This window comes from Diospyros lotus, chromosome 11, assembly GCF_014633365.1.
Source record: "Diospyros lotus cultivar Yz01 chromosome 11, ASM1463336v1, whole genome shotgun sequence".
In the NCBI taxonomy this organism is placed as follows: Eukaryota; Viridiplantae; Streptophyta; class Magnoliopsida; order Ericales; family Ebenaceae; genus Diospyros; species Diospyros lotus.
In genome coordinates, this window is record NC_068348.1 from 31526796 (window position 1) to 31587791 (window position 60996).

Here is a 60996-nt window from a genome sequence, read left to right on the forward strand (position 1 = left end):
ATATATATTGTAAAGAAGAAGCTATAGCTAGCACACATTTTTCAAAACCGTGTGCAGGCAGTGTATGGTTGGCCTTAAACAATTTGTTTCTGTAGAAGGTTCATAGAAAAATACAGAGTCCTGGAAATAACAGTTGCTATGTATGTAAATATCTCTCTATTCCTTTCCCAATTCCCAAATATAGGTTTGGTTCCTGGAAGGTAGGCTTGATCCTGATTTGGATGTGAGTCAGGAAATCTTCCCTCGATACCCCCCAAAAAGAAAATAAAAATATACATAAAAATTAAATTATTTGGATGTTGTGTTATTGGGTTTTTGATGCGATCGCTCATTTTTGTGTCGAGTTTTAAGGTTCAGAGTTTAGTCGAATCTATTTTAAAGATTTTACTTGGAAGGGAATCAAAATTAGTATTAAATCTTAATCTTAATCACTCTTCTTAGTTACCAACTGGGGTTTGATCTGCACCCGTTATATTATTATTTTTATTATATAAGATGTGAACTAAGCAAAGGGTCATGAATTGAATGAACGGAAACTACATCTAAGTCTTAACCAATCCGTGTGTGCCGACAGACACGCAACTGATTTCAGAAACTAGATGAAATCAACCAACCTAACAATCAAAGTAGTTGAATAATTATGGGTTCAGATCTGAATAAAAGATTCGGCTCAAATAATCGGATTTGTCCCTGTTTAAATTAGATCCCTGTTATTTCAAGCTGATTTAGGGGTAAATCTCGATTTAAGATAAATTTTATAATGATCGACTCTAAATATCATCGAGTTGTAAAAATATTATTAAGTGATGCTGAAGTAGTATTTTTTGTATAAATACATTATATATGGGTGTTTAGTATATTGATGGCGTGGGTGGTAGTGAAGTCAAGGGAAGAAGCTTCTCTCAGTCTAAGACAGAAAAAAAGAAAAAAGGAGGAAAGAAAATCCAATCCGAATTCTAATCTGGACACAGTTACATTTGTTGAAATCAGCTTGAAATTCAAGATTTTCAAGGCCTAGCTAGAGAGCGCCATAAAGACTTTCCTTCTGTCAAGCAGAGTGACGTCTCCATTAAGCTGTCCCCTTAATTTGATGATAAGAATAAGTACCCTCAATTTCCTGGTACCTTCGCACCACCAACAAAACCATTGACCTAGACTTCTCCTTCTCCATCTCTTTCCCTTTCTATAAGTATTTCACCTCTCGATTGGAAAGCCCTGCAAGCATCAGCCAGTGGGCGTAGTGACACCAGGCTTCAGCCATGGTGGATACTTCTCTCAACCTCAACCTTAATCCTCGTCAAGAACACGACCGTAATCCTGATTATGATCATCAAGTGAGTAGTGCAACTACTGGGTGTAGCTAATCTGATCATAGTATACTTTATAACTGCTAGAATGATCGATCGATCGGTCGATGTTTGAGAAGTTTAATTTTGATTTGGCTTTTCTTTTCTTAAACAAGAAGATCATTTATCAGTCCCAAGGGGATATGGACATGGATGTGGCCCCGGAGGGCAAAAAAACAGTGAAGAAAGAGGTCAGTTCAAGGGACTCCTGATTATCATTGCTTAATTGCGTGTCTCACTTAACTTGCCAAAATTGAATAAAGATTTCTTGAGAGCCGTTTCAAACTTGTCATTCTGATCACAGAACAGTATCAAAATCTTTCTTCTTCTTCTTATTCTTCTTCTGTTCCCACTCTCTTTCCACTTTTCTTTTTCTTTTCACGGTTGACATTAAAACAGTGCTTATTTTTTATGGGAACTCGATCGCAATCACTACCTTCCTGAACCAATAACCAATGCTTCTTGTTCAGGAGGAGGGTGCTTTGATCGAAGAGCTGAACAGGATGAACACTGAGAACAAGAAGCTAACCGAGACGCTAACTTCCGTCTGTGAAAGCTACAAGGTCTTGCGAGGCCAGTTGATGGATTTGATGCAAAGGGACTCCGATGAACATGCTGCTGTTTGGAGATCAAAGAAGAGGAAGGCCGCTGAATTAGGCGACAACTCTGATGGAGTTTGCGGGAAAAACGAGATCATCAGCCCATGCAGCGATGCTTCATATTCACCTAAGAGGCCAAATGTAATAAAGACTAATATTTCCAGGATCAGTGTCAAGACTGATCCATCTGATATAAGCCTAGTAAGCTGTTTTCATTATCCTCTACAACGACCAAATCTATAACTCTCTCTTAATACTAATTAGAACCTGCCTGTCTGTGATGTTTTTGTATTAATTACAGGTGGTAAGAGATGGGTATCAGTGGAGAAAATATGGGCAAAAAGTCACTAGAGATAACCCATCTCCTAGAGCCTACTACAAGTGCTCTTATGCCCCAAGCTGCCCGGTGAAGAAGAAGGTGAGCTCAAGTACTAATTAAAAGCAGCTACTGAACCCTCTTTGAGCTTAATCTTATATTGATTAATTGGCCTAAGCTGTGCAATATGCTTCTCATATGGTGTCATATACCTCAGGTGCAAAGGAGTGTTCACGATCCTTCAATCTTGGTAGCCACCTATGAAGGAGAGCACAACCACAGTCATCCATGCCAAAGTGAGGTATCCATGGGAGTACTGAACCAAGGCTGTACTGTGATCCCTGCAGCTGCTCCAATCTACATCCAGAATTCAACTGCTGATCTTCATCATCATCATCATCAGCAGCAGCATCATCATCATCAGTCTGCTAACAGTAACTCCAGCTCTTCCAGACAAGCTGAGTTAATGTGCAGTGGCACAGCCAAGAAGAGCTGCCTGCAGGCGGCAGCAGCAATCGATGCCCCAGCGCTGCAAGAGATGTTGGTTGAACAGATGGCTAATTCCTTGACAAAAAACCACAGCTTCACTTCAGCCCTTGCAGCAGCCATTTCCAACAAGATTCTAGACCTGGATCTCTAGTGAATTACACTTGTGTAATTAATTAATTTGGAATAGAAAATTTGCTTTTTTCACCCCCTCCCACATATATATATATATGTATATATATAAATATATAAGTATTTGAAATTTTGTTTAACATCTCCATCCCCGATTTAAACGATAAGAGATTATTCTTTTATGATTGAAAGGCTATGAGTTTCGAGTTTTAAAAATAAACTTTAAAAACAAAAAATACAAGAAGAGAGTAAAATATAGAGTATCTTATCCGTTAAATAAATGTTCATCTTATTTTTATTTATGAATGAAAAAAAATCCATTCTAAACTTAGGTGATTATGAAATTATGAGCTAAAAGACTATATAATTATTTAAAAAAATAAAATTAATATGTTTGTGTCTATGTAAAATTTTCATCCTATAGTGACAAAGATATTATTACTAAAAAGACTGTATTATGTATATAACGACTTGTATTATATAATAAATTAATTATTATATTTTAATTTTTGCCACCACAATCATTGAATTTTGATTTTTGTTAAAATTCAATCACTCTTTTAATCTTTTATCAAATTATGTTAATAAAAATCGATACATTATACGTTGCCTTAAAATTACTTAAAGTTAAAATTAATCTAAATCCTATAATCAAGTGATTTTGGTGGTTGTATTATTGCATATATTGTATCAGTTTTCGTAATAGAATTTGACAAAAAATCAAAAGAATGATAGAAATTTAACACAAATTAAAATTTAGTGATTATAGTGACAAAAATTAAAGTATAAACATGAATGCTTCCAAATGCTATTATTATTATTAAGTGTACATCATTGCCATCCGGCTACAAAAATAGGGGAATTTGATAGTGACTATAGAAGCTGCAAGAGAAGGTGATCAACTCGGACATTACCATCTACCCATTATTTTTCTTTTTTAAGTCTACTTATTCTCTTACTATTATCAATTAATTTTCAAAAATTATTAAAGTCGTTTATAATTTTTAAAAAATAATTGATAATTTCGTGAAGAACATTGTTAATTCTTAAAAAAAAAAATACTTCTAATTTTGTAAATGTCAAATACAATGTCAAAACACTGTGTATAAAAATATTTAGATGGTATAAATCATAATTTGTTCAAATTTAAGTTTGTTATCGAAAACATGTAAAGATAATTAAGACTTTGAAAACATATATAATTAATAATAATTCACGAGTCATAATTCTGAATCTTAAATCATATCCATTCAATCTCTTGAGCTAAGACAGATGGTCCACCACACACGTTCGAGAATTTGTGATGCGTACTGTGAAATTGTGAATTCGACTTTGCATTCATGTAGGACTATTCAATCACATATATCTATCCAAAGGACTAAGCTCGGGTTTTGCTTCTCGACGAATTTTTCCGTATACCTAGACTAGGTTTAGACGAATCGTGAATCTTAAAAAAGGTAAAATAATGCGGATCAAAGACTATCTCTATAGTAGAAATCACTTAAGTTTCTCATGTAATAAAAAGATTATATATATTCATGGTATGGTTTTCTCTTTTGCTAAATAAAATAATTAAAAGTGGTAGCTTTCCAAGAGGAGAAGAATGATTGAAGTTAATCCACCTAATGATCCTTTATGATTTCGTCTTCTTATTCCACTTTTTTGTTTGTAGCTCTTTAAGGATCTTTCTCGTCAACGTGGATGATTAGGTTTCATTTTTGTCAATGTTTTTTACCCCCCAAAATTTATTTTATCTATTTTATATTCATACATTTGTTCAAATATATTCGTTGAAGCTACCTTCATATTGTACGTATCTTAATACTTACCTAATGATTTTTATTGTTATTATCGTTCGAACACAATAATAAATTTATTAAGTAAAAAAGTAATCGTCAAGTTAGTGAGACTCTACAAGAAAGATAATGATTAGAGGGCATAAAACAATTCTCGTGTAAATATTTCGATACTTAAATTAGACACTGAAAACTTAAAAGCAATATTAAAACTAGTATCAGAGACATCTAATCATTCTTTTTCTCACAGAATTCAAGCGGTTGGAAGACAAAGTTTTTGATTAATAAAGTCATTGTTGTGTTCACACCATAACAATTATCATATAAAATATTTAATAACTTAAATGCATTTTAGATTTTCCCACCGAATTAAAGCCAAAAAAATCTTTCAACTTATTTCACATTAAGAATTTCATTGCGAAAGTTAAAATGTGTCTAAAGCTTAAAATTGAAAGAACATTCCATCAAACGAAAATAAATAATTTATATACAACTATATATAATTAGCAAGGAAGCCTAAAAAAAATGTCCAACTAGGTGCTAACTCCCAAACTCTTATTGGCGAGGAGTTTTTGACGCGAATATTGATATTTGTAGTTCTAACACCCAATTACTTACCTAAAAGAATTTAACGAGAGCTTAACCAAAATATAAACCGGATAATTCATAAAATCTCTCCAAGCACTGAATTGGTACATGCACACAAATAAAATCATTTGTGGTGAACGTACCTCGCCATTTCCAAACAATAAGGGTGTGTTTAATAGCATTTAGTTGGAAAGGAAATTGTTTGTCAACTTGCATAGAAAATAAAAACTATTTCCTCCTAGATGAAATTTTTTATGGAAAAGAGTCAAAAACATGCTTTAATGGTTATACCATGGAATTGAATTTCATGAAAAATATAGTGTATCAAACACCAAATATGGAATTTAATTTCTTGGATGTGACATTTTTCATGCTATCAAACATACCCTAACTTAAAGTGTCAATAATATATTCATAAGTCAGTCACCATTTTACATGAAAGTTAGTATTAATCACTAAATTTAACATTTAGACTGTGTTTGATTGCACACATTTTCTATGGAAAATATATAATTATTACACATTTTCTGTGGAAAACAATCAAACACTCTTAATTTTTTCATGGAAAAATATGTATGGTACAACTATTTAAAGGTTATTTCCATAGAATTCATTTTCCAAGGGGGTGAGATGATTTTTGTTTTCTAGGTAATGCAATCAAACACACTTTTAGAGTGTGTTTGATTGCATGTAATTATTATACATTTTCTATGGAAAACAATCAAATACTCTTAATTTTTTCATGGAAAAATATGTATGGTACAACCATTTAAAGCTTTTTTTCATGGAATTCATTTTCCAATGGGGTGAGATGGTTTTTGTTTTCTAGATAATATTACCTAGAATTAAATTCTAGGTAATGCAATCAAACACACATTTAGAGTGTGTTTGATAGTATAGAAAATATATGAAAAATATCACATCTAATGAATTAAATTTCATCTTTAGTGTTTGACACACTATATTTTTCATGGAATTGAATTCCATGGTACAATCATTAAAGCATGTTTTTGTCTCTTTTCCATGAAAAATTTAATCTAAGGGAAGATGGTTTTTGTTTTCCATGCAAATTGAAAAATATTTTTCTTTCCAATTAAATTTTATCAAACACATCTTTATATGGAAAATACATAGAAAATATAACATCCAAGGAATTAAATTTCATCTTTGGTGTTTGAGACACTATATTTTCCATAGAATTGAATTCAATGGTACAATCATTAAAGCATGTTTTTGTCTCTTTTTCATGAAAAATTCCATCTAGGAGGAAGATGGTTTTTATTTTTCATGCAAGTTGAAAAATATTTTCCATTCCAACTAAATGCTATCAAACACATTTTAATTAACTTAATATCAAATTTCACAAAACAAAATAATAACAATAATTTATATAAATTATTATAGCCGATTTTCCGTCTTAGACTAGCCTTGAATGGGATTGGACCAAAAATTTACTAAAATTTCTAAGTATGTCATGGATTCCAATCCCAATCGATCTTTAAATAAGATCAATATTTTGATCTGAGCTAAAATTTAAATACCTCTATTGATTAGGACATGTGTGGGTAAAAAAATATTCAAAATTCCAAACTCCTTTGTCAAAAGAGCTGCATCATCACCTAGAAATTAAAAGGGACTATAAGAAAGGTAAAGAGACCCTTTGAAACTTCTAATTCAATATACCATTGGAAAGGATAAGGGAACATATCAAGACATATTTTATTTTAATAATTATTGACATGAACGGCTGGCTAAAGACATTTTATTTTAATAATTTATTTATATGAATGGATGTCCTCATATTGCCCCCCAATATTATTCCAAGTAAAATGGGACAGCTTCCGGGCAATCAGTGTCGAGATTACACAGAAATAAAAATGAGAAGCAGATACTATATGAAATAAAAATAAAAAATTATATTTAAAGAAAAAACAAAAAATAGAGAGAAATGCGTAACTAAAAAGATATAAAGTTTTTTTAGTAAATATAATTTTTAATATAGAAAAGTATATATTAAAAATTAATATATAATATAATTTTTTTATATTATATAATATAAAAAAAATTCCGTCTCTAAAATATATTTTTAATATTTTAGTATAAAAAATATTTTAAAAATATCAAAACATCACCTTCAAAGAGTTTTCGTGCATCATAGACTGACGATGAGGATGAAAGTAGCAAATAATGGTGATGAATCACTTCATATCTCATTCAAAAATATAATATTTTTTTAAAAAATACATTTTATGTATCTTTTTTGAAAAATAAAAATTAATCATATTAATAAAAAATTAAAAATAAGTTATAACTATCATACGACACTCAATAAATTTTTATTTATATATATATATATATTTTTTTTTTTGTGACGATTCATCACAGACACCCTTATTGTTCAGCCTTAGAATTTCAGCAGAGAATATAAATTAAAGAAACGCAACAATCAAAATTTGAATAATAACAGCTCAGAAACGTGAGTGTGAAAAATCTTTTTTCTTGCTCTTCTTGAATATTGGGCTATTTATATATTTTTACACTTACGTAACCTGTGCCAGCTAGTGTTCAGATACTAAAGTATTTTGAAAAAAAAGAAAAAAAAAAATGGAAGCGGTTGGTACGTGGGTGACAGTGTGGGGGAATATTGATGGACTTGGGATGCAATTATTTTATCAAGTCAATTAGAATACGTACCAAGCAAGGCAAGGCAGGGCAGGGCAGGGCAGTCCCACTGTCCCAGTCCCAATTCCCACTTTCTAGGCCAAATTTATAAACCAAAATTAGTTAAGAGTCGGTGGAGGCATCATTTGTTTTATGTTTGTTAATTAATTAATTTTTTGTCCATCCGTGATACCATAAAGACTTAACATTTCCGTGTGGATAAAAAATAAAATTTTAAATCGTATTTATAATATTTTTTTAATATTACTTAACGGTGACGAAATATTTTTAAAATTATAAGAATGACTCAAAAATATTATATTCGTGTTTTTGGTGCTTCGGTTCCAAAACAACACTCATGAGGAACTTTCGTATCATCGTAACGAGATAGTTTTATCGTAAGGAGATAGTTTTAATCACAACGAAAAACTGGTAATGTTGTAACCAACGTTAAACACAAAAGAAAAGGGATGTGGGGACCACCTTTCCAGCAGCATGTAGAGAGAGAGAGAGAGAGAGAGTCAAGAGGTCATCTCCCTTTCAGTCACTGCCGTGTAAGATCATAAATTGAAGGACTAAATTGCTGAAAACTGATGGGTCCTCCAACAGCATGTACAAAAGTAATTGGGTTTGTCAAATATGTCTGTTTTCAAAGCCGTGTGGGCGTGGCCTGACTGACTTTTGCTTACCTTTCCCTCTCAACCCCTCAAATAATAAATAATTTCTTTTTGGCCCCATCCATGACCACGAATTGCCACTATCTGTCCTGTCCTTTTTTTAAGCTCAATCCAAACTTAATTCTTGCCTACTAATCATTGTATAACTCCAAATGATCGTATAAATTCTACCTCTTAATTTTTATTTTTGTTATTGTGAAAGCTTCCATTTTATTTGGTTCTAATTACACCTTTATTCACCTATTAATTTTTATTTTTTTTATTGTGACACACTTAATTTTACTTGGTTTTAATTATATCTCTAAACTGATCAATTTCACGTCACATGAGCACTTGGTTGGTTCAAGCTCGAGACAACGGATTTTAAGTTATCATAAGTACATGAATACCAATCGTAGCTTTAAAATTGATCAAGTGTTCATATGAGATAAAATTGGCTGATCCATAGGTGTAATTGAGACCAAACAAAAGTGAACGTGGCATAATAAAAAAGTATAAAAGTTGGAAGTGGTGAATTTATGCCATATTGGTTTGTCCAAAAGTGCAATTGAAATAAAAATAAATAAATAAATAAATACAAATTTGAAGGTGTCACAATAAAAAAAAAATTAAAGTTAAAAGGGATGAAATGTTAATTAGCATTTGGCCCAATTTTAATTTTGTAGCTCATTAGCCAATCAAATGTTGATGGATAGCGTTTGGGTATTCATAGATATGGTTCGGTTTTAATACTTGAGATAAAGTCAAGTAATCAATACATAATAATAATGCAGAATAAAGATAATAATCGTGTTTATATATATGTTTACAGTAAAATAAATGAGTAATATGATTGTGTCTCATGAACGATGATATTGTAACTTAGTAGCCAGTTTATATAAATAAAGATCCGATCCCTAGTCAGGGAAGAATTCGATCAAGTGAGTCAAGTCTTTTATTTGGATTAAATATAATCCATACCTGAATTTGGATATTTTAAGACACCTATCATCTTTTAATTAATAACGCCAAAATATTCTCCCATCGCTCGGGTAAAATATTAAATATTAAATTTAAACTATAAAATCCTAAAATTTAATTCAACAAAGCAAAGGATATTGGATTAGGTTAAATCTAATATAATTTGCTATTGGATAATGTTCACGAGTCGCCAGAAATCCACAGCCAGCACGAATCAACGACTTCTTCGTGTTCACACATAAATCAGTCTGGCGAGGGATAAAGCAATGAATTTCTTATCCCAATACGTACAAACAATACCCAATATTATATGAGGTTGCCTGCCTACTAAAAAATTAAAGATATGATCTTTAGTTGTTTAATTATTTTTTTTAATTTTTTTCTTAGACTTTTGATTAATTAAAAGTTAAGTGCTAAATTAACGATAACACATAAGATGAAATATTTATCACAATTCATATTAATTTTTTTAGGTTAAATACATAAAAGATCTTTGAACTATTAAAAAATATAATATTTAATTAGTTATCTAAAATTTTGACATATTCCCTCATTTAACTATTTATTTTTGTTTCCTTTAATCTTTTAAGTAATTGAAGTTAACGACTAAATTAACGAAGATAAGTAAGATAAAATTTCTATAACACATGAGATTAATCTCATGTGCAATAAAGATTTTATCTCACCTGTCATCGTTAATTTAACTATTAACTCTCAATTAATTAAAAAAGTGAAAATAAATAGTTAAAAAAGAGAATATAACAAAATTTTAATTGAACAATTAAAAATTTGATGTGTAATAAAGATTCGGTCTATAAATGTTATTGTTAATTTAATTATTAACTCTTAATTAATTAAAAGATTAAAGGGATAAAAAATAAATGATTGAAGGATGAATATATCAAAATTTTAATTAAATAATTTAAGATTATATTTGTTAATATATTATTTTGTTTGGACTTCGCCTGCTTAACCCGAGAAGAGATTGGCTCTCTCCTTGATTCAGCCTCTAGATAAATTAAATAGAGTCACAAACTTATATACTTTCAAATAGATACGTAATTAATTTTTATTAAATAAAATATTTTTTTTATATCTATTATTATTGAAAAAAATTAAAAATTTTACCATTTGTGCCATTAGGACTCGTATTTTTTTTTTTGTTAACACATTATCACAAGCGCCTACACTGTTTAACCCCACGATTTCAATAATAAAGGTAAATCAGGAAACCCCACAGGAAGATTTTGACCCCTAATACAACCGTTAATGTGAGGGTGATAAGTATTTTTTATTTTTTAGATTCACTCTTTATCTACTGAATTATTTTCTGACTAGGTTCAAACATAGAATCTAAAAATCCAAAAAATAATACCCAATAATTCTTTCTTTTACGGTTAATCTACCCCATCGGAGCCATCAGGAGTCGTATTTGTTAATTGTTGAAGACACTTAATATGTATTAAGCCTTATTATTATTAAATGACAATATAAAAAGCGGCACGGCACGACATGACATGACATAAGGCGGCTCAAGACTGAAGAGAAAGCAGGCACGCAACTGACAAGACAACGCAATCAACCAAGCATATGGACAAAGCAAAGCAAAACGCATCCGTGATTAACCGCAGAAATCTTGGGGCTGAGTTGGGTAGGTAGCCCTTAAAAGGGCAAAGCAAAAAGAAAAAGACAAAGACAGAAGGGATCTAATTATGATCATATCACTGGAGCTCCAATCCCCAGTTCGAAACAGCTTGATTAGCGATGTTGATCTACGCTTCAAAACTTGACATTATTCACCATTATTCATAACCCCATTTTGGATTAAAGTTCTCTCTCTCTCTCTCTCTCTCTCTGTGTGTGTACAGATATTGCAGGAACCTGCCGGTCATATTTGGAATCCAGAAAGAGAGAAAAACAATGGATTAGCAGGAACCATGGTCGAGTTTAACTAGTCAGCGCCCCACGTGTTGGACCTCTCTTCTCTCTCGGCCTGGTACGTGCATGCACTTGACATGTTATAATTCTTAGCGAGCAAGCAAAGCCGACGACGACGACGACTTGAGTCTCGTTTGAAACCATCAGCCAACACGTCCCTCCTACTGTTAATGCTATTCATGCATGTCGCTCTCCAAACTCCAAAGATGGATCCAATGCTCCTTTCCAACTTCTTCTCTCTTGAAAATGAAGGCTTACATGGCAAATGGGGAAGAAATCCAGAGCTCTCTTCTCTTGTTAATTAGCTTTTCCCAGAAAATTCTTCCTTGTATTAATTATATGTCTTCCTTGAGAGTTTCAATCAAGTTTTGTCTACCTTCGAAAGCGTCATCAACCTATAGAACAAAGCAAAGAAAATTCTATCAAAATAGATAGAACTTGAAGAAATTAACTAAACTCCACGACTTGAGGATGAATTTTGTTTGTGGACAAAAATATTCTCTCTGTCTCTTTCTCTCAACCACCGGTTTTTGCCTCCATTGCACGACGCAGACCCTCGCTACTTTGATGTTACTATTGGAGATTATAAGCCAAGTCTTTTTGGATATAATTTTATTCTAATCTTTTGTTTTATTTGTATTTAATTTTATTTAAATTATTGAACATAATATATTTGAATAATACTATTTGTACAGATAAGATTTTTATAAGTGGGTTTATAGATAACTTGAAAAAACCATTTTACCCCTTTCTCTCTCATCTCAATGACCATTTTATCACTTTCTCTCTCCATCTCTCACTTCTCTCCTCCCTTTCCAGGCGGTGCTCATTGCCACGCACTCACCACCCGCTGCATCCTTGCCTAGCCAACGACCAACGCCTCGCTTCTCGCTTGGCCGACCACCTATGTGAGAGGTGAGGATGTGACTGGTGACGAGCGGAGGCGGTCGGTCAGACGAAGATGCAATGGTGGGTGTCGAGGGCCAAAGCGAGGCAGTGGCGGCGGCGAACGACAAGGGTGAGGGTGAGGCAGCGACAGGCTACGAGGCGGAGGCAACAACAAGAGGAAGGTTGTGAAAGACAATATTGTTGAAGGGGAAAGAGAAGAGAGAGGTGCAGTTGCTGGAGAGAGCAGAGAATAAAAAATTATTAATTTATCACGATAAAATATCATTTTGTAAAATGTATTTTGTATAATATATTTAGTTAATTCTTAATCCCAAAATTAATTTTAAAATTTAATATATATGTATATATTGCATAATATAAAAATCTATATATGTATATATATATATATGTTTTCTCTCTATTTTAACAAAGTTATTGTATTAAGGGTATATGTTTGTAATGAATCTAAAACTAAAGTCTCGTTTGCAATGAATCTAAACATAATAATTCATTTGTAAATGAATTCTAAGTAGAATCATTGCAAATGCATTCCCAAATTTTGAGATTCATTCATCTCAAATGGAAGTAACTCAAATAAAAATTGTGTCAATTGATGATGCCAGGGGACCACCTAAGTTTAGACTCTTATTGCAAGTGTAGGGGTCATTTTTGGTATATACTCTCAAGACGAAATTAGTACTTGAAAAAAAGTAAAATAAAGGGCAGTAAATATCTTAGTCTTACACCTTATGTAGTAAATTCGGGTTACTTACCTAGGTCGGTCTGCCTCTAACAAGCTCCAAATCCAATTTCAAATTTAGATTCAAATTCAAATCTAGAATTGGATTTACAACCGTTGTGTGCTGTTGCAGATGAAACAACTATAATCAATAGTTGGATCTGATTTTCTCCATAATTGGTGGAAGTGACCAGATGGGAGAGGCATGCTTGTGTGTGCTAGTATATATATTGATCGTATATACAAGAAAATGGCCGTTGAAAAATGGCTAAAAAAAATTATCGAAAAACTAGTTAGAAAATTGGAGAAACATTGTTGTGCTTGTATGTTCTAATTTGTGTAGAAGAAACAAACTCTCAAAGCAATCTTTGTGTGTGAGGCTTTTAGGCCGTGAAAAAGCAAATAATTTTCATTTTGTGATTTCATTTTTTATACCAGTAATTCAATCTAATCGAAAAGAACACCAACGGCGAAAGCACTCTACTGGGCTGACACTGACACTAAGAGACGAAAGTTAGGGGAGCGAATGGGATTAGATACCCCAGTAGTCCTAGCCGTGATCCAAATTTTGTTGTACGAAATTAGGTAAATTCAATTTCAATTTTGTACATAATTTAATTTCATATTTTCCAACATCTTATATAGGTTGAGTGTACAATAGTTAAGTAAGATCCTCGATCAATAACTTTGAATTTTGAAAAAAATCTTTGGACATAGATTTTTTCGCCAATTAAGAGATGATTTGGCAAAACACTATTGTGTCGCATGTTGTGATTTGACTGGTGAGACACTTAACATGTGCTGAGAGACTTTTCTTATAAGAGATCCTAAAAAAAATTTACTAAGTATAATTTCCAAATGTCTCTTATAATAATACTCAGTATTAATAATATATAAATTTATTTTTAATATCGTGTGTCACATAAAATGTTAGAACTTCGAAATAATATTTTTATAAATAAATATATGAAAAAGTTGTGGATTTTGGTGGGTCCATGTCATTGATGCATGCATTTGGAGCTTTTCACGTAGATGGTTCAATGGATCTCTAATAAGTTATTCCTCGTACAAACAAGACCAAGACTCACCACCTTGACTTGACGGAGAAGACAAAAAGCCGCCACCCATCATAATTTTAATATATATTAAAGTAACAGAATTCTTGTAAGTAATTTCTCGCTCGAAAGCTGTTTCTAAAATTTGTATGAATTTTTTAATATTATTAATTAATTAAAAATAAATATTTTCTATCACATATTCTCATCAATTAATCCCTCATTTCTAAAAAATATAAATAGATAACTTAAACTATTAATTAAGTCATAAAAAATTATCTATATTTTTTAATATTTTCAATATTTTGTTATTATTGCATAAATTAAATTTCAATAAAATCAAAATTCATATTTTTAATATTATTACATACAGTTGTCTACCAAAAAATTGCCTTTAGTAATTTTTTTTCAAGAAGTAATATTCCTTCTAGTTAAAAATGTGTTATTGAATCTCTCTGAAAACGTGTTATGCAACATTCAAACTTTGGACTATTCGATTTTAGCGTATAGACTACTTTATTATCTGATATTGAAAATTGGAAAGTATGTATCAACAATAACCAATGAATTTTTTAATGTTATTAATTAATCAAAAATAAATATTATTTATGACAAATATGAATAGACAACTTAAACTATTAATTAAGTCATAAAAAATTATCCATATTTTTTAATGTTTTCAATATTTTCAATGATTTGTTATTATTGCATAAATTAAATTTTAATAGTATAAATTAAAATCCATATTTTAAATATTATTGCACAGTTTTCGAACAAAAAATTGCCTTTAGTTTTTTTTTTTAGGAAGTAATATTTCTTCCCGTTAAAAACGTGTTATTGAATCCCTTTAAAAACATGTTATGCAATATTCAGATCATGGATTGTTCGATTTTTGTGTATAGACTACTCTATTATCTAATATTGAAAATTGAAAAACGTGTATCAGCAATAACCAATGAGTTTTCTAATGTAATTAATTATCAAAAATAAATATTTTATGTCATATCTTCTCATCAATTAATCCCTTAATCAATCAAAAATAAATATTATTTTTGAGAAATATGAATAGACAATTTAAACTATTAATTAAGTCATAAAAAATCATCCATATTTTTTAATATTTTCATTATTTTTAATGTTTTGTTATTATTGCATAAATTAAACTTTAATAGTATAAATCAAAATCTATATTTTCAATATTATTGCACATAGTTTCCCATAAAAAATGTTGCCTTTAGTTTTTTTTTTTTTTAAAAAATAATATTCCTTCCAATTAAAAACGTGTTATTAAATCTCTTTGACAACGTATTATGCAATATTCATATTCTGGATTGTTTGATTTTCGCGCATAGACTGCCCTATTATTTGATATTAAAAATTAAAAAAATGTATCAAGACACAAAGTCTTTATTCCAATGATGTGATTAACTCTATCGGAATCAAGATTGTCGTTCAAGTTTTAAAGAATACAATTTTATTTAATTGTATCATACGCTATGATTATCAACAAAAGTCAGGGACAATCATTGTCGCATATAGGACTTTATTTGAAAAAATCAGTATTCAATCATGGTTAATTATACGTAGTTGTATCAAGAGTTACAAGGCGGAATAGTTTAAAGATATTAATATGTGATAAGAAATGAGAATAAACAAACTCAACCACAAACGTTGTATTCAAATAAGTTTTCCAAAATTTGTAATATTTAATCTTATTATAAATTTCATTACTTATGATATTTACAATATAATAAAACTAAATTATCACGTTTCCAATATTTATTGAAAGTTCATATATTTTTTATGTCTCCGTTTGTGAATTCATTTCTTGTACATCGCATCGAATGGGAGAAGAGCTAGTTTGGAAAACACAAAGATTATTTTTAAAAAAAAAAATTCATAAATTGGCAGAAACATCAATCATATGATCAGTTACTCAATCCATGGATGGGCTGCTGATCATCACAACAACCACATCAATCATAAAGAAGAGGTATTACTCTGGTTTCCTCCATCCTTTCACTTTGCTGTTCCAAAGCAAATGTTAATTCGACGAGATTAAGGAAACGTCTATATATAATGCAATTAATTATGTTCTCCAGCTGGGTCGAGTTAATTTGATATATACTGTTCATATATGTTACAGGTGGAAGACGTAGAATCTCAAGTACTGCAGCGTCTGATGAGCAAGGAAAATTAATGAGAATCTGAGATTGACGGTTGAGGCTGCAGTAACTAACTGCCCGATGAAACATCCTTTAAGAACACATATCCGGAGGAGGAAGCAACAACTTATAATTAATATTTGATGATTCATTCTGATATATATTCTAACCCAAGTCCCAGTTTCAAAGCCACCACAGTTCCTCGTCAGGACCGACTCACAACCGGTTATAAGAGCTTAACAAGTACTTATCAGCAGAGGGATGAAAATTAAAAATCTAAAAATACAGAAATCAAGGGAAACTTGCGCAAGAACACATAAAAGAAAAATACCATAAATGCTTGACTTAACAATTCAAAAAATTGTGTAAGAATACAGAAAATACCATAACAAATCAGTTAACTCATCCAGATTTATGACAATTAGTAGTATCAATATTGGTGATCTTCTGTGATTCCAATGGGCAATGGCTGAAGTCTTGTTTTTTACCTACTGATTTTCAAAATTTTGTGTTTAAATCTCACAAAATTTACTTACCAATACAGAAAAAACCAAGATTAAATATGGTCTATATTCTACAATACAGTAAAATCCATTTTTTTTTTTATCTGGCCACTGGGCCTCATACAGTCATTGCATTTTCATCTCTCTCTCTCTCAGAGCCCAACTCGTGAGGTTAAATATGATACAACTGATAACCTTAATTATTCAAAATTTACAGGATCAGACTCATCCATTACGCCGTCTAAAAGTCCCAACAATATCCGGCTAAGCTTAAACTTTTGTGGCAATATTGCATCATACAGAAAAAATGATTTTACAGACAGATTTAAAGACGGAATCATAGATGGATTATTTTCTCTTCTAATTTTTTTTTGTTTAGAGATGGATTTAGAGACTTAAATTTTTTATCTCTAAAATTAGAGATTTTTGAATGTGTATTTTTCTTTGGTTAAAGATAAATTTTTTTTATCTCTAAGCTGAGGGCAGAGAGACAGAAGGATAGAGATGGAATTATATTTGTCTCTGTCCTTAAAAAATAAAATAAAATTTATAAAAAATAATATTTTTATATAATATTTTATACAAAATTAAAGAACATAAAATAAAAAAAATCAGAAGTGAAAATAAGTGCACAATAATAAAATAATTAGTATTTTAGAATATAAACAATTAATATTTTAAAATATAAAAAATGCAACAATAATAATTGGTATGATGCTTCATTAAAGTAATTGATATTTTAGAATATAAAAAATGAGTACAATAATAATTTGTATTTTTAGAATATAAAATATTTTTAAAAATAAAGTATGCACGTAATAATAATTAATATTTTAAAATAAAAAATAATTAATATTTATATTCTAACATATATGGCAACATATGAATTTAAAGATGAAATGTCTTTAAACTCTATATTACGGGATTTTTTATTTTATAATAAAATAATTAATAATTTTTAAATATGATAATTTAATAATAATTAATTAATCATTGAGAGGATAAAAAGTGAGAGGAAAAGTTAAATTTTATTATAAAAATAAAAAAAATAATTTAGAGCAAATATGTAATTAACTAGGTCGATAGCTTTGCTATGAAGCCAACCATGTTAGAACAGGGCGGTGATCAATGAAGACGACAAGGCCATCTTCTATGGTTATCATCAATGTTTATATAGAAATAAAAGAGAAAATTATCTTTTGAGCACAAGTTAAGTGATTGGGCCACGATAAGTTGGAATTCGTACAAATAAGTTGTGAGTTCAATTCCTTGCTCTGTGTAATGAGGCAAAACCTTTACTTGCGATTTATTTCTTCTGTCGAAATTAAAAGTACGAGCGATAAAAGATCGCGCAAGGACAGTAATCCCAAGTAAAGGAGAAAATTAATATCTCAACTGAATAAACTCATGTAACATAACTGTAAATCAGAGGTAACATATGAATGTCATCGCAGCTGAGTCAGATGAGTGGCAGTGATGGTCGAGCATAACTACTAGAAGGCAATGATCAAGTCTGCATAATGTTTGGCGCACAAATATTCAAGAACAACTTAACCTTTTCTAATCTCTAGCGCACACAATGCTTCAGCCATGGAAAGCAAATCAGTGAATCCCCAAGAGTTGGCCTAGTGATACGAGGAGGCTCTAATGGCTTCTTCTATCACTGCCACTGGGGTTCAATCATTTCTCTCGGTGGTGAACCCTCAAACAGATTTGTGTGTTTATCTAGTGCCAGCAACTTGTGAATGACTATACGTGTCCAGCAGCGCACGCACTCAGAGAGCAATAACTGTGGACTCTCATCAACAAAAGAGAGAGAGAGAGAGCAAATCAGCAGAACCAAGTTTTTCAGCACAGATAGAAAAACCATATTCCCAAAATGTTCATGCCTGTGTTTTCATCAAATCTTTGAGTTAATCTTTCGGTTAACTAGTCCTGAGCCTCATTCTCATGGCTGGCAAACACTAAATATATGTTGCAGAGAATGACAAAAATACCCCATCCTCTAGGAGTGATATACCATGCAAAAATGTCATTCAATAATATGAGAAAAGAAAATGGTAAGAACCCAAAACAGTCTTGAGTTCTTCTCAATAATGGTCAATGGACTTGGTCTTGTTAACTGACTTTAGTTCACTTGAAAGAAGAGGGGTTTCCAAACTCTTTCCATAAAAGAACTGAACCTAACTGCATTGTTAGAAATTCACGTATTGAGTTGCCAGCCTCAGTAAGTTCCAGTCCTAAATGAGAAAGCCATTAATGAGGTTCATTATCACTAGCAACTTCCAATATAAAATGCTGAATCTTTGATTGTGGAAGAATTGACTTTGGCGACCATACTCATAATTCTGTACATACATCTTAAATGTAATTCTGTACTGTCACATCACTATGTAAATCAAAATTTACAGATGAAGTTATCTAGAAATGAGTAAAAGTTTAGAAACACCAAAGCAGGGTAAATTACCAGAGATATCTTTGCAACAAAATTTTAAGCTAACTCGTGGCCCAGCAGGCAGCAATCAAGATTCTTGAACCCATCTGTTTTAAAACAGATATTGAATTAGATCAGAATAGGTACGACTAGAACGCTGGAAGTTCCAAGTTTGAAATAAGCGATTAAAAGGCTTACCACTTGAAATGAGCATGCATAATTACATTAAATGTTTAGTTGCCTTTAGACTTCATCTCAAGTACAACTGCTGGCTTATTCTGCATCTGATTTATGATCATGCCCATGTCTCCTTTTCTGGTTCTCGATGTACTTCATTCTTGCATTCCAGCTTATAAAAGTCCTTCAGAAGGTGCTTGAGCCGAGTTAATAAAATAATAATTCTATATACTGGGAAATAGCATCCTTTAAACCAATTATCACAGGCACACTTGATTAATCGATGTTACTATTCGAGATTGGCGTTTGAGTTGAGCTCTCCCCCTTTTCTCAAGAGCACTTGTCTTCATTTCCCGGTTTCTGAATCCTTTTTCAGAGTGCTGCTCTACATGTGCTTAATCTCTGCTTCCTTTCTGAGGCACTCATGTTCTGCATGCGTCTGTGCCCTTTTTTTTTCTAGCTCAAGCTGCTTGCAGTTTTCTTCGTGGGCACGGATAAACATCCTTACAAAATTAAGCAAAGTAGAAACAACTGCAGTAAAAATTAAAATGTTACAGGCTTACAAGGGGAAACTAGTCCTTGAGGAGAAGAGAGAGAGAGAGGCCAAGCCACCTAGCCATTGACTTTCTAGCTCAACACAGCATTTAAAATTCTCTTTTATCAAATATTTTTCGATGTGTGACCCAAACACAAGAAACTGAAGACAGAAACAAACAAAAAAAATGTAGAAAATATTTTCCCCTAGTAAATTTTCTTGTATCAGACCAAATGGAACCTATTAAATTTCTATTACTTGATTTGCAATAAGCTCTAATATACTTTATTAGCATGCTAACATCCTATAAGAAACTAACAGACCGGACTACCTTGCTCAAATGGAGTACGTGCTGGATCTTCTCCGAAGTAAAAGGCCAAACCATCTGCATTCCTTCCCTGGAGTCATCCAAGTTTAGATTATGGGTTCAGCAAGTGAGATTTTTATTCAGCAAGGACAGGAAAATGTTGAAGGAAACATTGAGACATACCACTCCAGAATAAAGTGAAGCCAACGATCTCACTTCAGCTTCAGCAAACCCAAGAAAGTTATTTAAAGTCTGAACATTTGAAAATATTGTGAATGATCAGAAAGGGAAACACACAGGCCCAAGATCTCAAAACTACTCGTCAAAATAAAATAGTCTAGATTCTCTGTTCACTTAAAAATGTTTCAGTAGTTAATAACTGAAGTGCACATGTAAAAGTAACCATCAAATGCTCTAAAATCTAGCTGATCATACACCTGAATGTTGTAAGCAATGCTGATGAACCATAGTGGTAAATTTTGGAAGGTTCTTAGGTCAAACCCCTTCAAGTAAAGGTTAAGCCAGGTGTAAACTATCAATGGCATAAATAATCAAGGTGAGATTAGAGTGAGAATAATGGGAGTCCTGGAACAAGTGAATTTTCAGTAATAACACCCATATATCAATAATTGGCAGCACGGCTCTTTTTTCTTTAGTTATTATTATATTACTAGGCATACTTCAAAAAACCTCTTAGTTTGGGCAATTTGAGTTAAGCCAGTTTAAGAAGAGTTTAACACCTCTTTCCTTGCTCTTATGTCCAAGAAGGGGGCTCATTTTATACGTTAATAAAAGAAATTGCATTGCAAAAATCCATGTCATTCTTGTTTTTGGACACATATAATGTAATGCTATGTCATCATAGAATGAAGAACTCCAGCTCTAGTGTACATTGTAGCAAGAGCTAGAATACATAAATTGAAGTTTTATCCAGCAAAAATAAACATAAAACTGTTAACTTTTACTATAAAATTTTATTCATCATAACAGCAATAAACATCTAAAAGCTTCTATCATAAGACAACTAAAACTAAATACAGAATGAGATAAACAAAACCTTCTGGACATGAGCTTTGTGCATTCAGGTCTCCCGTTTGGCATCACACACACATGTATAGAAATGTTTATAAATATACTTGAATGTATATATGTAATTACAAACTGAAGGATAAACAATAACTCTAAAGATGAACCACATCCATGGAATCATATCAAATTTCATAAGTCATCAAATGTCAACATAGAAAGAGTCTGGTCCACTGTAAATAGGCTCAGGTGGAGATGGACCAGCTTTAGAGACTTAAAGAAATGAATTAGAAGAACACAGTAAATCCTTTGTGAAAATTAAGATTCCAATTCTGAAATACTCATCCTAAACAATAAAAAATTGTTTTACATAGTTACCCTGCAAAAGTTTCCTGACACAGGACCGTCATTTTCTGAGGCAGTTAGTTCCTGGAAAACTTTCTCTAGCCCTTTGTTAACTGCTTGCATTTCCTCTGCCAGATATTTCAATTGTATCTGCAAGATAAATCATCATTAACCCTGCAAGAGAGCTTGATATATATGGTGGGCCCATTTCCTTAAAGCTTTTGGACAGTTGCTATTCTAGCATTGTATGAGAGCTCTGATTCTAGGATGTCCCAAGCTCATTCCTTTTGTCTGTGCTTATTCCCAACAATTTGTTTTTTATCCAATTATTTATTTTGTGTTGGAAAATCTTAGTTAACCCACATATTGGGATTAAGAGTTGATGCGTTGTTGTAGTTGGTACATCTTAGTTCAGTTCGTTTGCCCCTTCATTCCTCACGTAAGAGGGAGTTGCTATTGGACAAGAAATTCCTAACAAATAAAACAGGACAAGAAAATTTTCATGTTTCCATAGAAAATGAATACCTTTGTTGAAGCCTCTAAACTTTTAAGGTCTTTTGGGAAATCCAAAAGCTCTGGTAGTTTCTCTGCAAGCACCTGCAGATTGAAAAGACAAATAAATAAATAAAATCAAAATCAAAATTACGCATTTCAATATTTTAGTAGGGAATGTTCATTCTGCAAAACTAAAGTCAAGAAAAAAACAATGTCAAGCCTCAGAGAAAAGGTATTGTATTTTTCACCTACTCATTGCTCTTGCTTCCCATTGGAACTCCAGTTAAGTGTTCACCATAAGAAAGTGAAGGAAACAATCTTCACCAAATGGTGCTACAGTTATATCCCTCAAAAACATTGGAAGCAATACAGGCTAAATCCAAGTGGAACAATGGCTTAAAGATCTCAATTCAAGCCAACTAAAACTTTCCCAATTTCTCATAATCAGAGGCATGATCATATTTCTCCATTCCAGTCCAAGGACCATAACTTCGGTTAGATCATAACGTGGCATGTTTTTCTCTTATTATCTCTTATAAATTATTGGTCGCCAATTAATCAAAAAGCTTTTGTCAGAAAGTAGGGTAATTTTATAAAAAGGGAAAGATTATGCAGGATCTTACTCATAGAATCAAGGCAAGATGGTTAAAGTGGAGAAGTTCATCCAGCATTTGTGATTATAAAATTCCTTTAAAGCTAAAAGCGAAGTTCTATCAGTCAGCTATACAATCCTCTTCGTTGTATGGCTCAAAATGTTGAGCAATTAAGCGCCAAAAAGTATAACTATGTGTAGCCGAGATAAGAATGTTGCAGTGGGTGTGTGTCAATAAGAGAAAAGATAAAATAAATGTTGAGAAATTTGTATTTTGATTTATGGAGAAAATAATTTTAGAAAAAATATTTTCAGTAAATTTGGTTTATTGATGATTTCCAAAATATTTTTCTATAAATTTCTTAAATTGGAGAACTTCAGGCTTTTTTATATATATATTTCAAAATAGCTGAGTATGTTTTTCTTTTAGTCAAGCAAGCTGAAAATCTTTATGAAAAACCGGCTAAGTATGAAAAAGGATTTTGATCTATCTAAATCAAGTATATGTATTTTTGAAACTTTTAAAGGCAAAGTATTCAAATAATCTTTTAAAGCTTCTAAACTTGTTTTCAATCTAAAAATAGCTTATTAGTTAATCGAGTATTGCTCAATTTATTTTTCAAAATAATTGATTATCATAAAAACCTACATGAGTATGTTCTTATAAAGCTACATTTCTTAAAACTACAACCGAGTATGATAATTTATATAATCGAGTATAGATCCTTCACACTCGAGTAAGCTTTTGATGAAATCGAGTATCTCTATAAGTATTGAAATTTGAGCATATTTTCAGTCGAGTATTGCTTTATGTAATCAATTGATTATGTGTTTTAGCAAAATCCTTTTCAATCGACTACTAAGATTTCCTACTCAAGTAATTTTTACAAACTCTTTGTATTTTTGAAATCAATTGAGTAAGTACTATTTTCAATCGAGTATCTTTTTGATATCAAAATTCCAAGTATCTCCTTAGTCGAGTATATCTTTCTCTCAATCGACTAATATATTTTTGTTAATCGAGTATCTATATATTTTAGTCGAGTAAAGTTTGGATTGGATTTGGCTAAGTCTCTGTGCCTAAATTAATTGAGTATTAGGTTTCTATACTCGAGTATATGATTATATTAGTTGAGTGCCTAATGAAAAGTCTCTGTGGCTTCTAAGTCAGTTGAGAGTAATGACTTGGCCATACTCAAGTGAGCCTTCTATATAATCAATTACATGAAATGTCTAATTGAGTGTGCTCATATATTAGCCAAGTATCTCTAGGAGTTAGTCAAGTACATGGCATCTATTTTTAAAAATTATAGCCGTTATTCAGAAAGTAAAAAGAGGACAGTTTGACCGTTAGAACTTTAATTCTTTATTTTATAAAGTCTAACCTTGTTCTCTTATAAAATATTGATAAATATGATTATGCATAGGGTGCTAAATGCTTATCTTTATAATATGCATATGTTTTCTAACAAATTTGACCGTTATTGGTCAAATCAAAGAAGCTGTGAGTATGTGCAGGTATCAATGCTAAATCCGAGCCTCGAGCTTCTACAAAAGGTCAAGAGCAGCAAGAGATGAAGCTACTGATTGAGAGAATGGTGGCGGCTGTTGAGCCAACAAGAAAGCCTATGTTGTTGACATAGTCGTGGGTGCTTATGTTCGAGCAACATAGTGCAAATCTATACACGACAAGCCTTATTCTTTTCAGGCCAATTTCAAAATGCTTGAGTAAGTGATCTTCTTGTTTATCCTCTACACTCTAAGCAATTATCTGGTGAGATTTCATACATATCTTTCTAAACCAAATTTAGGATAAGAGAGTTGAGTGCTTCATTCATTCATTCATTCTTGTAACTTTCTTTTGTTCAAGAGAATATTTGGTATCATTGTATCATCATATATTTTTCTCTTGAGAAATCATTTCACAATTCTTTGTGAAACTCTTGTAAAGGTTGACTTGTGAATAGTTCTATCCTATCACTTGGTTTACTACACGCATTTTTTCTTAAACTTGGTTTTGATTCTACTAAAACTTGATTTGGCTACATGCAAAGGGTTTTGTTGCATGTGAATGGTTGAACCTGTGATGGTTGTTTTCATATGGAAGGTTCATCCCAAAATGTTTATTCTTGTGCATTGAATTTTGTATGATAAATTATGTACATAAAATGTTGTTTTATATGATGCATCGAGTCATGGTATATAGCATTGACATGTGTTTGTGTTGTCCATATGGGACGTGGGATGTCAACTTGTGATGGGACGTGGGATGTCAACTTGTGATGTGGCACTTGAGTGATAGCACTAGGGAAGCGTGCCAAGGATTAATGCCCACTGTGTGACGGGGGTTGAGAGTGGACACCACACTTGCGAGTCATCAAGTGACGGGGCTAAGAGTGTACACCACCCCAAATCAACTTAAGTGGCGGGGCTACGAGTGGACACCACCCCGGGGCCTTTGAGCGGTAGCATTGTTTCAGAGATGGACGTGGATTTCCAGGGATAATGTTGATCATCATGTGGGCAGGATTTGTGTTGACGTGGTCCAGAATGCTTCTGAGTGAGAACGTAATAATGATGGGGTGATTCTCGGGTTCATGCATTGATGTTGCCCCTCTTAAGCTAGGACGGTGTTGTGCCAATGTGTCGATATGGTTATGTTGCCTTTAGAGATATTGCATTTTTCCTGGTTAGGGTTAAGTGCTGTGTGGGATTTTCTTGGGCTAAAACATGTCAGGGGATATGTCAGCTTTGTTTCATGTCTTGCATACATTCATGAAAATGTTTTGAACTCTCATTTAGATGATTCAGAATCTTATTTGGACTTTGTCCCTGGAATATTCAAACGTTCTAGGTAAAAGCAACGGTGCAAAAGGAAAAATGATTGTTAAGGAGTGACGAAGATTAGTAGGTGGTTCGTAGCATGTCTTTTGATTATGATGTATATCTTAACGATGTCATGTTTGACGATAGTATGATTTTCATGTTATGAATAAAATGGTTCGATTATGTACCGTTTGAGGTTTCAATCTAGCTTCGCATTTATGATGATTTACCTATCTTAGCTTATTAATTATTACTTTGGTATGCTGAGAAGGTATAACGGGATTGTCGAGGAACGATTTGTGTGGAATTTTTGTTGGAAACAAATATATCCCCGAAATCTTACATTATCTAACACCTTGGGAAAAATGGGGTGTTACACCAGATGAAGACGTAGCAGAGGCAAGCATGGAAGAAGCATATAATGGCACTTAGCAAGTGCATGTTGTTTGGTTTTCGATTACGCATCTATGTATTTAAGTCTCCTACTTTGAATTCTGGACTTTTTGAGTGAATTTAATGAATCAAAATGTCGTCTTTCACCTAGACTTGGAATCGTCATAATCAAATTAGTATATTTCGAGATATCGTTGATTGTAACAAAGTTCTCTCTTTGTTGTTCAAAGTGTTCTACTATGGACCCATGACTAAAACTCAAGTTTTCAAAATTTTCTGAAATCAGAATTTGGACTGTCTTGAGTGAATTTAGTGTATCAAAATGTCGTCTTTCACCTAGACCTTGAATCGTCATAAGCAAATAAGTATATTTCGAGATATCGTTGATTGTATCAACATTGTCTCTTTTTGTTGAAAGTGTTCTACTATCCTTTGTCTAGAGTTCATGTTTTGAATCCGACTAAGTTTTACGTTGGCTGTCGGCTACCTAACACAACCCTCCTCCTTTATCCGGGCTTGGGACCGGCAATGGATAACATCCCCAAGCGGAATGAAGATGTACAATTGAAAATTAAAAATAAGAAAACTTGCTATAAGGCGGTATATCAATGCAACAATGAAGAAAATCAAAAAAATTATAAAGAAGCAAAAAAGGCAGCAAAAAGAGCTGTTAGTGAAGCAAGGTCAAAAGCATATGAGAATCTATATAAACGACTTGATACAAAAGATGGAGAAAGGGATATATATAAATTAGCTAAAGCAAGAGAAAGAAAAACACAAGATTTAAATCAAGTGAAATGCATAAAAGATGACAATCAAAATGTTTTAGTAAATGAGGGAGCGATTAAGGAAAGATGGAAGAAGTATTTCACAAAATTATTCAATGATGGTGGTGACACAAGAGTTAGGTTGGGACATCTTAGTAACTCCGAATGGAATGTGAGCTACACATTCTATCGACGCATATGTTCAAATGAAATAAGGCAAGCATTAAAAAAGATGAAAAATCATAAGGCAGTGGGACCAGATAATATACCAATAGAAGCATGGAAATGCATGGGAGAAGAGGGCATCTCCTGGCTAACGCAACTATTTAACGCCATCCTTAAATCAAAAAAGATGCCAAATGAGTGGAGGAAGAGTACTTTGGTTCCTATATACAAAAACAAAGGAGATGTTCAAAATTGTGAAAATTATAGAGGAATTAAGTTAATGAGTCATACCATGAAACTCTGGGAGAGGATAATAGAGCAGAGGCTCAGAAAGGAAACAAAAGTGTCAGAAAATCAGTTTGGTTTCATGCCCGGTAGGTCAACAATGGAAGCTATATATTTATTGAGGCGTCTAATGGAAAGGTATCGAGATCATCAAAAGGACCTACATATGGTGTTTATAGATCTAGAAAAGGCCTATGATAGGGTCCCTAGAGAAGTATTATAGAGGGTTTTAGAGAAGAAAGGAGTCAAAATAGCCTATATACAAGCCCTTAAGGACATGTATCATGGTGTAGAGACAAGGGTCAGAACATGCGGAGGGGATACTGAACCATTTACAACTACAATAGGACTGCATCAAGGTTCTGCCCTAAGTCCATACTTATTTGCCCTAGTAATGGATGAACTCACTAAAGATATTCAGACAGATGTGCCATGGTGTATGCTATTTGCAGACGACATAGTGTTGGTGGATGAAACAAAAGAGGGAGTGAACACTAAGCTTGAGTTGTGGAGAAACAATTTAGAATCTAAGGGATTTAAATTAAGTAGAAAGAAAACAGAATATATGGAATGCAAATTTAGTAAAAATGCAAGAGTGGATAATGTTATAATAAAATTAGAAGACCAAATCTTACAAAGAAAAGACCATTTTCGAAATTTGGGATCAGTGATTCAAAAAGATGGAGAAATTCACGAGGATGTCGCACATAGAATTAAGGCAGGTTGGCTAAAATGGAGAAATGCATTGGGGGTGTTATGTGATGGTAAAATCCCATTAAAATTGAAAGGAAAATTTTATAGGACAGCTATAAGACCAGTCTTGCTGTATGGCTTAGAATGTTGGGCAGTCAAATACCAGCATGAGCAAAAGACGAGTGTAGCGGAAATGAGAATGTTAAGATGGATGTGCGGACATACAAGAAAGGATAAAATTAGAAATGAAGTTATTCGTAATAAGGTAGGAGTAGTGCTAATCGAGGAGAAGATGAGAGAGACTAGACTAAGATGGTTTGGTTATGTGAGAAGGAGACTAAGAGACGCTCCTGTGAGAAGAGTTGATGAAATGGAACAATTAGTCACAAAAAGAGGTAGAGGTAGACCCAAGAAGACTTTGGGAGAGACATTAAAATTTGATATGAAATATATGGATCTAAATGAGGATATGACAAAAGACAGAAATACATGGAAGTCTAGAATTCCTGTAGCCGACCCCACATAGTGGGATAAAGGTTGGATATGTTGTTGTTGTTGTTCTACTATCCTTTAAAAGAAGGCAGTGGTTGTAGTTCAGCTTAGAATGAAAAAGCCTCATGTAAAGGTTACAATTGCTCCCGTAAAAGCTAGGGTTCCTACTTAACTCATTAAAAGTGGAGATTGCTACTTAGTCTGTAAAAGCTGGGGTTCTTACTTAGCTCGTAAAAGTGGAGGTTATAGTTAAACCTGTAAAAACTAAAATCCTTAGTGGATATTTTCAAATCCTTAGTGAGGAGCTAAGGTAGTGGACTAGGCATGTTGCCCGAACCACTCTAAATTACTGTGTTAATGTTGCTTGCTCTTTTTTTCTCTAACATTTTTCTTTATCTGCAATGCAAATGTTTTCATACATATTTACAACTCATAGCAATATATTTTTAACGATCATTTAAATGCCTTTTGTCATGATCCTAGGGTTTACTCTAGGATTAGATCGGAAATCGAAAGGATTCCGATAGGTTTAGAACCAAGAATTGACGGATTTGGGGGAGGAAATGAGAAGAATGAGGGGGAAAAATCAGAAGAAGAAGGGGGAAGAAACAGAAGGACAGATGAGAGGGGAAAGAAGAATGAGAGGGAGAGACGGGAGAGGGGAAGGAGAATTAAGAGAGAGATAGAATTAAGATTTTCATTCATTCAACAATCTGCCTTCCCTTCTCCTACCAACAGCCTTTTATAGGTTTTCTCTAACAAAATAACAGCATCCATGTGCTGTAACAGCATTACAAAATATCTCCTAACAACTTGCTAAATCTATTACTATAATGCCCTTCTATGGAATCTTAGGTCACGACACTTTTTGATTGGCATCATCTTAAAAACATATTTGCTTTAATCTTTATTTTCAGCATAAAAAACTTTGTTTCTACAGGCATACTTTTTAAATGCATTTATCTTTTAAGAAAACTGAAAATCAAATTTAGAAGAGTTAGCAAAATCTCTTCTTATCTCTAAAATAGTTTTGTTCATTCTTATCTCCAAATTCTGCTCTTCATCTTTTCATAATCATTTTATAATTAGAACATATTTACATTTGATTTCTCATAAATCATTCTTTATTGTATATAATGTATTTTCATATTATCAAATCATCATTATGCATTACTGTATCAGTTTTTATTGCATCTATAAATTTTTTTTTTTGGTACACTTATTTCTCTCTTAAATGCATACATCCTCATATTGACATTTCTATGTATATTAAATGATTAAAGTTTCTCAAAATAACCTTTATGAAAATCTTTTATGATGCATATATGCTTGTATATATTATCTGCTAACGTATCTGTTTTCTAGTTTAATAAAAATGTTATTATCAAATAACTTTACTACATCATGTTTCAAATTACTTTTAAAAGTATCGAAACACCTAATTTACCCCCCTTTTGAGTGATGTTGTCAATAAAAAATGAGATTGTCTGTAATAAAGTTGGTGGGAGTAAAACAATTAAGATAGAGTTTGAATGTGTGAGAAGAAGACCGATAGATGCACCCATGAGACAAATAGATGAAATCAACAAAATTTGTAGCAAAAGGAGAGGAAGACCAAAAAAAAATACTTAGTTGGAAACCCTTAAACATGACATAGGACATAATAGCCTTAGAGTGGATATAGCAATGGATAGAGTTTATTGGAGATTAAGAATTCATGTAGCAGACCCCACCTAGTGGGTTCAAGACTTTGTGATTGTTGTAGCATTAGACATTTAACTACTCACGTGCTTTATAAAATTACCAACTCACCTTAAGTTTTTAGAGAAAGAGATAATTTCATATTTTATTTCATTACTTTTTCATAATTTTATATTTTATTTTATTACTTATTCACTCTCAACAACCTATACTCAACTTAATTTTTGCCTTCCACATCGCTAGCATTGCCTTCAATATAGGTAATTACAGCTCCATCTAACCGAGACATTTATTGGTCCATTTTACATGTCCATACCATGTCTATCAATTTCATCATTTTGTCTTCTATAAATATTACCCCCATCATTCATTCCTAACACTCTTTCTCCTAAACCTTTTCATATATTCACCTTAGCATCCCCATCTCAATTACATTCATTTTAAGAACATGTCATTTCTTATTTTCTCAGCATTTTGTACCATAAAGTTGGATTGTTCCTGTAGTCATCACTTAAAATTTTTCCTTCTAATCTCATGGCTATCCATCAATTACAGAAAACATCATAAAACATTGCACCATTTTTCCCACCCTACCTTAATTTTCTGAGTCACATTAATATCAATCTCTCCAACCACATGCAGAATTCAGACTAGATATTGAATCTACTCACACTTAGATTCCTCTTAGCCTTCAATACTACCCTTCATTCTTATTCTGGTTTTCACTAAAGTTGAATTGCATATATTCAATTTTAGCTTTACATATCGTAAGGATCGATTACAATCAAACCACTTAAGAAAGAATTAAGGTTCCTCAGTAGGACAAGATTTTCATACATCTCTCAGGCATCATGCACCAAAGAAAGTGAAAACTATGCTAAAAAATATATGATCATGTGACAACTTTATATAGTTCTTGCAGGAATTGTTGTGCTATAAAAGCATTCTCTATGCATGCTTAGTGTCAACCACCACGTTTGCAGGATCCTAAGCTCAGTGAACGTCAACCACATTTCCAAACAAATTTGACATGGAAAATGAAGTCAAGATAATAAAATGTATACCTTGCATAGATAGTGCATGAGAGTCATCCTGTTGTTCCTGGCTCGAGTATCAGTAAGTTTAAGAAGACTATCTAACCGAAATCCAACAGCAGAACCTACAGAGAATAGAACTCTGACAGCAGGTCAAATTTCAAACTCCAAACAAGGAGCATTTGCAACAATATGGGCAGTCCACGAAAAGGATGTAATAAAAAAAAAAGAAAAAAAAATTGAAGAAGAGAAAGAAATGCTCAATGATGAAACACAAACACTAGATAGGAACAACTATAAAATAAAATTGATGATTCAAAATTCCTAAAAATTATGTCTATCACTTGAAAGAAAGTATAGTTATCACTTGAACTAAAGTATCTAATTCTACAAACTAATAGGGATACCAAACCTGGCCAATTGAGTTGCAAAAGTTCATTAATTTACCAGGACCAGGTTCTGTTCACTGTTCAGGGGGTTGAACAAACCAAACCTAGCTGATTACATGCTAAAGTAACCTCAGACTTCAGCTTATTTAATAGATATCTGCCTATAAACGTATCTGACAGTTTGGATTTTAAAGAGTGTTTGTGCTCTCTCGTCTCACTCTCCTGCCAATGAACCTGTCAATTGGCATTGCATCAGAGCCGTGCCAGAGGGGCTGACCCTCACAACTGCTGAAGAATACAATTTTCATCTCTCAATTGCAGTACCTTTTTAGACAAAACCACTTGCCTTCAGTTGCTCCTCTAATCAGGTTTGGACAACAAAAAAAACCAAAAGAGTCTCTTTTCAAATGTGAAAGTGTCTAGTCCCCATTTACTCAGGGGTTATCCTTCTTGACATCATTTTATTTGCTAATGACCTAAATCACAATATTTCTCAACCAATTAAGGTATGCATAAAAGTTGTTTTTATTGGAATCAATCAAGGTTTCTCATTTTCTTTAAGTCCTCAAATACCATCATATCCTTCTCAACCATGCTTTTGCTGCTTGGTTACATAGAGACGGGCAAGGCATTTCTGGAACAACCCAGAGTTTTTCTCTGGTTGCTTTTCAAAAATTAAATCACTTCATTCAGCTTCCCTGGGCAGTTCATTCATGGGGTTTTGGTTGTTTATAATTATGGAATTTTTACTTTTTCATCTTTTAATTTGTTTTAAGTACTAGTCAGCAAGATTTTTGATTTTTTTAGCTAGATAAACGGCACCTTAACAGGAGTGATTTGTATTAAATATAGAAGTATTTTGTATTTGTATTAGTATGTTGTATTTGTATTTTTTTTACTTCTCTATTTAGTTGTTTAGTATGTAGCTTGTAGCTTTATATTTGTTTTAGTTGATAAACAAACAATGGCATTTTTGTAATTAGGTGATGTATTAGTTTTAGGTATTTAATGGCTGAGATCCATGAATAAGAGATCAAGGAAGCATTTTACATCTTTTGTCTCTTTAGTCTCTCTGTTCTAACATGGTATCAGAGCGCATCCATTGCTTTCGTCGTCTTCATTGTTTTCAATAGCTGTTGTCCTTCGCGTCGTCTTTCTCCCGCCGATCTTGTTTCTTTTCTGGTTAGATCTTGCTATTCTAACCGTCGATATCTTCTTTTTCAGGCAACCTTGTTGTTCTATTTCGATTCAGTCAAAATCGAAACCCTAGTTCGCCGATTTGTTTTGATTCGTTCAAAATTGAAGCCCTAGTTCATCAATCTGTTTGATCTCGCTACGATTTGTTCAATCTCACTTCAATCTGTTCGATCTCATTCAAAATCAAAACCCTAACTCATAGATCTGTTCAATCTAGCTATTGTTTGGATAGATCCGGCTTTTTATCGATTTTCTGATCGTCCGAACTTTTCTTATTCTGTTATGATCTTCGAGCTTCTTCTATGGCTGCGATGGCGCCTAATTCTTCTTCTTCGTTGATGAACAACATTGTCGTTGATGACGGATCGAGTCCGTATTTTCTTCATCACTCAGACAGCCCTAGGCTTGTGCTAGTTTCTCAGCCACTGAACGGAGATAATTACACCTCTTGGAGTCGGGCTAGGACAATTGCTTTGTCTATGAAAAAGAAGTTAGGTTTCGTCGATAGTACCATCCCGCGACCTACAGGTGATATCTTTTTTGTTAATGCCTGGATAAGGAATAATAATATGGTGATATCCTGGATTCTTAATTCTGTTTCGAAAGAAATTTTTGCCAATGTCATATATTATGATTCTACGTATGATATGTGGATTGATCTTAAAGATCGATATTAACAAAGTAATGACCCTAGAATCTTCCAATTAAGGTGTGAATTGATGAATCTAAACCAAGGACAATTATCTGTTAGTGCTTATTTTACAAAACTCAAAACTATATGGGATGAACTTGCTAATTTTAGGTCTACTTGTAGTTGTGGACATTGCACTTGTGGTGCTATTAAGGCTTTGGTTGATCACTATCAGATGGAATATTCTATGTCGTTTCTAATGGGGTTGAATGAGTCGTTTTCTCAAATTAGGGGTCAATTGTTGTTAATGGATCCCCTTCCTCCAATTAATAAGGTGTTTGCCCTAATATTACAAGAGGAGAATCAAAGGAGTGCTATAGGACATGTCACTGATTCTACTATGTTTCATGTCAAACATAAAGTGAATAAATCTGGTCATAATAAATCTCAAAAGAAGGAGAGATCGATACGCACACATTGTGGATATTATGGTCATACCATAGAAAAATGCTATAAATTGCATGGTTATCCTCCTGGTTATAAGATGAAACAGAGGAATGCCCTAATCACAATACCAATAATAATGCTCCTAATCAAGTGAATGTTGTTGTTATGGGTTAGGAATCTGAAAATTCTTCTGGCAGTCCAGTTGTTGGGGATTTTGTGCAAACCTTGAATCCTAATCAATATCAACAATTGCTAAGTATGTTGAACACCCATTTTGGGTCATTAAAGCTGAAAGTAGAACCTGTTATTTCACAAGAATAGACCTCAGGTAGTTGCTTTTATATATCAGTGAGTCCAATTCTTAATAACCCTAGGTATTGGATAATAGACGCAGGAGCTACTAGCTATGTATGTTTTAACAAGGCTGTTTTTCAATCCTTGAGGCCTGTTACTGATACATATGTCACATTGCCTGATCATTCTCAGATACTTGTGCAATCTATAGGGACTGTCAAGCTTAGTTAGTTTTTGGTGCTTGAAAATGTGTTGTTTGTTCCACAATTCAAATTTAATTTGTTGTTAGTGAGTGCTCTAGTAGTAGGGACTACTATGAGCCTCAGTTTTTCTTCTCATTCATGTATTGTTCAGGATGTACATCTTTCAAAGATGATTGGCAGGGACAAACTTCTTGAAGGTCTTTATGTATTTGTTGACAAACAAATGTTATAAATCTGCCATTGTGGCACATGTTGGAAGTAGAAACACTTGGCACACTAGACTTGGACATGTTTCTTTTGACAAGTTGGAAAAACTGAAAAATGTGTTACATTTTGGAAATAGTGGTGATGATTCTCTTTGTTCGATTTGCCCTTTAGCTAAGCAAAAGAGACTTCCTTTTGTTTCTCATAATCATATCTCTCAAACTGCTTTTGATCTTATTCATTGTGACACCTGTAGTCCATATCATATTCCTACACATGCGGGTTATAGATATTTCTTGACTTTGGTTGATGATTGCACACGGTTTCACTTGGGTGTTTTTAATGAGACATAAATATGAGGCTAGAGACATCATTCCCAAGTTTTCAATATGGTGGAGACTCAATTTAATGCTAAGGTGAAGATGTTTAGGTCTGATAATGCACATGAGTTAAGGTTTCAAGATTACTTTGATTCTAAGGGTGTTTTACATTAGTTTTCTTGTGTTCAGAGGCCTGAATAGAACTCAGTAGTTGAACGCAAAAATCAGCATGTCTTGATAGGCACTTGACTTATCAAAGACAAGGGGCAAGGGTGTAAATTGGATGGCTGGCATAACAGCTAGCCATGTGCGTAGGGGTAGTGAAGGGAAATCGCTGGGTTGTGTAACAACCCAGCAATGCGCGTAACAGATTTCTGTTGAGGAGGAGGGAGGGAAGAATATATAGAGGGGGAAGAAGTTGGGAGAGGGGTTTTGTTCTTGTATTGAGTCTTAGGGAGAGTTAAGGGCCTCTCGAATGCCCTGGGTTTGCTTTTGTTCTTGGCTGGACAGTCTAATAGCTATTGATAATTAACTGTTGTTTGGATTACTACTGGGGATCCTACCAATTTGGTATCAGGGCATCTCCGATCCTAATGGTGAACTTGACCGATTGAGTGGGTGACTTGGAAGGGAGGATGGAAGGCATGCAACGGAGTGTTCAATTGGTGGGAAGGAAGGTAGCGAGCTTGCTGGAACAATTCGCTTGGATGAGAACGAGTTGGGAAGAGCAGGATCGGGAGAGGAAGAATGAGGAGAGACAGGAGGAGCAAGAGAGAGCGAGGAAGGAGAAGCGAGATGAGGAAAACCCATCTACGGGTTCGCCCTTGCCAAGGGAGGGAATGCCGGTAGCTGGAGCTAGAAGTGGCGAAGGGGGCGATTGGGTCGATGGTGTCGGAAGGCAGGAGTACCGTGGGAGACGCCTGGAAATACCCATCTTCGAGGGAGATGATCCAGATGGTTGGGTTTTTAGGGCTGAGCACTACTTCATTGTGAACCAGCTGTCCGATGCAGAGAAGCTGGAGACAGCGGCCTTATGCGTTGAAGGAACGGCTCTATCGTGGTTCCAATGGGAGCAGAGAAGGTGACGGGTGAGGAGTTGGGCGGAGCTTAAGGCGACGGGTGAAGAGTTGGGAGTTGCGGTGAATGGGCTGGTTGTCGAGGAGAAAATGGGCACAACAGCATTGTGTTTGGAGGGTGCGCCTTGAAACAATTGACAAAGTCAAGGTGCTGGGAGTTCGACCAGGGTCCGGGAAGAACTTACGGGGGTTCGAAGTGCTCATACAAAGGAAGAGGGCTACCCCCATTGGAAGCCACTTGGGAACCTTACCTTTTGATCCAACAGCGGTTTCCATTTTTCCACCTTGAGGACAAGGTGAAAGTTGGGGAGGGGGGGGAGTAATGATAGGCACTTGACTAATCAAAGACAAGAGGCAAGGGTGTAAATTGGATGGCTGGCATAACAATTAGCCATGTGCGTAGGGGTAGTGAAGGAAAATCGCTGGGTTGTGTAACAACCCAGCAATGCGCGTAACGGATTTCTGTTGAGGAGGAGGGAGGGAAGAATATATAGAGGGGGAAGAAGTTGGGAGAGGGGTTTTGTTCTTGTATTGAGTCTTAGGGAGAGTTAAGGGCCTCTCGAACGCCCTGGGTTTGCTTTTGTTCTTGGCTGGACAGTCTGATAGCTATTGATAATTGACTGTTGTTTGGATTACTATCGGGGATCCTACCACGTCCTTAATGTAGCTAGGGCATTGATGTTTCAATCTAGAGTCCCTATCCAATTTTGGGGTGAGTGCATTCTCACGGCTACCTTTTTAATCAATCAAACTCCAACTCTAGTATTAAATCAACAGTCTCCTTTTCAGCTTCTTTATCATACACCTGTTGATTATGGCTATCTTAGAGTGTTTGGTTGTCTCTGCTATGCATCCACATTATTATCTCAAAGGAATAAATTTTCCCCTAGAGCTTCTACTTGTATTTTCCTTGGATATTCTCTTAGCATGAAAGGTTATAGGCTGTATGATATGGCTGCTAAGCATTTCTTTGTAGCTCGTGATGTTGTTTTTCATGAGAATATTTTTCCCTTTCATAGTATTGTCTCTTCTCATGATATGGTGGATCCTTGTCCTAATTTGGTCATTCCTCATTCTCAACATCAATTCATTTCTTCTCCTGCTGATTATGTTCCAACTATGGGTTATGTTGCTGATTCCGTTTCAGTTTCTCCTTGTAATCCTCCTCGTAGATCAACTAGGGTCTTGAGGCCTCTTTCTTATCTCCAAGATTTCCATTGCAACTTGTTATCCTAGACCTCTTTACCTTCTACAAAATCTTTGTATCCTCTAGACCATTTTGTTTCTTATTCAAATTTATCCCCTGCTCATAAACATTTACTTCTTAATATTTCATCTACCTTTGAGCTCCAATTCTATCATCAAGTCGTGCCCTATGTGCATTGGAGGGATGCTATGAAAGCAGAATTGGAGGCTATGCATATGAACCATACATGGACGGTTACTTCATTGTCTCGTGATAAGCATGCTATTGGGTGCAAATGGGTGTATAAAATTAAATATAGATCAGATGGTACTATTGAGAGATATAAAGCACGTCTTGTGGCAAAAGGATACACACAACAAGAAGGGTTAGATTTTTTTGATACATTTTCTCCAGTTGCCAAATTAATTACTGTTAAGGTGTTGTTGGCTTTAGCAACAGTTCATAAATGGTCCCTTATTCAACTAGATGTTAACAATGCCTTCCTCAACGGGGATCTTTTTGAGGAGGTGTATATGGATCTTCTTCTTGGTTATAGTCCTAAAGTTGATGCTCCACCTAAGGGGGAGCGTTTGGTATGCCGGCTTCATAAGTCTATATATGGGCTTAAACAGGATTCTAGGAAATAGTTTTCTAAATTCTCATATGCCCTTATTGAATATAGATTTCTTCAATCAAAATCTGACTATTCCTTGCTTACCAAAGGTGTTGGGTCTTCGTTTGTGGCCTTACTTGTCTATGTTGATGATATAATCATCACGGGTTCCAATGTTGTTTCATAGCCTCTCTAAAGTCCTTTATTCATAGCAAGTTCAAACTTAAGAATCTAGGCCAGTTAAGATACTTTCTTGGTCTTGAGATTGCCCGGTCTACTAAGGGTATTTTTTTCTCCCAGTGGCATTATGCCTTACAGCTTCTTGAAGACACGGGTTTCTTGTCTAGTAAGCCAACTGATGTTTCAATGATTTCTAATATCCGATTAAGTTCAGATGAGGGTCCTTTACTTGAGGATGTGTCTGCTTATCAGTGACTTATTAGGAGACTTCTATACTTAATCATTTCTCGGCCAAACATCACATTTGTTGTTCATAAGCTTAGTCAATATGTTACTAAGCCCAGGAAGCCTCATCTTGATGTTGTCCATCATTTGCTGAGATACATTAAAGCCTCTCTGGGGCAGGGTCTGTTTTTTTCTGTTTTTTCTTCCTTACAGCTTCGAGCATTTTCTGATGCTGATTGGGCATCTTGCTTGGACACTTGAAAATCTGTTACCAGCTTTTGTGTATTTCTTGGTGACTCGTTAATCTCTTGGAAAGCTAAGAAGCAGACCACTATGTCTCAGTCTTCTGCCAAAGCTGAGTATCATGCTCTTGCTTCTACTGTTAGTGAGATTGTTTGGTTACACCAGCTTTTATATGATTTTCAGCTCTCTACAGTAACTCCTTCTCTTTTATTTTGTGATATCAGGCTGCGGTTCATATAGCTTCTAATCCGGTTTTTCATGAACACACCAAGCATATTGAATTGGATTGTCATTTTGTTCAGGACAAGTTGCAAGCTGGATTATTCAAACTTCTGCCTAGTAGATCAGCCCATCAACTTGCTGATCTCTTTACAAAGTCGTTGCCAGCTTCTCAAATGCAGTATTTGTTGTCCAAGATGGTTGTGCTTGATATTCACAGTCCATCTTGAGGGGGAGTATTAAATATAGAAGTATTTTGTATTTGTATTAGTATGTTGTATTTGTATTTTTTTTACTTCTCTGTTTAGTTGCTGTTTAGTATGTAGCTTGTAGCTTAATATTTGTTTTAGTTGATAAACAAACAATGGTATTTTTGTAATTAGGTGATGTATTAGTTTTAGGTATTTAATGGCTGAGATCCATGAATAAGAGATCGATGAAGCATTTTACATCTTTTGTCTCTTTAGTCTCTCTGTTCTAACAGCATCTAAAACCAGAATGCATGGGAGGTGTTTTTAGTATCCAGAACATAGTTGCAGCTTATTTATCACAAACCAAGTTGGTGTGATTTATTTAGAAAAAAAAAAAAAAAGAATTAGAGTCCTGAGTTCCGCAGAGAAAATGGACATGAAAGATAAAGGTACATGAATGAACACTAATTGGCTGCAGTAACACCTACTACAGTCTTTCATCCTTCAATGAGCCAAAAAAAGAAAAAAATCCTTCATCCTTCCTACCTGTTCTCTATGTGTAAAGTAAAACGTTTAAATTTTTTCTATTAGTTCATGGCACTATTGAAAATAAGATTCAAAAATCACGATTAAAATGGTGGACATGTGAGAAGAATTCTACCTCTAAGGAAATGGATTAAATGGAAAAGGTTTGCAGTAAAATAAGTAGAGGAAAGACCAAAGAAATTTATTAGGAAAGGAAACTCTTAAGCATGACATGGAATCCAATAGCTTTACAGAGATATACTCATGGATAGAGATGATTGGTGAGTTAGAATGTTTATATAGCCAATTCCACCTTGTCGAGTCAAGGCTTATTGTTGTTGTTCATGGTGAAAAGCTCCTAAGAAGTGAACATACTGATGCTGGAGGTGTTAATAGAGGTATCATATCTAATGATAGCATATCTGATCCATAAGATTATACAAGATGCATATTAAGAGCGCAAATCCAACTTTTGCACTCACCTCTTGCAGTTCCATGGTTCAATACATTCCCCAGTGAAAGAATAGTTTGCATGATTGTTTTTAACTTGACTGAATTCCTGATCTAATATGCACATTAAAAATGGTTAAAAATGATTTGTCTTCAAATGAACATCACAAGAAACAAGAGGACATTTATCTTACCTCTTCAGCTACAGAATTTACAATGTTCAAATTCTTTCGGAGCTCAGAAACCTATAGAAGTGCAAAAAAAACAAAAAAAAAAAACAAAAAAGAACCAGATCGGTAACAACATGAAAGAATATAAGAAGATTATTAGCATATCATTCTCTGACCTGATTATGAAACTGTAGCTTAAATGAGAATACTCTTAGCTTGGACTCTACCCTTGGCACTTTCATCAACTCTAAGAAGAACTGCCTCAGAAATGTTTAAAGCAAGTGAATTAGAACTTGAAAAGACAGAACACATAAAAAGTCAGATTAAGAAGCAGTTTCAATCCTGAAGCTGGGATATATCTTAATAACAACTTATATTCCCAATTCCAATCGCAGGGCCAGATGATTTATGGACAAGAAGGCAAGTAATGACTGCATGCTGTCCTTTCCTTTTTTTTTCCCTTTTTTTGAGAAATAAATTATTGCAAGCTTTAATAATTCAGTAATGATGCATTTGCACCCAAGCAGTAATTATTTTAAAATTTTTACTCAAAAAATAACTAAAATTGTGAAACAGGAATTTAAGAATGTAACCACGAAGAATAATCTGACAACCTGTTCACATTTTCCTAACTTCTCCTTGTCGCCATTGTAATTCTGAACAAAGAACAATGATTAGATCACTGAAGAAAAGGCCAAAGAAAACAGCAAACCTGTCTATCATAGTTGACAATTTCAATTCAAGACATGAATGAGCCTAACAAATGATTAAATTCTATTAGAAGTCCACCATCTTACAGATATAAAATTGGCATATGAGAAGCACTCAGAGACTAGGTTCACCTACCTTAAGAAGTTCCATTTCTTCTTTTGTTGGACAGAACTTTATGAGATTATCAACTTGATCAATATCCAATGCTGAATCATCCAAAGCAAGGACTGAACTCTGTAAGACATTTGCACAAAAGCAACAATTAAAGTAGACTTCAAAATATGGAGCATCAACTTTATGTCTGCACAGCTGCTGCTGCAATGGAAATATAACGTGGCATCACATGAATATAGAGTTTTACTTGGCATTAATATACAATCAAAGAATATTGGTTTAGATAATTCATTTATTTAACCAAAAAAATTAAATTTCCCTCAGGTAGTTATTAGAGGAGGATTCAAATTATCAGGTCAAGACAAAATCTATATTGTAAGATGGCCAAAATGGAATTCCTATTTACAATCAATCAACTTCTGATGTGTAGTGGAATGCCATTAAGATAGTGAATCTTCGTGCAAAGAACAAATTTTAGGACAAAACCATCCCGTTAACTTAAGGAAACTATCAGGGAAGTTGAGCATTTAGCATTTAGACATAAAACTTCAAAAATATTTTTTGCAGACTAATAAATGTAAGGGACAATTTAGTTGCTGGTGGAAACAAGAACTTAAACTACAGTTAAAATGAAATTTGAAAAGCCAGCAGACAAAAACAGAAAAATACAGAACAAAGATGACACAAAAGGCTTTATTTACCATCAAATCAGGCAAAGGAACCTTGACTTTTGTCAACATGATTTCACAGTTATAGGCCCGTCTGAAGTCAACCTGCAAGAACAAGCAAGACTGATTCTGCAAATGATAAATTACAACATGCTGCAAACATTCACAAATATTCTGAATAGAAATTTTACTTTTTATACCCTCTAGGCAATAATATATGGAATTATGACGGTGCACATACCAATGGTAATCAACTCTCTGTTGGAAATCAATATGAATGTTTGCAAGTAAAAAGCAGTAAATTTTTTGCTATCAGAGATAGTAACTCATACTTGATTATCAAGAATGCTTTACATGCACTTCTTGAACTGCAATAGTCAAAACTATGCATGCATGCATGTGGTGGAGTATTGTTATATTGGACAAATAACATCCACTATTATTCACAGCACAAATGACTCTACAGTACACTATGATATATAATGTAGGAATATAGAAAGAGAAAACAAAGTTTGGTCTCTTCTTCTTAGATTAATAAGCGTAATCTGTCTTATCAAAAAAATGGGATCATTCCAATATGTGGAATGGGAACATGAATGCAGTACACCATGTGCTCTAAATATGTTAAGGGGGTAGATTAGGTGAATTATCTTGTTACATCTTCTTTGAGAATTTTTCTTTTATTATTAAACATCTACTGTAATAATAATTTTTCTTCCATGAACTTAAAAACGTACAAAGAAAAATTCTAAGAACAAGATGTCATTGCTCTATATTTTCCCATTTTCCTTCCAAAACTTGAACTTTCCAAGTGCACAATACATATATAAATGCAAATTTTTAGCTCCAAAAAAGCTTAATATAAAGACCTAGACTATTAATTATTTATTTGTGAATTCTTACTCTGTGGTTATAGGGGAAAAATTAATAATAATAACAATAGTAGTAGATAAATAAAGAACAAATATAATGAGCATTCCTTTAAGTTTTTGTTAACTGTTGGGTTAGATTGCACTTAATCATAACCATTGAGCTGGTTAAATAATAAAGTGGATAAGCATACAGAATTGGACATGCGTCCTCATGGTTTTTTCTTGGTCAAAAATATTTTTAAATTGACATGGCACTGAATGTATAGTATATTGCTAATGGTGGAACCCTATTTCTTTGTATAAGTAGGACTCCATGTGCATATGACCCAGCGTGTAGCGCGAATGTGAAGAAAACACACCAAAATAAACCCTTGAAAGAACAAACTTCAATAGCCGAAGCTTGGCTTTCAAGAAGACGCAAAAACAAGACTGCTTTGCTAAGAAAACCCAAATAGGTTGCTGAAATTTGATTGAGAAAAACTTGATTACAAACTCTAGATCCTAGGCATATTTATGGTATTTGGCTAATCCAAATCCATCTAATATTTGTAAACAAAATCCAACTAGAATTCTAATAGAAATAAATCCTAAATAAAAGTTAACTAGAATCCTAATAAAAATAAAACCCTAATCAAATATGAAGTAGAATCCTAAATCAAGTAGAAATATAAAGTAGAATCCTAAATCAAGTAGAATTCTAAAACTTAAGAAGTATTAAAATAACATTATGGTACTACTATTTTAGTGATACTGTTCCGGTTTGGTCGGGTCGGCCTTGGGCCGAGTCTTGATTGATGACCGCATCATTCACCTTCACTTGAGAAAAAATTCGACCTCGAATTTTGATCTTGTTTGGACAAATCCACATCCGGTAAGTACAAAGAGAGATTAGCCACATTGAATGTTTGGAAATACTCATATGATTAGGCAAATCCACAACATAAGCATTATCATTTATCTTCTTTGTAATCTTGTAAGGATCATACTTCTTTGACTTGAGCTTGTTCTGTTGTCCTGCTGGAATCCATTCCTTCTTCAAGAATATCATGACTTTATCTCCAATCTCAAATACCTTGTGTTTTCTATGTTTGTCAGCTATCGGCTTGTACTTCTTATTTGTGCAACCTTTGCTTGACACCTTCCTGAACTACTTGAACTTTTTTGCTAAGGGAACATGAGCAAAGACATTCCTCCCCTTCTTAGCCATATCTGCATTGGCATGGGTCCAACCATTGCCATGTTTGTTGCCCTCTACCTCCATTATATTATTACTGTTAGATTGAGGATGTTGACCATTCCATCTTGAGCACTTCTCTAATTTGGTAGATCTTATCACAAGTCTTTCTCCTCTCATTAGCTTTCTTGATTTTGACTCCTCAACGGCTTCTGAATTCATTCGTAGATTTTTCTTGCCAGGAGAAGCATTCTTTTGCAACTGTTTCGAATAAAAGCTTATTCCATGACTACCAATAGTCTCTCCATCACTTAAAATATTGATGCTTGAATCCTCCTTTGGTCTAAGCACTTGATCAACTATAGCAGCAGTTGAGTTAACTAGCCTAAGAGATCCAACACCCCTATCCACAAAGAGACCCATGTGACCATCTTGCTTTTGCAATTGCGAAAGTGAATATGTTCTTATTGCCTTAGATTCAACCATACCAGAGCTTGAATAAACTGTAGAAGTATTTGCTACCATGACCTTCATCTCCTTTACAGTCGCAAGTTAATCAGAAGAAACGCCACCATCATTGGGTTGCGAAGCAATGCCTGAGCCCTTGGGACTGGAAAATACCCCAGTATGAGTCAATAACCTTGGAGTTTATGTCATGTTAGCAGCATAAATCAGACTTGAGTTTGTAGACGTTGAGGTTGCTAGGACAACATAATCTTCGAAATCAAGCTCCAAACTCATCGAAAAGTCATTCTTTAGTTTATACTCATCGTTTCCCCAATGGTTGTGTTGCTGCGCATTCCTCCTAACCCCTTTACCACCAGGGTTGGCTATCATACGACTAAGATCATCCTCATCGTCGCTATCATCTATCATTGGTCTTCTAGGATTAATGAAGACAGGATTAATGGCTGGTCTTCCCGGTTTAACATAGCCGACTTGATTCATGCCATTAGTCCGATTTCGGTTATCCTTAACTCGTTGTAAAACGCCCAATTGGTTGCGGATTCGCTCCAATTGCTGCTCCATTGTACGAGTTATTTCCCATTGTTCTTCGATTGCTCTCCAAATCGTGGGCAGCCCCCGATCACCGTCACCAGGCTGGTTGCTACCGTTACCTTCAAGATTGGCCATCTGATTGATTGATGAACCGCTCTGATACCACCTGACGCAGCGTGTAGCGCGAGTGTGAAAAAAACACACCAAAATAAACCCTTAAAAAAACAAACTATAATAGCCGAAGCTTAGCTTTCAAGAAGACGCAAAAACAAGACTGTTTTGCTAAGAAAACCCAAATAGGTTGCTGAAATTTAATTGAGAAAAACTTTATTACAAACTCTAGATTCTAGGCATATTTATGGTATTTGGCTAATCCAAAACCATCTAATATTTGTAAACAAAATCCAACTAGAATTCTAATAGAAATAAATCCTAAATAAAAGTCAACTAGAATCCTAATAAAAATAAAACCCTAATCAAATATGAAGTAGAATCCTAAATCAAGTAGAAACACGAAATAGAATCCTAAATCAAATAGAAATATAAAGTAGAATCCTAAATCAAGTAGAATTCTAAAACTTAAGAAGTATTAAAATAACATTATGGCACTACTATTTTGGTGATACTGTTCTGGTTTAGTTGGGTCGGCCTTGGGCCGAGTCTTGATTGATGACCGCATCAGCATACTATTAGGGTTTCTTTGATCAAGTTAAAAGGTATTGCTAGTTCTATTTTTGCTTTATGTTCTTATGGTAGTTCTGCATTAACATGAAAAATTTTGCAAAAAAAAGTTAAAATTTGTGTATGGTCATAAGAGAGAGAGAGAGGGAGGGAGAGAGGGAGAAAGAGAGGGAGCTGCCACAGCTCTCAACAATAGTGATGAAGCAAAAGAGGGAAACAGGAAGCAAGAGTTGCCAGGTGGCTCACAGCCACAGAGACCAGACAGATTAAATACAGTGACTTTCAATAATATATGAGAGAGAGAGAGAGCAGCGGTGACAGAGAGGAAAAGAGTATCACCACTTTAGGCCCCTATAATACAAATGATTTACTTATTATAGAGATACATACATGTATGTATATATCTGGTGAACGGATAAACATGCAGGCAAAGAAATCTATTAGCAGAGTTGCAAAGATTAGTTCAAAATTAAGAAGTAGAAGGTGCCAGCAAAGTATTTAACAAAAATATTTGATTTTGTATATTAGAATGTTTTTGTTATTTGTTTTGTGGCATTTCTGTGATTAGTTGATAGTGGCATGGACAATTCTGTAATTAGACAATGGCTCATTATCTTTACTATTTAAAGTTGAGATCTAGAATGAATAAACGATCGATGAGGCATTATACTTCTGCGTGCTTCTTTTATTCTGAAATGGTATCAAAGCTATTGTTTTTTGAAACCCTAGGCCCATCGATTCTGTCGATTTCGCCGCCTTCTTCGTCGCTTTCTTTGTCGATTTCGCCGCATTCTTCATTGATTTCTTGCCTTATTCCAGTCGATTTCCGACACTGCGAGTTCCTCAACACGGTTTTGCGATATCGTCCGGCGGTTGTGCGTCTGCGAGTCTTCTTTGTTCGAGATTGTTGTTTTCGGCAGCGGCGGTTTTTTTCTTTTTAGATCTGATTCAATGGTGATAACTTCACCGGATTTGTCTTCCTCATCGATGAGTGTTCCAACCCTTGATGATGGATCTGGTCCATATTATCTATACCATTCAGACAGTCCAGGCCTCCTCTTGGTATCTCAGCCATTGACGAGGGAGAACTATGCTTCGTGGAGTCGAGCGATGTTCATTACCCTATCGGTAAAGAATAAACTCGGTTTTATTAATGGCACTATTTCGCGACCTCCAGGTGATGATCCTCTCTTACTTAACGCATGGATTCGGAATAACAATGTTGTTATATCTTGGTTGTTGAATTCAGTTTCTAAAGACATATCTGCTAGTGTGATATTTTCTGAATCTGCACATGAGATTTGGTTAGATCTTAAGAAGAGGTTCCAGCAAAGTAATGGACCTCGTATTTTTCAACTGAGACGTGATTTGATGAATTTAACTCAAGGACAATTGACTGTAAGTACATATTACACTAAGCTGAAAACAATTTGGGAAGAGCTTAGTAATTATAGGCCAGTCTGTTCTTGTGGGAAGTGCTCTTGTGGTGGTACAAAATCCCTTACGTATCATTATCAAACAGAGTATGTAATGTCGGTTTTAATGGGGCTACATGAGTCGTATGCTCAGGTTAGAGGCCAACTATTGCTTATGGATCCTATTCCCCCTATAAACAAAGTGTTTGCCCTTATCTCTCAAGAAGAACATCAATGGAATATTATGGCTGTAGGAAATGATTTGGTGACATTCTTTGTTAGGCATGGACAAAGCAGGAATAATCAAGGAAAAGTTCAAAAAAAGGATAAACCTATTTGTACACATTGTGGTTTTAGTGGACATACTGTGGAGAAATGCTATAAACAACACGGTTATCCTCCGGGATATAAATCTAAACAAAGGAATGGGCCTAATAATAATATGCAATCTGCTGTGGTCAGCCAGGTATTTGAGGCCTCTTCTAATCAGCCAAAAGATAATGATATTGGGGGAAATTTTGTTCAATCCTTAAGTCCTGTGCAGTACCAGCAGTTGATGAGTATGCTGAGTTCTCATCTTTCATCTACTAAAGTTGAATCTGATATTCCTGAAAAATCTTCAGGTATCTGTTTTTCGACCTCAATCAGTCCTATATTCAATTGTTCTAGATATTGGATAATAGATTCTGGTGCTACAAGTCACATATGTTTTAGTAATTCTTCTTTTGAACATCTAAGGCTTGTTCACAATGTATATGTTACATTGCCTAACCATTACCAGATCTTGGTTTCTTCTATTGGGTCTGTGAGGCTCACTTCTGAATTGGTGCTTGAGAATGTTTTTTTTGTGCCATAATTTTAGTTTAATCTACTGTCTGTCAGTGCATTAACTAAGAATAACTCCAACATGTCTCTTAGTTTCTTTTCTCATACCTGTGTTATTCAGGATGTACTTCATTCGAAGATGATTGGCAAGGGTAGGCTTGTGGAAGGCCTATATGCACTTGATATTGATTGTTGTGTACCTCAAAAGACGACAGTAGATAGGATTTGTAATTCAGTTGATACAATAAGACACGTTGTTAATCGTGATACTTGGCATAAAAGACTTGGCCATTTATCTTTAGATAGGTTGAATAAGCTGAGTGATGCTTTAAATTTCCCTTCTGTTTGTAAAGATACAAATAATGTGCCTTGTTTGGTATGTCCTTTGGCTAAGCAAAGATGATTATCATTTGTTTCCAATAACAATATGTCAAAATCTGCTTTTGACCTTGTTCACTATGATACTTGGGGCCCGTATCATACACCCACTCATGCTGGATATAGATATTTTCTTACATTAGTTGATGATTGCACAAGGTATACTTGGATTTTTCTCATGAGATATAAATCAGATGCCAGAAGCATTATACCTAAGTTCTTTTCCCTCATTGAAACTCAGTTTAACACAAAGATTAAGAGTTTTAGGTCTGACAATGCCCCTGAGTTATTATTCACGGAATATTTTGCTTCTAAAGGGGTTGTTCATCAGTTCTCATGTGTTGAAAGACCTGAACAAAACTCTGTAGTTGAACGTAAGCATCAGCACCTTCTTAATGTGGCTAGAGCCTTGTTCTTTCAATCTCGGGTACCCATTAAATTCTAGGGAGAGTGTGTCCTTACTGCTGCTTACCTGATTAATAGGATACCAGCACCCATTTTACATCATCAATCTCCCTATCAAGCGCTCTACCATACTGATGTTGATTATGGTTTCCTACGAGTGTTTGGTAGCTTGTGTTTTGCTTCAACCTTGTCCTCTCATCGCACTAAATTTCAACCTAGAGCCACAGCTTGTGTTTTTCTTGGATATCCCTCTGGCATGAAAGGATACAAGGTATATGATATTGTTAACAAAGTTTTTTTTGTTTCCCATGATGTTGTTTTTCACGAGGACTTATTTCATTTTCATACAATCACTGCCTCTGCTGATCTGGTCGATCCATTTCCTGATTTAGTTTTGCCAAAGCCTGCATCTGATTTGTTTCATGTCATTGTTGAGCCTACTGCACCTTCATCTCCTACTTCTCATTCCCTCCCTGTTGTTGTACCTTCAATTCCTGTTCGTCGATCAACCAGGGCCATCCAACCACCCTCATATCTTAGGGATTTTCATTGCAACTTGCTGCATCATCAGTTATTCTCTACAGACCAGCCTCTATATCCTTTACATAAATCCCTTTCCTATGATCAGCTTTCTTCTTCATACAGCCATTTCCTTTTCACAGTGTCCTCCACTTTTGAACCTCAATTTTACCATCAAGCTGTCCAACACTCTCATTGGAGAGATGCTATGGCTGCAGAATTAGAGGCTATGCAACAAACTAAGACTTGGTCCGTTATTCCCTTACCTCCTGATAAACATTCTATTGGGTGCAAGTGGGTCTATAAGGTAAAATATCATTCGGATGGCTCTATAGAACGATACAAAGCCCGCTTGGTAGCTAAAGGGTATACTCAGCAATAAGGGTTAGATTTTTTGGATACTTTTTCCCCTGTTGCTAAGCTGGTTACAGTGAAAGTATTACTTGCTCTTGCTGCCATCAATTCTTGGTCCCTTGTCCAACTTGATGTCAACAATGCTTTCCTTAATGGTGACTTGTTTGAGGAAGTCTACATGGATCTTCCCCTTGGTTATAAGCCCCAAAATTGTGTTCCTCGACAGGGGGAGAGGCTAGTTTGTAAGCTTCATAAGTCCATCTACGGTTTAAAACAGGCCTCAAGACAGTAGTTTTCTAAGTTTTCTCATGTTCTAATTCAGCATGGCTTTATCCAGTCTAGGTCAGATTATTCTCTTTTTACTAAAGGGATTGGTTCTTCTTTTGTGGCACTTCTTGTATATGTTGATGACATAATCATCACGGGTCCTAACATTGATGCTATTAATTCTCTAAAGGGGTTTCTTCATACACAGTTCAAACTCAAAGATCTTGGCCGCTTACAATATTTCCTTGGTTTAGAGATTGCTCAATCTGCTAAGGGGATATTCTTTTCTTAGCGGCAGTATACTTTGCAATTACTTGAGGATTCTGGTTTTTTACCTTGCAAGCCAGCCTCTGTACCTATGATTCCCAATTTGAAATTGAACTCAGTTGATGGGAATTTACTTGAGAATCCATTACTATATAGACGACTCATTGGCAGACTTCTTTACCTTACTATCTCCAGGCCGGATATTTCTTTTGCTATTCATAAATTGAGCCAATTTGTTGCTCAACCTAGGCAGCCTCATCTTGATGCAGTCCAACATCTCCTTCAATATCTTAAAAATGCTCCAGGTCAGGGTTTATTTTTCTCCACTTCCTCTTCCCTTCAAGTTCGAGCATTTTCTGATACCGATTGGGGGTCTTGTATGGATTCAAGGAAGTCCACCATTGGTTTTTGTGTCTTCCTTGGTAACTCTTTGGTTTCATGGAAAGCTAAACGGCAGAATACTGTGTCACGCTCATCTGCTGAAGCAGAATATCGAGCGCTTGCTTCTACTGCCAATGAGGTTGTTTGGCTCACCCAACTTCTCTCTGATTTCCAGGTTGTTTCTACTTCACCTGCCCTCTTATTTTGTGACAATCAAGCAACTATTCATATTGCTACTAACCCAGTGTTTCATGAGCGTACGAAACACATAGAAATAGACTACCATTTTGTTCGTGACAAGATAACAGATCGGTTTCTGAAGCTTCTTCCCAGTCGTACACAGCACCAGCTTGCTGATCTGTTTACTAAACCTTTACCGGCTGCCAAGCTGTGTTTTTTGTTGTCCAAGATGGCTGTTGCTGATATCCACCGTCCATCTTGAGGGGGCGTAACAAAAATATTTGATTTTGTATATTAGAATGTTTCTGTTATTTGTTTTGTGGCATTTCTGTGATTAGTTGATAGTGGCATGGACAATTCTGTAATTAGACAATGGCTCATTATCTTTACTATTTAAAGCTGAGATCTAGAATGAATAAACGATCGATAAGGCATTATACTTCTGCGTGCTTCTTTTATTCTGAAAGTATTCAACTAAAAACAACCCATTCTTGCAAACATTAAAAAACTACACCAAACTCAACTAAAATTATGACGGGCTTGCTTAATGGATAAAAATTCACTTTGTCAAGAAGATAAGAGAAAAGATCATATAGACAGTTTCAACAGCTTATTTTATTAAGTGTAAAATATTATGAAGTAAAAAGCCTTATGTTGTTAGCAAAATGACAATAATAATAATAACCAATGAGGATTAGAAAGCCTAAAACCAACCTCACAATGAGCATATCTATAACCTTACTGAGGGAAATGCCACCTCAGAGTGGGACAGCTAAGATATGTTGGTTTCATAATGTCATGCATAGCTCCAATCAAGATAAAACAGCACAGATCGATGAAATCATGTAAAGAAAATAAAAATGCTTCTATGTGAATACCATTTTTTATAATTAAGCACTAAATATACCAGATTGACTTTATCAGATTTAGGTCCCGAAGCACGGCGACTTTTCCCATTAATGCTCCCATCATTCGAATTTTGAACAGTAGCCGAAAAAAGACTCTCAAGTTCAGATATGTCAAAGTCAGGAGCTCTGGATCAGATATAACAGCAACCAATGCGAATGAACTTGTTAGCAATATTAATTACTTTTGGAAAATAAAATTTGAAAAGAAGGAAGGAAGAAATAAAAAACAGAAGAGAAAGAAAGATGTGAAAATCTGCTCATACTTGGAAGCTTCTTCAGATTTTTGTGTCTCGGCCCATAAGCTTCCTTGCATGGCCCTTGTCAATTTCAACCAGTGATATGGCTTGAGGGGCGTCTTTTTTGAGTTATCCTGATTCCTTGGACTCGCACGCAATGGCAACCTTCCCTTCTTGGTTAAAGGTGGTCCAGGAGTTGGAGGTATAGTTCCATTGCCGCCCGTAGAATGAGATTGTGGAGAGGTGCCAACAGTTTTTGATAACCCATTGGCAAATGGAGCTGGAGGAGTTGGCACAGGAGGAACATGTGGAGAACTCTTAGAAGGGAGATCTCTTGGAGCAAGGCTGGCAGGAAGGGGTAGCAGAGGAGCTGAGGATGTAGTATCATTGCTTAAGGCTGGACTAGAATGTGGAGGAGGGCCAGCCAAAATGGCTGGTGAAACTAGACTATTGGTTGATGGAGCAATCTCAGAGTGTCGATTTGGAGGGAGAGGGGGAGGAGGAGGAGCTAACGATGAGTTCTTAACAGTGGAAATTGGAGCCAAGCTAGAGGAAGAAGTGAGTGGAGAAGGGGGAAGGGGAGGATCAGGAACTGACTTAATAGGAGGAGCTACCCCTGAGAAAGAAGGCAGTGGAGGAGGGGTAGGCGGAGCTGAGGATGATTTCTCTGACGGGGTTGGTGAAGGTGTACCTGAAAGAGAAGAGAGTAGAGTTGGGGGAGAAGGAATTGATGATTGTAGTCCTTTATCCGATTCCGAGGTTAAAGAATTTTGGGAAACTGCAGGAGACGACAATCTTAAAGCCAAAAGGTGATTAGTAGGAGGAGGAGGAGGAGGAGGAAGAGGAGGAGTTTTAGTGATGGGAACCTGCGTAGAAGGTGGTAACAAGGGAGAATGTTGAGATGGCGACAGGATTGAGACAATACCTGACTGCAAAGGCTTAGATAGACATGGAACAAGAGCTGACGCAGCAGGAGGTGAAGTTACTTGGTGGGTGGTTTCTTTATTTTCAGAATCTTTATGATCATGCAACAGGGCTGTAATGCCCAGAGCTAAGGGCACACCGTGATATTTTGAGATAGGCACAGGTGAACCTTGCAAGGTATTGCAACATGAAGCTGCAGTAGATAGAGAAGTGTGAGATACGCGTTGGGATATGATCTTAGAACGACTAGCACGCTGAAGGGTAACTTGCAGTTCTCGGGGCATAATGTTCTTTACAGGCAAGTCCAATTCTAGAGATGGTTTTTGGCAGCTTAAAACTTCTTTGCCAAGAGCTTTTAGTGGGGAACATTTGAAAATGTCGTCCAATTTCTTCTGATTTTGATTATTCTGGTTTTCTTCTGATTTTGGTTTATCCATGACTTCTTTACCAAGAGCCTTATTTTTAGCAATCTGCAGAGAGCCAGATTCCACTTTTTCTAGAAGAATGTCGATTTGCTGGAGGGCCTGAGAATATGGTTGGTCTGCAACTTCCTTAAGACATGGTTCTTGCAACAGGCTGATCTTTTTAGGACTTAAGGGGAATCCAGAAGCCAATTTGTCTCGGTAAATATTGATTTTCTGGAGCATAGTTAGTGCTATATCTTTCTTTGCCTCTACCCAATCCACATTGCTGATCATTTCCTGAACTTTATCAAATGCTTGAATAGCAAGACCTTTCTCTTCAGCAACAGGTGAGTCAATTGCGGTAAGTGAAGATGCGGCATTCATCTCCGAGAAAAGTACCTTCATTCATAATAATTAAAAAACATACATTTTCTCCTCAAGAAACATATGCTAAATAGCTAGAGTATCAGAAAATGGGAAAAGGTTGTTACCTCAGTTCTGAAGTCCTTGGGAAACTGATCCTTAGCATTCCATAAGGTATCAATTTCATCACGGTTAAGCATCAAAATATTTGATCTAATAAAGGCTGTATTGAACATGACACGGAACATCATCACTTCCTGCTCCAAATCATTGTCCAAGCTAATACACTCAAGCACAACATCACCTTGAACGTGGCAATGGATGTTGATTTTAACTAGTTCACATTCTGCCTACAAGTAAATTTCAGAAGGATTCCCCAGATTAGATAGAATATGCATTACACTTGACAAAATATGAATGCACTTACAAACTAACAAAGAGGAGTTAACAAAAGTCTCCAAATATTGCTTTCCCTATTACTTCAATTGCCAATCAGTACAAAGAAGTCCCTATGCATGGTAAAGATATGCAAAACAAGAAAGATAATTGCACTATCCTGTTTGGGTCAAACAATTCCAGTAGGTCATTATTGTTCCAATGGGCAATTAATAAGACCACGTAGCTACCTGAATGGACATTACAAAAACTTGCAAACTAACTTGCATAGACAGGCACAAGATGGAGGTGAATATCACGTATCCAATTTAGAACTGTCATTGGAGACACAGCTGACAGATATAACACAAAGAAATAGGAAAATATTTCCAATTCTTGAGTTCCATAACTTTGCTTGTGGATTCATTAATTCATTTAACACTTCTAGTTTTGAAGGTATTTCTCCTTATCATAATTGGTTCAAGCTCGGATGGGTTAGCAACCGACATACAAAAAGTAAAAAGAAACTAATAACTTAAGACATTTAAGGTAACAACACCACATACATGGTCTCAGCAAGTACTGGGATATCATCAATGCTTCAAGAGTCTAACAGAATGAAGCAAGAGCATTAGTTACCTTAAAATAGTAAAATTTAAGATACAAGCACAAAAAAGAAAAAAAAAATGTCTCTCATGATCTGGAATGGGCAACAGTAATCATATCTTAAATAAAAATGAAAACAGAACGGAAGATTATTGACAATCACCTGCTTATAATGTCGAATAGTTTTTCTCCTTTTGGGAGTTGAGAACAGCAGTTTAGAAGTCTGATCAGCAGGCAAGAGAGGATCCTCTCCATATATCCTAAATATTGGACGGCAACCTCCCTCTCCATCCATGTTAGGAATGAATCTGAGAATGATGCAATCCAATGTAAGTGCTGTACCCACTGGTGGCCACTCTGAGCCCAGATTCCTTTTTGAGACATATTGTAGGTACCTCAACTGTGAAGGCAATGGATTTAGTGGTGATGTTAGCTGCAAAAGCTCACGAGGAGCTTGCTTATATATTGTGTCTAAAGTTTTCTGTTCCCCAGTGTACTGCTTCCTATATATCAAGACGGTGGCAAGCATGAAGGCCAAAACTGGCCATCCACCTTGCTCACAATGCATTAAGAGTATATTCTGCTGCCCAAGGGAAAGCCAACTCTCACTTGATCTCAGGAAGTGGTGAACAGTCTCCAGTGCAAGTAATGGACAATTTTCAAACTGGAGAGGATAATCCATTACTGTCATATCATACTCGGATAATATGCTGGCAATTTGACTTTGGTTCTGTCCTCCTTGAAAGTTAAACACCATGAAAGAAGCATTTGGGGAGTAGTCACGAAGGTTGTCCACTATACCTCCTATGTAGACTTTGTATTCGTGGTCTTTCAAAGCATCAGGGGTAAGGCAGCAATCAAAGACTACACATTATGAAAGAGCAGGAGTAAGTTTGTATGTTCATTTTTTTCCAACAATTACAGTAATATGCATATCATTATTCCTTAAGCAAATCAATAATGTGCCAAAAATCACATGGCAAACTAACTGAAAAATGAATATCCAACGGCACACATACATGTACACAGATATACAAGCATGCACAAATGGGCATACCCTGGGCACATACATAATTACATATAGAGTCAAGATGTGGCAATTTTCTCAACTACCAGACTCCCACGTCCCTCTTCCCAGGGCCATGCGAGTGCTTCCAAGTCTCAACAAGAAGCCTTCATGATTCAGCTTCAAGTGAAAAGGGGGGAAAAACGCATGGTTGAAACAAATTGCAATCTGGAAATATCCAAATTATTTCCTCTGTTCTTGGTTTACTTGCTCTACTTCTTACCTTGCTTGTGGACTTGCAAGGTCTGAAAGAAACTTGACATAAGTAACAAGGAAAGCATATCAAATGCACACAAAAATGTTACCAAAAACTTCATGGATACCTTTTAATTGTTCAGGTGCTAAGTTTATGACAGTTATGCTGTATTTAGGATCATTTTCCACTGTCAACAAACATGATAAGAAATCATTCTTAAGACTGGGTCTTTCGTTCGTAGAAATAAACAATACAAGAAAAAAAAAATGAGAACTGCATATGACTAGTTAGATATGTGATTCAAATGCTTTCTACTCAGACAAGGTAAAGTGCCTACTGCTACAAGAAGACAAGAACAGTATATTTCTGTTATTCTTCATAGTCAAAGTTATGCACGCATGCCTATTTAATATAATATGTTAACTCCACCTCAAAACTTCTCTCTCTCTCTCTCTCTGAGAACCCACAACCTTTACCACAGAAAAATCTATGTGTTAGCTCAATCAAAAAGGTTTGAACTTGGTGGCAGATAAGGCCACCATAGGGCCTTACCATCTGACCCCGGAGGGGGTTAAATTTGAAGCACTACATGAGCAATCCCACAATTATTCCTCTCCTTAATCGTTCATGATGAACCACAAATTTCTCTTAAAACTTGAAAAGAAAACGCAGAGACACCAGTACAGGAGATGCAAGAAACTGAACAGACTCCGTCAACAAACTTGCACAAAAATTTTACAATCAACGCTCACCGAAAACCCTTTCAGAGATCTCCATAAGCCCGTCAGGTGGCTTCCTATAGAAAAATCTCCTGAACAAAGCCATTGCTGCTGGGATCAAGCCCCAGGGAAATAACCAGCAAGAAACCCTAGAAGCGGTGCAATTCCAGCCACGAGGCTTCTAAGATCATGCCCATTTCAGCTTCAACACATAGGACCCAGAAATCCCAACTTGAGCACATACATTTATGCTAACAAGTTAAATGTGCGCAATGGGTCATTAAAGAATCATGGAAGAGAGAGTGTGGGTTGAGGAACCAGAGGGAGGGCATGGATTTTGCTGGGTCTCCAAGGAAAACTTTTTTTGTTGAATGTGCCTTGGCGTTTACACTTAGTGTCCCAGAGAGACTTGGCTTTCAATGAGAGAAACCAGAGCACATGAATGGGGGCAGGGCAGCAAAGAGTAGGAGAGAAAGTGGCAGAATATTCTTCTGATAGGGGAGAGAGAGAGAGAGAGAGCACTGAATGGAAATGAAGTGTGTGTGGGGTTTGGTGGTTGCAGTTCAGAGGATCTGAGGTTTGTCTCTGTCTCTGCTTGTGTTCTCTCCTTCTGGTGATAACTGAATAATAATATAGTACCATAATAATAATGATCATGATGTTTGATTCTTACTTTCCCTCCCCTCCCTCTCTCTCCCTCTCACTGTCTCTCTCCATCCTAAGTCCTACAATCAAGGAAAACAGAGTCCGGGCATAACTTAGACAGCAAAGAACATGTCATAATATGTCTGTTATTTTGATATTAATTTCGAATCCTATCTCTTTGAGAACATTTCGCAATTTATCTTGTCTAACAAAATTGAAAGATTGAGTGTTGGGGCCCTCATAAATGAGAGTCAACCCAAAAAAAATACCCTAATGTTAACATTAAGACATAAAAAATTTACATAAACAAAGCACGAGTGCAGTAAGCCATTAGATGATCAAAAGATTTGAGAGACAAAAGTCAAGTGACCGAGATAGAGATCGAACGGCTGAAATGAAGACCCTCTTGATAACCTTACTTGAGAGTCTTTCTCGAGATCTTTAAAAGACACTTTAGAAAATTCGTACTTAGTCAGCCACAACTATTTAGGAGACTCTTGCTAGACACTCAAACTTAAAAACTTCTTCTTTCAACCATGCGAAAGACCTTTCAAAAAAATTACAAATCCTGATAAACTTTATCTCTTGACACAACTCATGTGAATTACACTTTCAAAATACTTGCCTACATTCGAATGAGAGCTTGAGATTCTCATAGGAGATTATGAATCTTCTTCTAGTTATCAGTCTCCATTTTTTAAATTGAGAGATTTTTCAATTATTAAAGATATGCTCACAACTCTGTTTAAACTATAACTTTACTTACTTTATGTACTTTACACTTCAAGCACAAAAATTGACTTAACCATTTGAGGGTTTGGGCAAAAAACTCACACATGCCCTTAACCAATTTTTTTTTTTTTTCTTTATAGGTCTTCCGAATACTACACCTAAACATTCTCTTGCTACAAACAAATTTATTATTTTTTCTTGGCAACACTAATATTTGTTATCAAAAATATTATTTAAACACTCAATTATAATTTCTTTGTAACACTCATATATTAATATATTATACATGTTATGTCAATATAAATATATAATATATTAATACATGAGTATTATTAAAAATATCATAATTAAATAATCAAATAACATTTTTTATTTGATACAATGTTATTCATAATATTATGTTTAAAAGTAAGGTAATATCATATTTAATATCCCATTCAACATGTAACAAAACAAGTAAAGTTTAAAATAATTCTATCAAAATGAGATTATATAAAACTTGAGAGATAGCTTTATATAATCTCAATTTGATGAGATTGAATGTTTAGATTATATAAATATTTTTACATCTAATCATATAAATAAATCTAATCATTTTTTATGAGTGAGCAAAATTTTGGTTTAACTGAGTCGAACCAATTGAAAATTTTGATTCGGTTCGATACAAGATAAGCGTCAATTTTTAAATTTGACAATTTGATTATTTTGATTTAGTTCAATTTTTATATTGAAACAAAGAAATCAAAATAATTAAATCAACTTACTGTTGGAGTAATCAAAAGATTACTCAATTAATGTTGTATGTTAATCATTAATTGAGTACGATATAGCGATTACTCGTGTAGTTTGATAGATTAATTAATTAATATTGCTTGTTACTCAAATAATAATAGTACGAAAATTAGTTCATTCTCGGTTCTAAAGATTAATTGAGTAATATTGTTCTTTATTTGAAAAATAAATTACAATTTTTCAACCTTTTTATGCTTCAAAAAATAAATAAATAATTATTTTTATTAGTCGATTAATATATAGGATTACTCGCGTAATTTTACTATCTACTTTAGTAACTAGGAAATCTTACTTGCAAAATTTTTTGGTTTTGACATATTTTTTGATTTTTTGGTTTGATCGAATTTTCAAATTTTTTGATTTCTTTTTTTTATTTTTTATGATTTTTCAGTCAATTCAATTTTTCATATTTGTTCAGTTTCCAATTTGTTTGGTTTTCATGTTTATTTAATCGATTTAATTTAATTTTTTATATAATATTGATCTATTTAATTTTAACATTTTAATTAATTTAATAATCGAACTCAATGCTCACTCACCCCTAATTCTCTCTTCTTTCAAGATAATATTCTCATCAACACCAGCGATCTCTCCTCCTCCTCCTTACGACTCCACCTCTAGTGAGTGCCACCATCTCTTTTCTTCCTCCTTACCCTCGTTAGCTCAAAACTTCATTAGCATGAGTTTATAATTAAAATATATTTTTATAACTATAATTTATTTAGGTAAAAAGACAATTTGGGTTTTTTCAAAATTTAAAATATTAATCAAATATATACTTTTATAATTACAATTTATTTCGGTAAAGAGACAATTTGATATTTTAATAATTAATTCATAATAATATCTTATTCATAATTTAAAATACCGAATATAAGTTATACTTTATTTAACTTTGTCAATAAATTCCAATTATCATAGAGAATTGTAGGATGTATCAGATTATAATACTAGTGGTTACAATTTGATTTAGTTTTGGATAATCGTGAATCTTATTTACTTTTTTATCAGGAAAATTTTGAATTAAATAATTTTGATCTCACTTGATCATTAGTTATTAAGGGATTAGAAATGTATCTTGGTCAATGTAACGCCCGTAAATGTTAATTAATTTAATTTTGGGATTATTTGATTTAAAAAATATATTAAAATAATTTATTGTGATTAAATAAAATTAAATTATGTGATTTTAAGGGAATAAGAAATTAAGATAATTAATTTTGTTATTTTAGAAATTTCTGAAAAAAGAAAAAAATTAAAATAAATCAAGTTGTGGGATTTTTAGAAGTTCTGGGCATTTTGTAATTATTATAGTGGGTGTTAGTGTAATTAATGGAAAGTTAGAGGTGCTGGCGTGAATCGCGGAAGAGGGAAAAAGTCACAATAAATATAAGTTAAAACCTATATAGGTTAAGGTGAGCATGCGGGCGCGAGTGGTCGCGCGCGAGGGGTGGATTTTTGGGCTGGTTAAATTAGCCCAAGGACGTCGAAACGACGTCGTTTTGATTGAAAGTGATGGCCGCCCTAGCACTGCCACGTAGCCGCGTTCTGGCCACTCCTTTTGGCCAATTTTGGCCGCGATTTAAGCCCGATTTTGGGCTTCTTTTTGTATCAAAATAGTGAGCAAATTTTGGTAGAGAATTTCAGTGAGCTCGTGTGAGAATTTGAGAAATTTGGGTTTCAAAAATCGAATTAAACTCCGTTTAATCCCAGATTTAATTATCTAGGTATGTAATTAAACTAGCAATTAATATTCTGTGCGGTTGAAATTTTATTTGGAGGCTAATTTTATTAATTTTGTTAATAATTGGAATATTGCAGTTTGTATAACGTTGACCATGTTTGGTCAAATCGAACCTAAGGTTATCTTCGGAAAGGCAAGTTCTTTATAACCCTCATTGTCAATTCGTTCGATGTCAAATTATTTGACCTCCCTTCGTTGATTTTGGTTGTTAATAAATTATGGAATTTAAAACAGTTTATTTTAAAATTTAATTTATTAAACTGGTCTCGAGGGTTTTATTTCTTGGTTGCCTACGGGGGTTGGTGCCACTCCCAAATCTATGGGAATGATGTCGTACTCATCCGGGGCTAGCTTCTTAGCTGTCGGGTATTATTATTGGATTTTTGGTTGTTTATTGGCTAGAGCGGTTGTGCAGTGGGGGCAAGGATTAGCTGTTCGGTGACGGTGTGACTCGTACGGTCTATCTTAGGCCGTCGGATGATCTTTCCTAGTCACGGATCGCTGACCGGTGCTAAGCACTACTGACTAGTTCTGTCGTTATGTGATTTTAGCATGCCTGATCATGTTTTATTCTTGTTGCATGGTTTGGTATACACATGGGTACGGGCTGTATGTTGGGACTACCATGATTTGGTTATGCTTGATCACAGACATTCTAGATTGGTCAGGTTGCATCCAGCACGGGCATATGCATCGCATGTGATTTACTATATGGGCGGAGCGTGGCCTGATGCCTAGATGTATGGGCGCCTTGTATCACGTTGATGCTCATTACGCCTTACATTTTATATGCACTACATGATTACTGGTAGTTATTAGTTCTCGGACGGAAGTACCGTTCCGAGGGAGCCTATGGCTCGGCTGTCGGGAGTACCGGCAAGGATACGGGTGACGGGAGTACCGCCTCGGGACAGTGAGCACAGGTTTGTTGGGGATCTATGTTGCCTTTTAAGGCAGCGGCAGGTTAGTATAGGACTTGGGTGTAAGGTGTTTTATGTGGGTCCCGAGGACCGGTATGTGTTTTATTATGGTGTATTGTTGCGATGTTACGTCACGTGGCTTGTATGTACATGTGGGTTTATATTTGGGATGATCTCCTCTTCTATTTCATTTACCGTTTTCATTTTCATATAAACTTGCTGAGTCTTGCGACTCACCTTGTTTTCCATCGTTCCAGGTAAGGGTAAAGGTAAAATC

General features: G+C 34.7%; 2 protein-coding genes across 7 annotated transcripts; one reads left to right on the plus strand and one right to left on the minus strand.

Annotated features, from left to right (window-relative positions):
* The first annotated feature begins 1152 nt into the window (after window positions 1-1152).
* On the plus strand, window positions 1153-2954 carry LOC127812502 (probable WRKY transcription factor 40). 2 transcript variants are annotated; one of them, XM_052352904.1, is made up of 5 exons: window positions 1153-1334; window positions 1466-1537; window positions 1817-2146; window positions 2247-2363; window positions 2479-2954. In XM_052352904.1, exons 1-5 carry the CDS (start codon window positions 1260-1262, stop codon window positions 2899-2901), a joined length of 1017 nt encoding a protein of 338 aa, XP_052208864.1. In that variant the 5' UTR covers window positions 1153-1259; the 3' UTR covers window positions 2902-2954. The 2 variants fall into 2 exon arrangements, with proteins under 2 accessions (XP_052208864.1, XP_052208865.1); XM_052352905.1 differs by having other exon boundaries at window positions 1219-1537; window positions 1746-2146.
* Window positions 2955-18326: 15372 nt separating this feature from the next.
* Window positions 18327-56470, minus strand: LOC127813394 (formin-like protein 18). Of its 5 annotated transcripts, none has more exons than XM_052354343.1 (19): window positions 55920-56470; window positions 54069-54769; window positions 53053-53274; window positions 51261-52960; window positions 50997-51123; window positions 41406-41477; window positions 40726-40824; window positions 40494-40535; window positions 40056-40136; window positions 39904-39954; window positions 39742-39823; window positions 31147-31241; window positions 22199-22270; window positions 21707-21823; window positions 20486-20554; window positions 20327-20393; window positions 19482-19991; window positions 19317-19390; window positions 18327-18638 (listed from the first exon to the last, which is right to left on the minus strand). In XM_052354343.1, exons 1-17 carry the CDS (start codon window positions 55990-55992, stop codon window positions 19846-19848), a joined length of 3816 nt encoding a protein of 1271 aa, XP_052210303.1. In that variant the 5' UTR covers window positions 55993-56470; the 3' UTR covers window positions 18327-18638; window positions 19317-19390; window positions 19482-19845. The 5 variants fall into 5 exon arrangements, with proteins under 5 accessions (XP_052210303.1, XP_052210305.1, XP_052210304.1 ...); XM_052354345.1 differs by lacking the exon at window positions 18327-18638 and having other exon boundaries at window positions 19153-19390; window positions 54069-54213; window positions 54301-54769; XM_052354344.1 differs by lacking the exon at window positions 18327-18638 and having other exon boundaries at window positions 19153-19390; window positions 19482-19644; window positions 19733-19991.
* Between the last annotated feature and the right edge of the window lie 4526 nt (window positions 56471-60996).

Excerpts from the sequence above, each read along its gene's own strand:
- LOC127812502 (XM_052352904.1), top strand. The coding sequence starts at position 1,260 with ATGGTGGATACTTCTCTCAACCTCAACCTTAATCCTCGTCAAGAACAC. Across the intron at positions 1,538-1,816 it reads AAAAAACAGTGAAGAAAGAG|GAGGAGGGTGCTTTGATCGA; the intron begins GTCAGTTCAAGG and ends CTTCTTGTTCAG. Across the intron at positions 2,364-2,478 it reads GCTGCCCGGTGAAGAAGAAG|GTGCAAAGGAGTGTTCACGA; the intron begins GTGAGCTCAAGT and ends CATATACCTCAG.
- LOC127813394 (XM_052354343.1), bottom strand. The coding sequence starts at position 55,992 with ATGGCTTTGTTCAGGAGATTTTTCTATAGGAAGCCACCTGACGGGCTT. Across the intron at positions 41,478-50,996 it reads AATCTGATAAAGTCAATCTG|GTTGACTTCAGACGGGCCTA; the intron begins GTATATTTAGTG and ends TTGTTCTTGCAG. Across the intron at positions 39,955-40,055 it reads AGCTACAGTTTCATAATCAG|GTTTCTGAGCTCCGAAAGAA; the intron begins GTCAGAGAATGA and ends GCACTTCTATAG.